This window comes from Hylobates moloch, unplaced genomic scaffold (assembly GCF_009828535.3).
Source record: "Hylobates moloch isolate HMO894 unplaced genomic scaffold, HMol_V3 SCAFFOLD_4, whole genome shotgun sequence".
Lineage (NCBI taxonomy): Eukaryota > Metazoa > Chordata > Mammalia > Primates > Hylobatidae > Hylobates > Hylobates moloch.
This window is the reverse complement of record NW_026652279.1, coordinates 32,011,319-32,081,961: the sequence shown is the minus strand read 5'-3', so window position 1 is coordinate 32,081,961 and position 70,643 is coordinate 32,011,319. Positions and strand designations below refer to the sequence as shown.

Sequence of the window (70,643 nt, the reverse complement as noted above, 5' to 3'; positions counted from 1 at the left end):
TGCAGTGAGCTATGATCATGCCACTGCACTGGGTGATAGAGCAAGACGCTGTATCTAAAAAATAAAAAAAAAGTGAACATTTATCCTGAGGATTATGTTAAGTGTCTCAGATATGTTCAAACACCCAACAACCTTATGAGGTAGATACTATTTTATCCCGTTTTACATAGGGGAAAACTGAAGCTCAGAGACTTTAAGCAATTTGCCTAAGGTCACACAGCAGTGTCATGACAGAACTAGTAATTGAACCCAGCTGAACTAATTATACAATTGAAAGATCACTTCCTAGATTATCCCTTGAGTGTTACTTTTCTGAGGGGCACAGCTGTTGCAGGAAGCCTCTAGCTGCTGGAGTTTCAGTGTGAGTGAGGGCCAGGCAGAGACAAATGAGCCCCACACTTCTCCTTTGATGCAAAGCTCCTGAAGACAGCTGGAGAGGAGGAGGAGGAGGCGGACAGAAGCTGGGCACACCAGAGGAGACAGGGATGTGGCGTCAAAGGCAACAAGCGCTGACAGGTCTGTAAGAGGCCTCTTCTCTGTCACTGGGCTGGGGCTTCTATTAGAGCAAAGCTTCAAAACCAATGACAAGCCAGCAAAAGACAGTGCTGGCCTGCTCCTGCTGCCAAAACACACATTTTCTTGACTTAACACCCCTCTTTCCTTCTTTTTTTAACCCTTAAGCTTATCATCATTTTTAATATTTTAAATTTACTCAGGTAATAAAGACATTACCACCTTAAAACGTATATAATATACAGATATGTAGAGCCAAAATTAGAGCTTCCTTGTATAACTCCCCACCTCCCAGCTCAAAGATGTTGCCACAGTTCAGTTTGAAGCTGGTTAGCCTGGTTTCTCCAGAAATGGGGCTCAGGGCAAGGATGAATGTGTGGCTGCTTCCTTTGGGCAGTGCAAGCCCAGAGATGAGCCCAGGATAATCACAGGCCGAGAAGGGAGCAGGGAGGCTATGGGAAGGGTGGTACCATGAAGCCATCACTCCACAATCACCCTCATGGCTGCTCTGGAGGCACACGCACCTCACACAGAACACCTCCAGGAAGACTGCAAGGAGAAATCCAGCCTCAGATAGTCCAGAGAAAGATGGAAGGAGAGGGGGTTTATCCACCTGGATCCCTCCTGTCTCCTGGGTCTCATTAGTCAACCTTGGTTCTGTGGCCAATGAACGATTAATTCTTTTGTACTTCTGGCACCATTTGGTCATTTTGGGGGCTCTGAGGTCTTTCCATCCCACACACTGTGGGGTGTGTCTCAAATACGGATGTAAGTCTTATTATTACTCAAGTACAGTGAGACCAACAGCTCAGGAGATGACTGCCAAGGAAAAGAGAGTTTGTTACTCACAGGTCCCAAGAGGAGGGGGCATGCCATCCAGGAAGAGCCACAAGGAGAAGCATGAGGGTCAGTCAGGAGGCAGAGAGTATGAGGGGCAAATGGGGCAAGATCCTTTACTTTAGTTTCCAGGTAAGGCAGGGTAAGCAGGCTTAGGATTGGCTAGATTGAATAATTTCAGCAGGCTTTGGGGCATAGTGGCTAACCCTAGATGCTTGGTACCTGGGCCTGGAGTGATTAGGGCAGGAGAATAGTGGCCTGGAGTGAAAGAGCCCAGAGATAAAGGGGGTGGGGGGGTGGGGGCTGTGCATCGATTAGTTTGCTTGTGAAATGCACACTCACAGGCCAGTCCTTTACTATCTCTTGGCCATCCCTGGGAGGAGCAATCCCTCCAGGGTTACCAAGGCCCCAGATGTCAAAGCATCAGAAACATAGAAGATAGAAAGGTACCATTAATACAGGGAAGAACCAGAAACTCTGGGCAGGAGCTGGTGGATCTAGCTGCACTGTGGTGGCCAAGGGGGAGGGTCCTGCACTCCCAGCAGGACCTAGCAGGGACAATGTCCTCTGCCTACTGCAACCTCTTTGACCGCAGCTCCTCCTACTCTCCCCTGATTCACACCATCCTCCTTAGCCTCCTTGCTCTTTCTGGAACATGCCAGGCAACAGGGACCACGGCTGTAACTTTCTAGATCATTTTCTCTACATTTGTACACAGTCACATGCACATATATTTGCACACTATTGTCTCAAGACTTTTCTGATACCACCGCACATCTTAGAGCTCTCCTCATGTCAGTCATTAGATATTTCCCTTGTTCTTTTTAATCACTATAATGGTTGATGCATGGGTGCATCAAAAGTCACTTATGCACACCCCTATGGATGGATATTTAGGTTATTTGCAGCACTTCCTGATTATAAACAATGCCATCATAAGCAGTCTTGCTCCTGTCTTTGTATAGACATGAGAGTTTCTGTGGGATAGAACACCTACAAGCAAAATTGCTAGGACAATGGGCATGGGTAGTTAACATTTTCACAAATACTGCCAACTGCTCCATAGAAAGCCGCTCCCAATTTATACTCCCACCCATAGTGAGTGAGGTTTCAGAGAACTCATTTCTCCACACCATTTCCAACAACAGCTATTTTCAGTGATTAATCTTTTTGAAATCAATCTATTTCATTTTCTTTTTTCTTTTTCTTTTTTCTTTTTAGAGGTGGAGTCTCACTCTGTCACCCAGGCTGGAGTGCAGTGGTGGGATCTCAGCTCACTGCAGCCTCTGCCTCCTGGGTTCAAGTGATTCTCCTGCCTCAGCCTCCCGAGTAGCTGGGATTACAGGTACACCCACCACGCCCGGCTAATTTTTTTTTTTTTTTTGAGATGGAGTTTTGCTCTTGTTGCCCATGCTGGAGTGCAATGGCGTGATCTCGGCTCACTGCAACCTCCACCTTTCGGGTTCAAGTGATTCTCCTGCCTCAGCCTCCTGAGTACCTGGGATTACAGGCATGCGCCACCACACCCAGCTAATTTTGTATTTTTTGTAGAGATGAGGTTTCTCCATGTTGGTCAGACTGGTCTTGAACTCCTGACCTCAGGTGATCCACCCGCCTGGGCCTCCCAAAGTGCTGGGATTACAGGCATGAGCCACTGCGCCCGGCCTTAATTTTTGTATTTTTAGTAGAGACGGGGTTTCACCATTGTTGGCCAGGCTGGTCACAAACTCCTGACCTCAAGTGATATAGCTTGCCTCAGCCTCCCAAAGTGCTGGGATTAGAGGTGTGAGCCACCATGCCTGGCTGAAATGAAATCAACTTCCTTCCTTCCTTCCTCCCTCCTTTCTTTTTCTCTTTCTTTCTTTCTTTTTCTTCCTTCCTTCCTTCCTTCTTTCTTTCTTTCTTTCTTCCTTTCTTTCTTTCTTTCTTTCTTTCGTCTTTCTTTCTGACTTTCTTTCCTTCCTTCCTTATTTCTTTCTCTCTTTTTCTCTCTTTCTCTCTCTTTCTTTCTCCTTCTTTTCTTTTCTTTTCTTTCTTTTCCTTCTCTTGCTCTGTTGCCCAGGCTGGAGTGGCTGGCACGATTTTGGCTCAAGCCAATCTCAGGTTCAAGCCATTCTCCTGCCTCAGCCTCCCAAGTAGCTGGGACTACAGGCATGCACCACTATGCCCAGCTGTGAAATCAGCCTATTTCTGGTAGCCACTCTGTTTGATTCCAAAAATGACTTGAAGTAGTTTTTACTCAAAAAAATACCTGAAGTTCCTCTTTGGCAAGGATCTGCCAACATAGGCCATGTCTGCCCTCAAACCATGAAGAAGGCATCCTGGTCATCACCAAGAAGTACTACATGCACCCGGGCAGCAACTTCCACACACACACAAGCATGTGTGTAAGGAGATCACCATCATTCTTGGCAGGAAGCTCTGCAGCCAGACAGCAGGCTATGCTATGCACCCAATGAAGCAGATTCGAGCGGCCCAGGGAGTGCCAGCTCCACGAGTTTGCCGGAGGAGGGAGAAAGAAGAGAGAATTCTGTTCCTGAGGTCTCAGCCTGGGTGAAGAGATCACTGAAGCAGATCCTGACACTAAGGACATGCTGAAGCTTCTGGGCTTCATCAGTCTGTCCAACCTGCAGGTCACTCAGCCTGCAGTTGGGATGAATTTCAAAATGCCTCATGGAGCTGTTTGAATATTTCTATTCTGGTATAATTAACATTTCCAATAAACCTGGGACAACAGAAAAAAAAAAAAAGGAGGCAGTCTAGAATTGAGGTTAAATTGTTTGGACTCTACAATCAGACTACTTAGGCTCAAATTCCCACAACACCACTTAAAGGCTGTGTGACCTTGTCAGGTTTCTTAACCTCTCTGGGCATTGGTTTCTTGGTGGTAGAATGAGAATAATAGTGTTGCAGTGTATGGCAGCCATAAAAATCCATCTCTCAAATTTCCAAGGATGGGATCGTAATTGATTGGTTCAACTGCTTCGCTCTGAAGGAAGTACAACATTTGCATTGAGAACAGGTTCCCACGGGCTGCTCCCAGCCAGTGACTGAGTGTCAAGGATTCTAATGCAGGCCTCTTCCTGTAAGACAGGACTTGCCATGGGCCTTGCTGACACTTAGAACTGCGTTGCAATTTGAGATTTTTCCTATCTGTATGAGTTTCCTTTTGCTGTATAACAAACTAGCACAAAGTTAGTGGCTTAAAACAATGCACATTTATTATCTTACAGTTCTGGACACCAGATGGGGGAAATCAGTTTCATTGGGCTAAAGCCATGGTGTTAGCAGGGTTGGTTCCTCTGGAGGCTGTTGGGGCAAATTCGTTTCCTTGCCTTTTCCAGCTTCTGGAGGCTGCCTGCATTCCTTGGTGGTCATGATGGCCCCTGCTTGAGTCATTTTTGCATCATTGCTACATATTTCACCTCCTCCTTTGACCTTCTTGCTTCCCTCTTCTATAAGGATGCTTGTGATTACATTTAGGGCCCACCTGGATAATCCAAGATAATCTCCTCAAGATTTTTAGCTTAATTATGTCCGCAAAGTCCCTTTGGTCATGTAAGGTCACATTCCTTGGTTCAGGGGATTGGGACACGGGCATATTTGGGGGCCATTATCAGCCCACTACCCTCCCCACCTTCCTTCTTTTTCTCTCCTTCCCACACAGGTCAGACCTGCTTCGACTTTCCCAGTTGCCTCCAGACAAAATATAGAATGCTCAGTCAAATTAGAATGCCAGATTATCAATGAATACTTTTAAATATGAGTATGCATGGGACATACGGCATAGGACGTAGTTATAGTAAAATGTATTCATTGTTTATCTGACATTCAAATTTAACTAGATATCCTGTATTTTTGTTTGCTAAACCTGGCCACCTTCAAGTAGTTCCTTCCCCATTTTCTGCACAAGTATTTCCCCCAATAAATCTCTTGCACGTCTGATCCCCCGTTCGTGTCTGTTTTGCAGAGGCCCCCAACTAGTACACGAAGAGAACTGAATGAGAGAACACACAGCAAGATCACAGAGCAGTGCCTGTCCCCAGGAAGTAATCGTTTGCTCTTAGCCAGCAGGCACAGCCAAATATTACCAACTAGTGTGTGAACCTAGGCTGGCTGACTCTCTAGTCTGGGCTCCCTCACCCCTCACCCCTATACTTAGCAGGTGCTCAAAACACATTTCACGAGAAAGGTATGTATTTGCATGTTTACAGATGAATTCTGGGAGGATGCCAAGCGTTGGTGGTTGCCCTGGAGAGGGCCTGGTGGCCTGGAGGAGAAGTATGAAAGTGAGACTCACTTTGGCTAAATGACCTCACTTACCCACCTTTTGAACTGAAACCATACGATTGTTATTACCTATCACAGAAGTTAAAATTTAAACTTATTTTGAATTGAACTAAATTCATTGCAGTTTTTATATCCTGGAGGCTCAAGGAGTAGAGGAGACCCAACTAGGAGCCATTGAACTGACGGAGGCCCCACATTTGCTCTGAGAGGCACTGGTTAGAGGTAGCAAGTGTTCCCACAAGTTCCTAAAGGTGCTTTTTTTTCCACCCAGCTGCTCCCGAAAGTACTTTTGAAAGACCAAGTTCTTGCACCAATGCCAAACAACCCTTTGATGTCAGACGACCCTGAGGATCTCCCTAATCATCACACGGCAGTGTTCCCAATCCATCTAGGGTCTTCTTTGGGAGGCAAGGAGCTGGCGTGGAGGCAAAGGGCATCTTTCACCTCCCCTCACATTTTGCCCACCAGCAAATGAGGAGGAGAAAGGGCTTGTGTCAGGGAATTGGATCACAAAAGCTCAGCACTCAGAGAGGCCTAAAGGTCAGTGCAGGTAGGAAAATTCTCCCTAACCTCCTTCACCCAACATTTCCTCAGTCCATGCTTGCCTGCCTCCAGGGATGGGGACCTCATTCCCTCAGACACAGCGCAGCTGTTCTAACCAGCACAGCTCTGCCAGGAAGAAAGTGTTTTTCTCTCTGAGCTGAGACCTGGCACCCTCTGACTGCCCCCTGACATCCTGTGGGTCCTTGCTCTGCCCTCTGGGCTCCCAGGCCCTGTGAGCTCACTGCAGAGGAGCCCGCAGGCTGCCTTCTCCAACTCTACAGAGACTGGGCCCTTCCTCGCCTGCTGCATGTCCTGGGCAGGCTCAGCCTGGTTCTCTTGCAGGACCAGGCACCTAGGAATGGGATGACAGCCAACAAGTCTTCAGAAAGCCCCTGGCAGGGCTGGAACTCTGAGAAAGGGGCATGATAATTTGCAGGAACTCCCCTGAATGAGCCCTGTGAAAGCCTAAGTATCCCATGCAGAGGTCAGATGGTCTTAGGTAACCAGAATCCCAGGTGCCCCACCCCCAATTCTGCACCTCTCCAGCCTGCACAGGGCTGGGTACTCTTAGCCAAAGTCAAAGCTGTGGCACTGGTGTCTCCACTTGAACGCCTCCTTCTGTTAACTTATTCTTTTTTCTTTTCTTTTTTTTTTAAAGACTTACTTATTTTTATATTTTAATTTAGTTTTATTTTCTCTAATCCCATGACAAATTTTAGAAATGACTTATTTTGGCTTGGTGTAGTGGCTCAGCCTGTAATCCTAGTGCTTTAGGAAGCTGAGGTTGGGAGGATCACTTGAAGGCAGGAGTTGGAGACCAACCTGAGCAACATAGTGAGTGAGACCCTATCTCTACAAAAAATTAAAAAATTACCCGGGTGTGGTGGCAAATGCCCGTAGTCCCAGCTACCCGAGGGACAGGGGTGGGCGGATTGCTTGAACCCAGAAAGTTTGAGGCTGCAGTGAGCTATAATCACACCACTGCACTACAGCCTAGGCAACAGAGTGAGGCCCTGTCTGTTAAAAAAGAGACAGATAAAGAGAGACTTATTTTTAAAAGTAAAAAAATCCAGAAGATCCAGAAGTAGCTACTTTGACGAGTTTCTCGAGTGTTCTGCTAGAGCTTCTCTAAGAATTTCTAGCAGATCCGGGCTGTTCTTGACCTGGGAAAGATCCCCCACCTCCCTTTATGTGCAACTCTGGATGGCAGCTTTTATTCCCCGACTGCACGGTCCTTTGCCGGGTGCCCCCACCTATGCCACTGCTGTGGTAGGTTGGCCCTGGTTCTGCACAGAGTGATTCTGAGCGGTCCATAGGTTTAAGCTTTAACGATGCAGTGTTTATTTAAAAGCCTATTAAAGAAAACAGACTAGTGCCTCCAACCCATCATTTCACACCTGCCTCGAATGGGGTCAAAATTTTTTTTTTTTTTTTTTTTTTTTGTGAGACAGAGTCTCGCTCTGTCGCCCAGGCTGGAGTGCAGCGGCGCGATCTCGGCTCACTGCAAGCTCCGCCTCCTGGGTTTACCCCATTCACTCGCCTCAGCCTTCCGAGTAGCTGGGACTACAGGCGCCCGTCACCGCGCCCGGCTAATTTTTTGTATTTTTAGTAGAAACGGGGTTTCACCGTGTTAGCCGGGATGGTCTCGATTTCCTGACCTCGTGATCCGCCCGCCTCGGCCTCCCAAAGTGCTGGGATTACAGGCGTGAGCCACTGCGCCCGGCCCAGAATTCTTTCAAGTTCCACCTGGAGCGCCCCGGGCCTCTAGTGGGGGGAAGGCAAGTGTCGGGCGCCCCCTGCTGGCGGGAGGAGCCGCGCGCTCTCGCTCAGGTGGGATTTGCTCCGGGACTCAGGGTCTCAAAGTGCCGGAAATGTTGGTTGCTCCAGGCTGAATAAGAACAGTTAACAAGAAGAGGCTATTTAAAGCAGGCGGCTGGGAGCATAGGCTCAGGACGCAGGCAGAAGACGATGCCCCAAATTCTGATCCTCAAAGTGCCACCCAGGCCCAAACAAAAATAGGAGCGGAAGACAGCGGCCAGACACCATGTGGGCGCGGAGAAAGCTCTTATTAAAATGTCTAATGCACTTGGTGATATTCCTGTTTTATCCCCGATTGAAGTCTTACGGTCCCCACACATGGTCTTCTGCTCATGAAGGTGAAGGTCATTCATAGCACAGTAATTAATTCATTCAGCAAATAATTCCTGGGCCCAACCCTGTGCAGGGCACTGAGGGATAATAACAAAAAGCATAATAGCTCACATTTATAAGGTCTTATGCAGCACACAGGAAAGTAATGAAGAACATAACAGGCTGGGTGCGGTAGCTCACGCCTATAATCCCAGCACTTTGGGAGGCTGATGGGTGGATTGCCTGGGCCCAGGAGTTGGTGATCAGCCTGGGCAACGTAAGGATACACCGTCTCTACAAAAAATAAAATTAGAAAAAAATTTAGCTGGGCATGATGGTGCACGCCTGTGGTCCCAGCTACTCTAAGGCTGAGGTGGGATCGCTTGAGCCCAGGAGGTTGAGGCTGCAGTGAGCCATGATTGCACCACTGCTACAGCCTGGGTGACAGAGACTTTGTCTCAAAAAACAAAAAAACAAACAAACAAAAAGAACAGAAAATACTAACAGCTCACACATTTATTGAGTGCCAAGCACTGTTCTATGTGCTATGCACCTATTAACTCTTTTAATCCTCATGCAATAAGAGGAAGGTTCTTATCATTACCATTTTGTAGGTGAGGAAACTGATACACAGAGAAAGCAAATAACTTACTCAAGTTCTCACAGCTGGGATGTGGTTGATGCATGGATGACTAAGACAGGGCTCCTTCCTTGGAGAAGCCCACAGTCTAATTGGGGTGACAGACCTGGGACATATACATATGTAATCAAGGACTCACAAGGGATGAAGTGTCATCTCTGTCTGGGAGGGTTAGAGCAGAGCAGACCCTTTGAAATGGGAGTTTGTCAGGCTCAGAGGAGATAGGAGAAGAGGGAAGGGCACACTAGGCAGAGGAATGGCAGGTGCATAGGTAGGGTGGCAGGAAAGTGGCACAGCTTCTGCCATAAATAGAACACAGTCTGATTAGAATGTGAAAGACACCGTCAGTGCTAGGAACCTGTGTCTGGAACTGACCATGAATGGCACTCTGCCCGAGGCTCTGTGAAGTGCACCTAGGGTCTCGAAATCAGGGGTCACACTTCTGAGACATGACAGCATGCTTTCAGGGAAAGGGAAGGAGAACTGGGTGTTCTCTGTGTCTGCTTTGCCATGAGGCAGGGTCCAGCGGGGAAGAGGACCCTGGAGGCACCACGTGGCTGGCTCCTGCCCTGTTCCTCCTATCAGCTTGAGCCAGACGAACAACTGGCTTTCCAGATGACCCATGTCCAGCCTAGGGCCTGCCCCTGCTACACACCAGAGTGGGAAAAAGAGAATGTGAAAGCCTGTCAGGTAGGAGGACCAAGGCTTCCATCCCGGCCCCACAAGTCCCTTACCCTCTCCAAACATCAGCTTCCTGATGTGTAAATTGGTGACTAACAGCCACCTTGCAGGGTTATCATTTTAGTTAGAATAGAGCTAGATATTGGTGGTATACTGAGCACAAAAATGGCCCAGTCTCTATCATGGGCTGAGTCGTGCCCCACGTCCCATTCCTATGGTGAAGCCATAACCCTCAGTACTTCAGAATGTGACTGTATTTGGAGACAGGGTCTTCAAACAGGTGATTAAGTTAAAACAAAGTCATTAGGGAGGGCCCTAATCCTTATAGGAAGAGGGAATTAGGACACACACACACACACAGAGGGAAAAACATGTAAAGACACAAGGCAAAGACAGCCAAGGAGAGAGGCCTTGGAAGAAAACTACCCTGCTGACACCTTGATCTTGGACTTCCAGCCTCCAGAAGTATGAGGAAATAAATGTCTGCTGTTTAAGCCACGCAGTCTGTGGTACATTGTCACGGCAGCCTAGCAAACCCTCTGCCTCTTTTAGTTCCTTCCAGAAAGAGGTGGGTCTATCTCTCCTTGAATCTAGGCTGGCCTTGGGAGTTGCCAGTAAAAGGCTGGAATGCAGCGGAAGTGATAATGTGACAGTCTGAGCTTAGGCCTCAAGCGACCTCTTGTGCTTCTGCTTGTTGTCTTTTTGTGAATAAGCCAGGGCCAGCCTGCTGGCAGTTGACAGAGAACATGGAGGAGAACTCATTTATCCTGGTTCAGGCCATTCTAGATCAGTCAGCCTCAGAACAGGTGAGAGAGCTTTGCTAAGATCCACAGAGCTGCCCCTGCCCTCAGTCCACAGCCAATCTCAGATGCACGAGAAAGCCCAGCCAAGGCCAGAAGAACTGCCCAGCTGATCTGTGAACCAAGAAAAGTAAATGCTTATTGTTGAAAGTCAGTAAGTTTAGGGATGTTTGTCACACAGCAATAGCCAACTCTGCAGCTTCTGTAACAAGTGACTCCCCTCCTGAAACCAGCCTCCTAACTCTCAGGCCATGTGGGCCAGTGCCTAGCACAGGAGGCCTCTCTCTCTTCCCAGAAGATACCCTGTGCACAGTGATTTTGAGGAGCTTATCGAGATGGGCACAGGAGCTTTAGAGAAGAAAGGAGGCTCTGCAGAGATGAGAGGCCAGTGGGGGTGTGGAAGGCTGCACAAAGACAGGGCCTAGCTGGGTTTTAAATCTAGATTTGATGGCAAATGTTGTAGCATTTGGATTAAGAAAATTATCTGAGGCTGGGCACAGTGGCTGACATCTGTAATCCCAGCACTATGGGAGGCTGAGGCGGGTGGATCACCTGAGATCAGGGGTTTGAGACCAGCCTGACCAACATGGAGAATCCCCATTTCTACTAAAAAAATACAAAATTAGCCAGGCATAGTGGCGCATGCCTGTAATCCCAGCTACTTGGGAGGCTGAGCAGGAGAATCTCTTGAACCCGGGAGGCGGAGGTTGCAGTGAGCTGAGATCGCGCCATCGCACTCTAGCCTGGGCAACAAGAGCGAAACTCCATCTCAAAAAAAAAAAAAAAGAAAAGAAAAGAAAAAAAGAAAATTACCTGAAATAGACTGAGACCAGGGAGGGTGGGTCCCCCAGGACACGGAGATGTTATGTAGAAAGAGAATTATATGCCACTGAGAAAAAAGCAATAGCTGTCCACTACAACACCAAGAATGATGGGGATGTAAGAAGGAGCACCCAGTGAGGAGTAGGTGGGATTTGGCTACTCGCAAAGGCAGTGGGAAAGGAGCCCTAATGTGTAGGGAAAACCCTGACCTCTCCCAGATGCTTTTCCACGTCTTTCATTATTTTTAGCGTCTCGTGATCCTTGCAAGTTCGCTGTGTTTAGCCATACTGGGTTGATCTATTGGGCAGGAAAGTACTAGGCAGAAACCTAACCTAAAGATAGGCTAGGACAGCTTCTGTTCTCATGACTGAGAGAAACAGAGAGGTGTGGAGGGAGCAGAGAGACAGAGACAGAGAGAGAGGAAGAGAGAGAGAGAGGAAGGGAGGAGCTGAGGCCATGAGATTTTCTTTTTTAATCCAGGGGGATCATCTCCCTGGGCTGGTGACACTAGGTATCAACTGGGTTACACACTGTGGGTATTTGGATGGAGGCTGTCACACCAGCTTGCTAAACTTGGTAACCTGACAGCCTGACAAAGGCTCAGCTAGAGGTTTTCACGGAGTTTGGACCTCACTTTGTAATAGGTTCATTTGCCTGACATGCAGCAAGTCAGTATACCAAGACCAGGGATTGCAGCAGAGAAAGAGCTTAATAATTGTGGGTAAACGAAACAAGGAGCCAGGAGGAAACCTCAAATCTGCCTCCCCAAAGAATTTAGGACTAGGGATTTTAAGGGGTTTGGAGTGGGCCAAAGTGGGGAGGTTGTTGATTGGTCGAAGAGTGCAGGGTGAAGTCCTGGGACAGGGAGATGAAGAAACTGCATTCTCATGCTGATCCCATTCCTCTGTGGGGGTCTTCATGCTGGCTGTCCTCCGCCACTCTGCTGGAATTTGGGCACTGAAGAACATCTTAAGCAATTCTTAAATAAAAGCCTTATGATTCTAACCCCAGTGGTCCTATTTATAGGAACAATGGGTTTGCAAATGGTCAGTGTCTAGTGTTACACGACTTTTTGGCCAAAGCACAGCCTCATTAACACTTAATTATAAACTATATTTCTGCCCAGAAACCAGCATGTGATTCTTGTTATCCCTGTAAGGATGGTTTCAACCTGAGAAAGAATTTCAGGCAGGGATGGCCAGCTGTCCACCAGAGATGTGTGCTTCTCTTCCTGGTGTAGGCTGTTAAAGAGATGTGGCTGCCAAGCCAGGGGCTGCACTTCCCAGCCCTCCCTGCATCTGGGAGGGCCTGTGTGACTGGTTCTTACCAATGAAGGTGAGAGAGAGTGATGAGTTGCTTCCGTTCAAATGGATGAGAAGTGGAGGTACTTTCTCCATTCTCTCTTCTTCCATCTATTGGCTGGACACCAACTCCCACGTGACCTTGGAAGCTCCATATTGAAAATGACAGTGGCTTTATCGTGAATGAATGACTTCATGGAGAGAGGTCTCCTCTGCCTTCCCCCCGGAACCCCCCTCCCTGCCAGGGACACCAGCATTGGCCATTACTCTGTGAGGTGTGGGCTGTCATCATCCCCATTTTACAGAACTGGAAATGGATGCTGAGAGATTAATGAACTTGACTGAGATTGCACATTCACCCATTGAGTCCTTCAACAAATGTTTGTTGAGGGCCCATTATGTGCCAGCACAAATTTAGGCAATGGGCGGCCAGGTGCTATTGCTGTGCTAATCCCTGTGTATATAGCCCCCATTGTTAGTGCGTATATTTGCAGAAAGGAGTGGCTTAATGGTCCGATAAAATCCACCTGTGAGCAGAAGTTAACGGTGTCAGGTTTCACCTTGCTCAGTTAGCGATAGCCTTTTACATTTGATGTCGTGCCATCTTTTGATTTCCATCTGATGGCCACCTATACAGTGAGTGTGTGCCTAAATGTCCTTTTTCTTTATGTAATTATAGGAGTGTTTGTGGAGTGTAAGCTGCTTCCAGTGTCTCTTTAATTTTAAAGCCATCTCCCGGTTTTAGTAGCTATTGAGAGTCCCTTGGTATCTCCCACTTCTGATTTCCTCCTGAGTTGTAGAGGTGGTAATGAATGTCTCCACGAGCTTTCTGGATTTCTGTGTTGCTTTAACTTGGGTATGTTTTGTGTGTCACTGATTATGTTGCCTGTTAATGCCTCTACTTGATCCCTAAATTTTGTGGTCGCTGAATTATCTTTTTGGTGTACTGATACATTAATACCTTAATTTTGTTTTATGATTTATATAGTTCCTCCCAGTAAGGTTTAGACCGCATGTCCTTACCATTAATTTAAAAGTTATTTTGTGCTGGGCACGATGGCTCACGCATGTAATCCCAGCACTTTGGGAGGCCGAGGTGGGCGGATTACCGGAGGTCATGAGTTCGAGACCAGCCTGGCCTGCATGGTGAAACCCCCGTCTCTACTAAAAATACGAAAATTAGCCAAGCGTGGTGGTGGGTGCCTGTAATCCCAGCTACTTTGGAAGCTGAGGCAGGAGAATCGCTTGAACCCGGGAGGTGGAGGTTGCAGTGAGCCGAGATCACACCATTGCTCTTCAGCCTGAGCAACAAGAGCGAGACTCCATCTCAAAAAAAAAAAAAAAGTTGTTTCCATTTGTGTGACCATAGGGCTATGCCATATGGAATTGTCCATGAGTTTGTAAAAATGTATTTTTTTTTAATTTTCTGACACTGTCTTACTACTAGGACAAAAGCAGTCAAGTCTGCATGCTGTACAGAGGGTGATATACCTGCCATCTTTGGGATCCTTTGGTCCTGGGATCTGAGTGCTCTGCTGGCCTTGAATCACAAAGGCTGATCCTTCTGTAAACCAGGTGCTGGGCAAGACATTAGACCAGACTGGGCCCCATTTACCTATATTGGCATGGATTGTCCCTGTCCTCAAAATAAACTCCAGCAAGTCTGTTTCAGTCTTGTGAATGTCCTCAGTGAGGAAGCCTCAGTGGTTTACCCTTAAAGCCGGTGTCTCGACCCTAGATGTACCATTTCCATGTGAGGAGCTTTGGATCAGTTTGGATACCTGTCAGTTCCTCAGGGCTCAATTTTATCCTGTGAAGGAGAAGCATATGGCATGTAATTGTAACATTGTTGTTGCCAATCAGAGGCTCAGTGTTTTGAGGGTTTCATATGTAAGCCACATGTATTTTTCAAATGGGCTGTATTTGTTGTTAGAGTATGGGAATTTTGTTGTCCAAACCTGACCAGTAGGAAGGATGTAGAATCTGGTTTCCTTGTCTATAATGACTGTGTTCCATATTCGTCACTCATCAGAATTCCTGACTTAAGTAGTGAATCTGGAGTTGGGTGATGCTGTGTTTGGAATGTGGCAATGTAGTCTTTGAGTGTTTCAAGTGCTTGTGTCTGTTCGCTTCCCCATGTGAAGTCTCAAGTGATTCTCCTGGTTATCTTATAATTGGTTTCAGGATGATGTTTAAGTACGCTGCCTCCAGGACCCAAATAAACCTGTTCATCTTGGTGCTTCCTGTGAGTTGTTTGGCACCTTACGGGCTTTTATTTTATTCTTGAGACAGGGCCTGGCTCTGTCGCCCAGGCTGGAGTGCAGTGACTTGATCTTGGCTCACCTCAACCTCCGCCTCCTGGTTCAAGCGATTCTCCCACCTCAGCCCCCCAAGTAGCTGAGATTACAGACGTGCACCACCACAGCCGGGTAATTTTTTTGTATTTTTTGTGGAGATGGGATTTGGCCATGTTGCCCAGGCTCGTCTCAAACTCCTGGGCCCAAGCGACCTGCCCACTTTGACCTCCTAAAGTGTTAGGAATACAGGTGTGAGCCATTGCACCCAGCCAAGGACTTTTATTTTATCTATCATTGTGATCAGGATTTTTCTCCCTTCCAGTGACCACTGTACTACTAAAAATTTGCAATTGGTGTCTGGGCCTAGGGTTTTATCTGTATGAATGGTCTAGCCCAGTGATCTTAAGTGTGTTATTAATTGGGAATCTTTTTGCTTAAGTTTTTCCTGGTCATCGTTTACCATTATAATGTCATCTATGTATGATATTTTTAGTGATATATATTTTAATTGATCTATGTGTGATGATGAAATGAAGTGAACTATTACTGAATTATTTAATTATCTTTGCAGTAATCTTTCAAATTGGGTATTTTTTGCCTTCCCAATTAAAGGAGCTATTTTCCTGACTTTTTTTGTTTATTGGTACGGCAAAGAACATGTCTGACTGTCTATGGTTACACAGTACTTGCCACTGGAGTTAGTGATCTTATTAATGACATCTTCTACATCTGGAAATGCCTCAGGATTTTGGGTGAGAATATATTTAAATTTCCATAATAAAGTCTACAGCTCCTTTTTTTGTTTTAGGACAGGCCATACTGGCCTATTAAAGTTATTTGAAATGCCAATTGTAATCACATCTTTCTTGCTTCCTTGAGGAATTCTAGAATCTTTGTTTTTTGTTGGTTTGTTTTTGAGACTGAGTCTCTCTCTGTCGCCCAGGCTGGAGTACAGTGGTGTGATCTCAACTCACTACAACCTCCACCTCTCCGGTTCAAGTGATTCTCCTGTCTCAGCCTCCTGAGTAGCTGGGAGCACTATGGTGTTTGCTCCATTATCCCACAGATAGAGAGGAGCCAGTTTGCATCTGTGGTCTGTCTTTAAGATAGAGAGGAGCCAGTTTGCATCTGTGGTCCGTCTTTAAGATAGAGAGGAGCCAGTTTGCATCTGTGGTCCATCTTTAAGATAGAGAGGAGCCAGTTTGCATCTGTGGTCCGTCTTTAGTGAAAGTTTGTTCTTAGTTGTCGTAATTCTGCTTTGATGTATTCTCTGATCTCAGTGATGTCCTGAGGGCTGTCAGGTCCATGGTCATAATCTATAACTCTTTTTCTAGTTATTATAGGTCTTGCCACATGCACCTGCCTCCCAGGGTCATCATAATCTCCCGGGTCCTCTGGATGGGGGGTTTGGTCCCAGACATTCCTCTTCAAAAGTTACATCTGAAAAGGATTTACTTTTCCTTAAAATTCTATGAACTAGCTCTTTGCCTTTCTGGTGATCCCTGTCTGTCTGTAAGATGCTTTGCATTAAAAGTGAGAGATTTCTTCTTTTGTGGCTCTGCTAATCAAAGGTTTAACATTTGGGGGGGCGGGCCTCGAGTCTGACTGTACATCCTTAGGGGATAGTACAGGGAATCATTTCCTGACTTCCAACTCTGTCTGGTATTCAACACTAAGTACCGTATTTGGGTGACAAGCCTTCTGGCATGCCTGCTTAATTTTCTTTCCTAGGGCCCACATTATGTAATATTAATAGCTACTTTATATAGTTTCTTAATAATAAATATTTCCATTTCCCACCTTAACCAATAGTATGAGTGGAGGTTATTGACGTTCCTTTCTTTCTGCCAGATTAAAGTTGTTTTGCCAACCACTGTCTCATAAGTTGAAACCCTGTTTGGTACGAGCCCTTCCAGCTCCACCAGCTTCCTACCTTGGCATCAGCCCAGACTTCATCGGCCTTTGGATGTGCACGACATGGGTTAGTTCGACCCCACTACCCAAGGTTTTCCTTGGGGAGCCAGACTTTCAACATGAAATGAGATTATCTCTTTTTAGAGATGGTGGTAGGTTTGCTTCGCCAAGTGGCTTGATTTTTAATTTCAGTTTTATTGGAGGATTTGGCTTTAGGAATTTTCCCAATTTGGTTATCACAGTTATATGATTATAAATGGCTGCTTTTAGTTTTGGACATTTGTCTGACTGAAGGACAGCTGCTAACTACACCAATTGTTGTGAGCAGTGCAAGGTCAGGCATAACCAGGTCCACACACATTTGTGCCTTTCCCAAGGTCAGACTTTTATTGATGCTTATTCAATCATAAAAGCCATGAGCTACAAGGAGTTCCCAAGGAGGCAATTCTTAGTATTACCCACTCACTCAGTAGTCAGAGCCACGGGCACATAGGTCCAAGCCGATCCACAGGTCAGTCAATATTGCAAACCGTCATAGCAGTATATGTAATTAATATGTAAATATTATAGATTAAAAATTTCACATCAAACAGAGTAACATTTAAAACCAAGGGAAAGGGGATAGGAAAAGGGGTTAATGAATCATTCCAAGGAGAGCTGGACTGGTTCATTGATGTGAACATAGAGAGTGTTCTGGGCTGATTCTGACGGTCATCAGTGTCTTGCAAGGAAGAGTCCTTGATTTGGGTGGAGCTTTCAGTGGCAGATGCCGGGTGCTGACCATGAGTGACAGCAAGACAGTGTCTGGTGAGATGTCTGAGTGGAACTGCTGAAGTCCTGCTTTTTTTTTTTAAATGGTCCTTGAGTCTTCTGGTGAAAGCTGATAGTAAAAAGTGTGTGTGGCCATACCCTTGCCTGGTTGGGTGCAGTTTCTATTGATGAGGCAGACATCTGGTCCCTGTTGGCATGATGCCATTTGAAATGTAGGATGGAATCTTTCTAACATGGAGTTACTTATATCAAGGGCACTGTATATAGGCAGTGAGGTGGTGAGAAGTGTATTCTAGATTCCGCATATTCTAGATCCATTCCAAAGTAAAAGCTGACAGGACTTGCTGATGGGTTAGAAGTGGGATGTGAGGCTGGGCACAGTGGTTCACACGTGTAATCCCAGCGCTTTGGGAAGCCGAAGTGGGTGGATTGCTTAAGCTCAGGAGTTTGATACCAGACTGAGCCAACAAAGCGAGACCCTGTCTCTCTCCAAAAAAAATACGAAAATTAGCCGGGCGTGGTGGTGAGTGCCTGTGGTCCCAGCTACTCGGGAGGCTGAGGTGGGAGGATGACTTAAGCCTGGGAGGCAGAGGTTGCAGTGAGCCGAGATAGCGCCACTGCACTCCAGCCTGGGTGACAGAGTCAGACCCTGTCTCAAAAAAAAAAAAAAAAAAAAGTGGGATGTGAGAGAAAGAAGTCAAGGATGACTCCACGGTTCTTGGCCAGAGCACATGGATGGAAGAGCTGTGGGAAGAGCAGGTTTAGGGGTGGGGCCCCAGAGATAAAAGAACCCAGGGCTCTGTGGAAGGTCCAAGGCTGGTCCAGAACATGGCAGCATGTTGTGCGTCCTGGCTCCCTGTTATCAGCTACTTGGCAAGTCCCTGAAAGAGGAAAGGGGCAGCAGTGCAGAGGCGTGGTAGAGGGACTGAGTCTCCCACCCCAGGCTGCTGGGATGCTCAGCCTCCTCCGGTGGTCAGTAGGAGGGAGCCTTGGAAGTTTGGAGATAAACCAGCAGAACCATGTTGGCTTTGGACACCCGGGTTCTCTGCAAGGTTCTAAAGTGGCCAGATGCCGCCCCCTGGTGGCTGGAAAGGCTCCTTACAACCCTCACTGACCTGCTAGACAGCCCACAAGCTAGAACTAGAGGGGGCCCACCCCCAACTGTGAGCAAGGTGGGGGTTCATTTGAGGCTATGAGTTGGGGCAAACGACTGCCCTGGGCATGAGGCTTTTGAGCCTGTCAAGTGCCTCCCTTGTCGCAGAAGAGCAAACAGGTGCACGAAGGGGAAACAACTTTGGAGAAAGGGGTGGCTTGGGGACCCTATCCCCAGTTTTGCTTTCTGCTGATTTTTCAGTCTTCTCCTATTTTCCTTTTCCTTGATTTTTTTGACTTAGATATTTTTGAGAAAAATACATATGGAGGAAAAAAAGCAATTTAAATCATAGGCAAAAAGCCTACGTTGTGGAAAGTCAGTCTCCCCACCATTCCAGTTTCCCTCCCCAGAGGTGCCCACTGTTACAGTTGGTGTTTCCTTCCAGGGACTCAACATGCATCCCGTCACCTGAATTTCTGAAGGGTTTACTATGTGCCATGCACACTTGGCATTTCCGACCTCCGTGCCTCTTCCCAATCCAACAGTCAGAGGTCACATCCTGTCCCTCCCCTACTCAGTACTTCCCCCAGCTCCCACCTCACTCACAGTTAAGGCCAAAGTCCCTTCGATGGCTGTGACCTCCCCTCACCCTTGAGCTCTCAGACCTGATTTCCCATAACTCTCTCCCTCACTTCCTTTGCTGCAGCCACACTGGCCTCATCACTGAGGAGAGCAAAGATTACCTGGTGGCCACAAAGCAGACCATCTAGAGGCGACACTCCTCATCTGAGGAATTCAGAAGTAATTCAACTTCCCTATGATCTAAAGCCGGCATCTAGTACCAGGCTTCCTTCCCCAAAATGTATAAGAAACCAGAATTTCTATACATCTCCGAATGCATGCATGTCAAAACTCATTGTGCAACCCTTGCTGACATCAAAGCACCAACATGTCTACAAGTGTAACCTTTTTTTTTTTTTTTTTTTTTTGAGATGGAGTTTTGCTCTTGTTGCCCAGGCTGGAGTGCAATGGCGCGATCTCGGCTCACTGCAAACTCTGCCTCCTGGGTTCAAGTGATTCTCCTGCCTCGGCCTCCATTTATTATGACCGATGTGGCCAACATGGTCCAAATTACCCTTAAGCTCCCGCTTTAAGGTCCATAAATGCCCCTAAGGAAAATCCACTGTGGTTCACACAGTCCTCTCTTGCTGAGGCGCCGGCCGCACTCTGATGCAGGGTTCTTTCTATCTCATAAAACTTTCCCTTTCAATCCTATACTGTTGTGGGCAAACTCTTAACTACCTGCGAGCCAATCACTTTCCATTACCAGGGCTCTGACATCTCACCCAGCAATTTCTTTGCTTATTGTGGTAAAACATACACAATACAGTATTTATCATTTTAATCATCTGTAAGTGCACAATTCAGTGGCATTAAATACAGTCACAATGTTGTGTAACCAGCTCCACTATCTATACTTAAAACTTGTTCATCATCCCTTATAAAAACTCCGTACCCTTTAAACAATAACTCTCCCTCCCCTCACCCCGGGAGCCTTTATTTTATTGTCTGTCTCTATGAATTTGACTATTCTGGATATCTCACCATAAGTGGACTCGTATAGTATTTGTCCTCCTGTGTCTGACTTATTTCACTAAATGTAATGAAAAAGATCCATCCATGTTGTATCAGATATCAAAATTCATTTCCTTTTTATGGTTGAATAATATTTTATTGTAAGCATAGACCATGTTTTGTTTATTCATTCATCTGTTTGAGAAAGAAAACCTTTTTCTGAGAAATGCTAACCCCTTTAAATTACCAGGCCCAGAAAGGCATTTAAACTGTAACAGCAGGCCGGGCACGGTAGCACACGCCTGTAATCCCAGCACTTTGGGAGGCCGAGGCGGGCGGATCACTTGAGGTCAGGAGCTCAAGACCAGCCTGGCCAGTATGGTGAAACCCCATCTCTACTAAAAATACAAAAATTAGCCAGGCACGGTGATGCATGCCTGTGATCCCAGCTACTCGGGAGGCTGAGGCATGAGAATCACTTGAACCTGGGAGGTGGAGGTTGCAGTGAGCTGAGATCGTGCCACTGCACTCCAGCCTAGGCAACAGAGTGAGATTCTGTCTCAAAAAAAAAAAAAATTAAATTAAATTAAATTAAATGTAACAGCAGACTGGGTTCGGTGGCTCACGCCTGTAATCCTAGCACTTTGGGAGGCTGAGGTGGGCAGATTGCTTGAGCTCAGGAGTTCGAGACCAACCGGGCAATATGGTGAAACCCCATCTCTACAAAAAATGGAAAAATTAACCAGGCATGGTGGTAGGCGCCTGTAGTCCCAGCTACTCGGGAGGCTGAGGTGGGGAGATCACCTGAGCCCAGGATGTCGAGGCTTCAGTGAACCATGATCATGCCACTGCACTCCAGCCTGGGCAACAGAGTGAGACCCTGTCTCAAATAAATAAATAAAAATTTAAAAATAAAATGTAACAGCAGTTGCATCTCACTCCTCCTTGAGCTAAATAATTACCTCTTGAACCCACTTGCCGTGCCAGCTCTGACACCAAGTAGCCATCAAATGCATCACCCTATAGTTCAACAATATATAGCCAATCATTAGCCAATGTTATTTCTGTAAACCAATGAGAATTCCTGGTGAACAACTTCTGTAATTGTAAGCTCTCCAGATTTGTCCTTTTTTTCTCTCTCTCTTTTTTGAGACAGGGTCTCAGTCTGTTGCCCAGGCTGGACTGTGGTAGCACGATCATAGCTCATTGTAACCTCAAACACCTGGGCTTGGCCGGGCGGTGGCTCACGCCTGTAATCCCAACAGTTTGGGAGGCTGAGATGGGAGGATCACCTGAGGTCAGGAGTTCAAGACCAACCTGACCAACGTGGTGAAACCCCGTCTCTACTAAAAATACAAAAAATTAGCTGGGTGTCGTGGCACATGCATGTAATCCCAGCTACTTGGGAGGCTGAGGCAGGAGAATTACTTGAACCCGGGAGGCAGAGGTTGCAGTGAGCCGAGATCATGCCATTGCATTCCAGCCTGGGCAAGAAGAGCAAAAACTCCGTCTCAAATAATAATAATAATAATAATAATAATAAACACCTGGGCTCAAGTGATCCTCCTGCCTCAGCCTCCAAAGTAGCTGGGACTACAGGTGCACACCTCCATGCCCGGCTAATTTTCTTTCTTTTTTTTTTTTTTTGAGACAGAGTCTCGGCTGTGTTGCCCAGGCTGGAGTGCAGTGGTGTGATCTCGACTCACTGCAGCCTCTGCCTCCCAGGTTCAAATGAGTCTCCTGCCTCAGCCTCCCCAGTAGCTGGGATTACAGGCATGAGCCACCACGCCTGGCTAATTTTTGTATCTTGGTAGAGATGGGGTTTTGCCATGTTGGCCAGGCTGGTCTCAAACTCCTGACCTCAGGTGATCCACCCATCTCAGCCTCCCAAAGTCCTGGGATTATAGCTGTGAGCCACCAAGCCCAGCCGCAGCTAATTTTTTAACTCAATTTTTTTTTTTTTTTTTTTTTTTAGAAATGGGGTTTCACTATGTTGCCAAGGCTGGTCTCAAACTCCTGGCCTCAAGCAATCCTTCTGCCTCAGCCTCCCAAGTAGTTGGGATTACAGGCATGAGCCACTGTGCCCAGCCTCATCCTTTTTCTCGTTAAAAACTTGGGCCTCTTGTTTGTTCTCCAGAGCACTTGCCAAAACAACTTGGAAGTGTACAGTCCCAGGGTGTAGTCCTCAACTTTTGCATTTGAATAAACTCTCTTTAAACTGCATTCTGAGCTAGTGACATAGCAAGACCCCACCTCTAAATTTTTTTCTTCATTAGCTAGGTGCGGGGGTGCATATCTGTAGTCCCAGCTACTCAGGAGGCTAAGGTGGGATGATTGCACCACTGCACTCCAGCCTGAGTGACAGAGTGAGACCCTGTCTCTAAAAACAAACAAAAAACAACAACAAAAAGACTGCATGCTGACTCTTTTGATTATTCTATGTTGACATGTTGATGGACATTTGAGGTGTCTCTATCATTTGGCTATCGTGAATAATATTGCTATGGACATGGGTGTTGGCCTCATTACTTTTTCTGCAACCTGCCCTGCACACTTCCACATGAGGACTTTGCAGTGGCTGTTCCCTCTGCCTAGATTCCCCTTCCCAAGGCATCCACATGGCTCACTTTCTTCAAGTCTTTGCTCAAATGTTGCCTTCTCAATGAGGCCTACCCTGACCATGCTATAAGTTCTGCAACCTGGCACTCCTTGTTCTCTTTACTCTGTTTTTTTTTCCATAGTACTTACCATTTTCTAATGTGCTATATAATACATTTATTTAGTATATTAATTGTTTAGGATCTGTGTCTCTCCATGAGAATGTCATCTCCCTGAGGGCAAGGATCAATGTCTGTTTTGTTTATCTCAGGCACTCATGTAGGTAGGTGCTTAATACATAGTTTGTTGAATGAACTTAAAATCACAAGCCTAAGTCATTTGTTGAGTTACAGATTTTAAACTGGAGTCACGAGACGAATGTGTTAGATGCTCTAACATGCCAAACTCTCTTAAATCCCTCAAATACTTAAAATACCATATACACACAGATCGTTTCAAATCTGGGTTAAAATTGAGGTTAACTTCTCAACTGGCTGAAGGTGCGTATCTCTGAAGATGTAGGTCAGGGAATGAGATCTGAAGCTGCAGACAACCAGCGTGACTTTTTCTCATGACCTGAGGACCACGCTGTGCTCTTGATTCTCCTCCTCCCTGCACTTAGGGCCACCGTGCAGGTTGTGTGCAGCACAGTTGGGAGTGGGGTGGGGGTGGGGGTAAGTGGATGCTGAAATCCAGTCTGTGCCCCACTTGCCAAATGCAGGGCTTGAGTGCCAGCACAAGGTTGTGTCCGTTGGAGAGAAGGGAGTGGTGCCTCTTTCCCATTTGCCACAGGCCCCGACGGGCTGGGAGTGGTCCTGCTTTGTCAAAGAGAATGCCAGCCCACTACCTGCAAACTGGTTGACTTTGCAGCTCACATCTCCCAAGTCAGTTCCATGTTTCCTGCTTTTCAGGTTTGCTGAGGCTGTTCCCCCACCCACTATTGGATTTAATGAATCTAGTTGCTATGTGATTCTATTCTGAGTTCTTTTTGTAGACATCCCATCTGGCAAGGCCATGACTCTCAAAGCTATTTCTATGACACCAGATTGGATCCTCACACCCTCATGCTATTGTCTGACTCAGCGCAACACAATAGCCAAGGCATCTGAATCACACCGCTCTTCCTTTTTCTTTATTTAACAAACATTTACATAGTCCTTCCCCTGTGCCAGGCGCTGTTCTAACACTTTCCAAATATTAAGCTATTTAACCCTCCAACTTAAGAGGTGAGTACTATAATTATCTCATTTTACAGATGAGGAAACCAAAACTCAGAGAATTTAAGTGACCTGCCCAGGGTTCACGTGGCCACAGGTGGCAGGGCTGGGATTCAAACCCAGGTCGACTTTTGCTCCATCTTCGCTTTTTTCTTGTCATTCTTTCCCTCCCTCTTCCTCTTCCTTTCTCCCCTCGTTTTCTCTTCCTTCTTTTCTCATTCCCTGCTTCCTTCCTGACAGGGCCACAGCAACTGCCACCTGCTTCCCTCAGACACTGCCCAGCCCAGCATGCCCTCCCTCCATCCTCCAGGCAAGGCTCTGCCAGGCTCTCCGTCATCACCCTCGTTTCCGTGTGCCAGCAGACAGGGTGTGCCAACCTCAACCCCCTCAACCCACTGGCTCAGACCACAGCAGTTGGCAGAGGCCTGGGAGCTGGGGCCAGGCCAGCCTGGAGGGCAGTTGGCCCTTCAGGAAGTTACACGATGTGCCCAGAACTTCCCCAATGACGTTTGTGTTACCCATATCATAATTTATTTTCTTGCCCAGGGATTTTAATGTGGTGCCAAGATGTCTTGTGCTTGGGATAAACTTAGACAAATAAGGGCCAAGAGAAAGTGAGAGAGTGAGATAGAGAGAGGGATAGAGAGACAGAAAGACAGAGAACCCTAAGGCAGGGGGCAAGGGTGAAGAGACTCAGCTGTCCAAGATTCTCTCACTAGAAGTGGCTGCCTACAGTTTTGGGAACAAGGAGGAGTGGCTTGATATCATCCCTCTATGTGTGAATGGACTTTTCTCTGAGTTACCCAAAGGACTCATGTTCTTCTCCATAACTATGCCTTTGCATATGCTGTTCTCCTGGCCTGGAAGGCCCTTCCCAATCGTTTCTACCCAAGGACCATGCTCATGTGCTGCCCGCTTTTGGGAACCCTTTCGTGAATTCCTGCAGGGGACTCTGCTGGTCTCTCCTCTGACACCAGAACATCTGTGTGCACGTGCACACTTCCGTTTTGAACTAATTGGCTTACATCCCCTCTCTATGCCCAGTACAGGAGTGGTGCCTGGAGGAGGCTGAGGAGGTACAGGAAGTCTATCAGCACTTCACAGAGGAAGGAAAAGTGGGGATTGTGAAAGCCTCAAGGCAAGGTGACTCTGGGTTCAAGGCTCACCAGCTGGTGACCCTAGGCAAGTCACCTAACCTCTCTGTGCCTCAGCTTCCCTTCTATAAAATGGGAATAATATTACATTTTGTACAGTTTGTACATCACTGGGTTGTGTGAGAATGAAATGAGTTAAGATATGGAAAGCACATAGAACAGTGTCTGGCGTGTGCAAATCCCTCAGTAAATATTAGTCATTATTATTATTATCAAACTGGAAATAGTCATAGAGTTGCCTAAAGGATTAAAGAAAGTACTTTTGATGAAGCGTGAAGCATATAGGAAGGTCTTTGTCATTATCATTAACAACATCGGCCAGGCGTGGTGGCGGGTGCCTGTAGTCCCAGCTACTCGGGAGGCTGAGGCAGGAGAATGGCGTGAACCTGGGAGGCGGAGCTTGCAGTGAGCTGAGATCACGCCACTGCACTCCAGCCTGGGGGACAGAGTGAGACTCCGCCTCAAAAAAAAAAAAAAGAAACTATATCAAGAGCAGTGCTCAATCCACTGTGATTTCCAGAATTAACTTACAAGTTGAGGCCACATTGCTATTGCTTTTTTGAGCAAATGAAATGATGAATATGGTGTTTTTTTCTTTTCTTTTCTTTCTTTCTTTCTTTTTTTTTTTTTGAGGCGGAGTTTCGCTTTGTTGCCCAGGCTGGGGTGCAGTGGGACAATCTCGGCTCCCTGCAATCTCTGCCTCCTGGGTTCAATCGGTTCTCCTGCCTCAACCTCCTGAGTAGCTGGGATTACAGGCGAGCGACACCACACCCGGCTAATGTTTTATATTTTTGGTAGAGACAGGGTTTCACCATGTTGGCCAGGCTGGTCTTGAACTCCTGACCTCAAGTTATCTGCCCACCTCGGCCTCCCAAAATGCTGGGATTACAGGAGTGAGCCACCGCACCCGACCAAATATGTCTTTTGTAAATGATAAAATGACAAGCAAAAATCATGATGGTTTAATAAACGTTCATTGCCCGACCCAAAACATAGTCCTGCCTGTAAGTGTGACTCGTTCTGGGACCTCGGTGGCCTCAGACTTTCAAAAGGGTGGTTTTACTCCCAAAGTCCTGGCTTTTGGGACCTAAGGCAGAAGCTAGTGATGGAGACGGGGAGCTTGGCATGTCGCTTTGCTTCTGACAGTTTAGGAAGCCTCTTCCTTGTCTCTATCAGTAAACAAAGGGAAGTCATTATTCACTCTTGCAGACATTGTAATGTTTAAAAAAAATTGGCCATCAGATTGAGAGAAAAGGCTAAGTCACTGGAGCCAATTTCTTTTGTACAGATGAGAGAACTCAGGCGAAGAAAGGGGAAAGGACCTGTTCAAAACCACAAAGTAAGGTACAGCCAGGGCTAGAACCCAGATCTCTAGATCCCTAGTTCGCTGCCCTTTCACTGGTGATTGCTTTCCAAAAACTCAATGCTCTCCAAGTCCGGAGCCCCATGTCCTTAAATGGAAGGTGATGGAGGCTCAGTGCTCCTGTCCAGAGACCAGGTGGGGAAGACTTTTTGGAGGCAGGGAAAGTGAGATGGGCAAAGCCAGTATGCAGGACACCCTCCTACCTACCGTGCAATTACCTCAATCTTCACAACCCTCTGAGGCGGAGACTATCATTATCATCCCCATTTTACTTCTGTAAAAGGGGGCCAGTAACACTGCAGGGATGTAAACGGAGGCCCAGGATCGTCCCATCGTCCCATCGTTCTCTGCAGCTCTTGCTCCTGCAGCCTGGCCATTGCTAAGGTCCAGAACGTGTGCAGGGCACAAAGCAAATAGGTCTCCGGGACTGGGATGAGGTTTTGCCTCTCTATACCCTATGGTACCCGGCACAGCGTAGGCACGGGGTAGGTCCTGGCTGATCAATCGTCCTGCCTTTTGAAAATGCCATCTTTTCCACAGGTTTGGCCATGCTGTACACCCCCAGGATACACCTTCTCATACCAAGTCTCCACTCTCATGTGGTTCTATTCTTGGACTTTCCATCGCCTCCACGTCCCCTGAATATTTTTTCTGTCCCTAGCTCTCAGGAACTTTGACTCCTTGGCTGCCTTATTCTTTGTGCACGTTGGTCAAGAGCCAAAGATCTACTGGTCTCAGCTTTCCCACCTGTACAACGCGGTGCAGAGCCATTGGCTGGCTTTGACGCGCTGTTAGTTCGAATTCGGGACGTAAGAACCGCACAAAATTACCGAGCCCCACCTCCTCTCCGCCCCTCTCATCCCCGCCCTGGTTCGGAAAGCTCCTGCGCAGAAGCCGCCGCCCGCCCTCCACTATTCGAATGCGTATCCTCCCTTTTGGCGCCCTCGAAGACTCGGCACTCGACAGGCGTCTGCCAGCCTGTCTTCCGGTTTCGTCGCCGCCGCAGGCGCACTTGCCGAGTTCTGAGCGACTGATGGAGATGGCGGCCGCGGCTGAGTGAGGGACGGTGGAGGCCGAGAGCCCGGGCCCGAGGACGGGACAGACCTGCGTGCCCGCAGGAGCCCGGCCGGGTACAGCGGGTCAGGCCCTGTCTGGGGGGCGGGGACACGACTCCTCCAGAACGGAGACGGGCGGGCCGTGTGTGGTTGTGGTGGGTGTGACGTGAGAGGTGGGAGATGGGGCTTTCAGGCCGTGCGTTTAGCTTGTGTGTGCCTGTGATGGTTGGGCTCTGTGTGGTTGTGCGGTTACGCGGGGCGTATACACTTGGGTTTGGTTGTGCAGCTGTGGGGGATGGGGGGGTGGGTGCTTGTCTCCCGAGCGGTTGTGTTTGATTCTCTGGTTGTGTAAAGCTGAAGCGTTTGTGTTCTGAGTTTGTGTGGAGATGTTTGGAGTGTTTTGTGTGGTGTTTGTGCGATGTGTGACGTTGTCATGCCTGCTCCACGGGGTTGAGTCGTTCGTGTTGTGTGTGGTCATGCGACGTGTGTATAATCGTGTTAGTTATGTGGGTTGTGGTTGTGTGCGGTCGTGAGGCCGGGTTGAGTGCGGCTGTGGGATGTGTCGTCGATGCGGCATGTGGCGGGGTGACATTGCTGGATGTACGGTTGCAGAACATGTAGTTTTTTTTTTGTTTGTTTTTTGTTTTGTGTGTGTTTTTTTTTTTTTTTTTTTTTAACTTTTTACGTGATTTAGAGTGCGAGGGGCTTGCTTATGTGTTCAATTATGGTTGTGGGGTCCGATTCGGTGGTATGTGTTAGATTTCTTTATGGTGTATGCTTAATTATATGATTTTGGAGTTCGTTCATTTCTTCGTTCATTCATGGAGCTTTATTGTGCTTCTTCATTATGTGTGCCAGGTACTGTGCTAAACCCTGGGGAGACGGCGAAGCGGAAAACAGAGTCTGTGCCCTCCCAGATTTTAGTCTTACTTGGTCACTTCACGTATGTACCTGCGGTTGTAAATTGAGATGAGTGCTGTGAAGGAAAGGTCCATTCTGATGCTCTGAGTAAGAGGCATTTCTTTGAGGAAGTGAGGTTTGGGTTTGGGCTGAGGCGTGAAGGGTGGTTGTATGGCATGGATGTGGTGGGCTTTGTGTTTGATTTGTGGTCGTTAGGGGTGAGTGCGTAGGAAGAAAGGGAGCTGTCAGAGTCAGCATCAGAGGAACCACTGGCTGTGGAGGGAACAGGCCAGACCTAGAGCTGGTATATTCCAGTGGAAAATTTATGAAGTCACTGGGTTTCTTAACTAGAGGGAAAAAATAGGGACCTGGTGTCTCATTTGTTTATTTTCTGAGTTGCTGCCACCCTTCAGCTTTGAGGACTAGGCAGTCCCTCCTCGGTGGTCTTCTATAGTCCATCCAAAGCTGAGAGTCGCACATCTCCCCTCACTATATACTGTGGCTTGTAGCCCCAGGTTCTTGGGGAGAAATTTCTCTGCTTTTGTGGAATGGTTTTGTCTCAGTTTCTCTTGTGACTGGGAGTCTTGATGAGGTTACATTGGAAGTGACTTTGCCATGGGCCAGTAAGACAGAGAATGTAACTTGTTAAGCCCTGAAATGTTTAGGCACCAAATCCATTTGTTTATTTATTTATTTATTTATTTATTTATTTACTTTTTTGAGACGGAGTTTCGCTCTTGTTGCCCAGGCTGGAGTGCAATGGCAAGATCTCGGCTCACTGCAACTTCCGCCTCCTGGGTTCAAGCAATTCTCCTGCCTCAGTCCCCCCACTAGCTGGGATTACAGGCACCTACCACCACATCCGGCTAATTTTTGTATTTTTAGTAGAGATGGGGGTTTCACCATATTGGCCAGGCTGGTCTCGAACTCCTGACCTCAGGTGATCCGCCTGCTTCGGCCTCCCAAAGTGCTGGGATTATAGGCGTGAGCCACCATGCCTGGGCCAGCCTTTTATTTTTGAAGCAGTGAAAACATCAGGTTTGCTACTTAACTGTCACTTAATGGCTTATAAGCTCTTATCAGGGTGCAGTGGCTCACACCTGTAATCTCAGCAGTTTGGGAGGCTCAGGCAGGAGGATTGCCTGAGGCCAGGAGTTAGAGACCCGCCTGGGAAACATAGCAAGAATCTGTCTTTTTAAATAATTTAAAAAACAGCTGGGTGTGATGGCATACTCCTGTAGTCCCAGCTTCTTGAGAGGCTGAGGCAGGAGGATCACTTGAACCCAGAAGGTCGAGGCTGTTGTGAGCAATTATAGCTCACTGGGTGACAGAACAAGATGCTGTCTCTTAAAAAAAAAAATCTAGTAAGCCCATTAGAGATAAGTGCTCTACAAATATAAAATAGATTTTTTCTTTTTGACTAGTAGGTTTCTAATGTTTCTCTTTAACTGATGTTAGGATTTTTGATTTTTTGTATGTTTTTATGGCAGATACTATATCTTTTTCATCTTTGTATTTCTAACGCAGGTGTCTTACAAGTATCAAGAACTTACTATATGTGGTTGAATAAACAATCAAGGTAAAGAGCATCAAGTAAAAACTTCTGCTTGTTGATAAGTACTTCAGACATTTCCCCAGTGGCTAAAGTGGCATATGAATTATGAAGTTGGATCATTTGGAATGAATGTAAGAGAATTGCCAAGGTATTGTTTGCTTATTTCAAGAATCTGTGCTTCTCACTTCATTGAGTTGTTGTTCTCCAGTGATGTTTTCACATCTTAGGTTTTGCAGCTTGCTTGATCTAAGGATTTGAGAAAGAGTTTGTTTTCTCAAACTTGCACTGAACAAACATTAAGTACCCCGTTGAACTGTGAAAAGAATGAAGAAAATCCTCAATTGCTACCAGTTTGCCTGAATCGGCTTTTTTTCCCTTCTTCTTTTCTTTCTTAGGGCTCCTCCTACTCCAGAGAGGAAACCTCATCCAGGGCCATGAAGCCACTTCCTCGCCATCTGTGTGCTGCTTGATTAAGCTAATGCTGCGGGAACCATGGTTCCTTGGGAGGAATCAAGCTGACTCTTGGCATGAGATCCCTGCCTTCCTAGGGTTGAGAGTGGCACCGCCATGGCTTCTCTGGATGACCCAGGGGAAGTGAGGGAGGGCTTCCTCTGCCCTCTGTGCCTGAAGGATCTGCAGTCTTTCTATCAGCTTCACTCACATTACGAGGAAGAACACTCAGGGGAAGACCGTGATGTCAAAGGGCAAATTAAAAGTAAGAGGCAAGGACCTTGCCTATCCCCTGCTGTCATTGAGAGCTTTAACTCACGGGATAGTTCTCATCAGCTTCGGTGTTGCCACAGGAATATGATAATAGTAGTAGCAAACAGATGACTAGTGTTTGTCATGTGCCAGGCATTTTCAGGGTCTCCCTGTTTATTAATTTCATTTAATCCTCACAATAACTGTGTGGCTGTGAGCCACATTTCGAGCCAGACACAGGGAGATTAGATAACTTGTCTGAAGCCACTCAGTGAAACACAGTCTGACTTTGAATCTAGTAAATGTAATTGCTGTGATTTGGCTTGACTGTTCTTTAACCACCAGCCTAACAGGGTTTGGAGAGGAATTTCTTTCCTTTGCTATGATGATGGAGGCACATTATGCACCCATTTTACCTGTCACAAATTTAAGCCTTCCCACCATCCTTCTTTCCCCAATTGGTATCTTGCCCTCTATAGCCCAGAAAAAGGAATGTCATAGTTGAAGAACAAAAGAAACAACCTAATAACCTTGGTTTTTGAGCTTCCAAGAGCTCAGGTCTGAGAGAGTTGTGGAAAGAATTTTTCAAAGGTACTTTTGACTATACATATGTTTATTGTATTTCCTGGACATCAAATTCTAACCTCCAGATAAGATGCTGTTCCTCTGGGCGGGCACAGTGGCTCATGCCTCTATTCCCAGCACTTTGGGAGGCCAAGGTGGGCAGATCACTTGAGCTCAGGAGTTCAAGACCAGCCTGGGCAACATGGCGAAACCCCGTCTCACAAAAAAATTAAAAAAAAAAACTAGCCAGGCATGATGGTGTATGCCTGTAGTCCTAGCTACTCAGGAGACTGAGGTAGGAGGATCACTTGAGCCCAGGGAGGTCAAGGCTGTAGTGAGCGATGATTGTGCCACTGCACTCGTGCCTGGGCAACAGAGAGAGTGACCCTGTCTGTCACACACACACACACACACACACACACACACACACACAACCACACAACAAAGATGCTGCTCCTCTGGAACTTACTTTTGTAGTTATTCGGCTAACTTGCTTCTCACAGCTGGAAGCATTTCTGAAGGCCATGAGATTAAAAAGTTCTGGATGTTGTATTCACAGTCATTATTGGGAGGGAAAGAAAGGAATGATCATGTATTTCTAAGTGGACTTTGGCTTTCAGACAGGTGAATCATATGCACTTTGTAATCAGATATTTGTCCCTAGAGTCCCACTCTCTCTCTTTTCTGTTCAGTAAAAAAGAGTTTCTAAAAGCATAAACAGTTATAACTTCTATCCAAAAACAACAAAGGCAAACATTTCTGAAATCCTGAGGGCTTTGGTGGATGAGGTGGCTTCTGGCTGTAGAGGCTGTAGAGCAGAGCCAAAACTATTAGGAGGGGGAAAAAATGCTGTGCTTTATAGTTTTTAGAGTTTCTTTCACAGACATTATTATTTCATCTGACTCTCCTAAGATCTCTGCAAGAAGGTGATTGGTCTTATTTTATAGATAGTAAGTGAAGTGAGGCTCAAGAGATGTTGAGTTACTTATCCATGGTCACACAGGAATTGGCAGAGCTAGGCCTGGAACGTGGGTCTTCTATCATCTGTAAGTCCAGTGCTGCCCTTTGCACGTGACATCACTGAGGGTGAGAGGCCCGGTGTTCCAATCACTGCATGCATTGCAGCTTCCTGGGGGAAATGAAGCAAAAACAAAACTAAAACACCTGATTATATAAGATTCCTTTGGATAACCGAAGAGCCTCCATCATTTTCAATTAGCTTCCAGTCTTGGCGTCAGCTGAACTAAGTCATATACAATGCCATTGCTCAAACTGGTGATACCAGTGGGTAGAGAGGTTAGACAATGTTCCCAGATTCCTACAGTAACCCTTTTTTTAAGAGGAAAAATGTTTAAGGTTATTTAGAGAATACAGATATGGGAATCTATTTAAGGAATACCAAATAGAATGGAAATTTTGTGCCTTGTGAAAGAAACTTGAAAGGATCCTTGGCTGGGCACAGTGGCTCACACCTGTAATCCCAGCACTTTGGGAGGCCATGGCGGGAGGATCACTTCAGCTTAGGAGTTTGAGACCAGCCTGGGCAACACAGATCCTGTCCAAAAAGAAAAAAAAATTTTTTAATTAGCTGGGCATGATGACATACACTTGTAGTCCTAGCCACTTGGGAGGCTGAGGCAGAAGGATCCCTTGAGCCCGGAAGGTTGAAGCTGCAGTGAGCCATGATTATGCCACTGCACTCCAGCCTGAGCAGCAGAGTGAAACTCTGACTCAAAAACAAAAAAACAAAATAAAGTTACTTCGTTACTTCAGCCGGATGCGGTGGCTCACGCCTGTAATTCTAGTACTTTGGGAGGCCAAGGCAGGAGGATTGCTTGAGCCCAGGAGACCAGACTGGGCAACATAGCAAGACCATTTCTACAAAGAAGTCATTTAAAAAAATTAGCCAGTCATAGTGGCACACACTGGTAGTCTCAATTACCTAGGGGGCTGAGGTGGGAGGATTGCTTCAGCTCGGGAGATCAAGGCTGTTAACATTCTAGCCTGAGCAACGGAGTGAAACTATCTCAAAAAAAGAAAGAAAAGATCTTCTTGGTTTTTCACTTTATTTCCCACCCTGCCTTACCCCCGACATCTCTACCTCTAGTACTATTAATGACTGTGTCTTTAGTTAGGCAGGAATTCTTGATTATGTTGCAGTTTTCTGCATTTCAGAATCAGGAAAGTAAAGTTTTAAGGATTGACATGAAACGTTTTTTGAAAAGCCCTTTAGAAAGCAGATTACCTCTCCATTTGGTCTTTTGAGTCTTAGAAATGTTATGACATGGTTAGTTTTAGGCAAGTGAAAAGTTAAAGCCAAAAGAGTGAACCTTAGTATTAGGTTTTGGGGGCAGTTCAAAAAAGTAAAGATAGACTAGTCATTAGTAAAAAGTTAGTGGGTTCGAGGCCCAGTCCTGGTTCAGCTCCAGTTTAGCCCATTTTCAGTAAGTAGAAGAAAAGATAGCTGAAAATTGACTGTGGCTTCTTGCTTTGTTAGTGTTTTTAAAAATATATGGGATTATTCTTAATTGGCCTTCTCTGGAAAGGCTGTGTCCATTCTGGGAAGGTTGCCAGGCAGTTTTTCTATCTCCTAAAAGTGGTTAAATGGTATAGATTGCCTGTTTAACCTGATACTTTAGTCTTGTTTGCAAAAATGAATTGTTATTTGCTAACTCACATTCCTGTTTGCTAGACCCTTTGTTCACATCAGGCAGTTTTCTCTCCCCTGTTACTAGAAAAGACTGCTTTAGGCCAGGGACAGTGGCTCATGCCTGTAATCCCAGCACTTTGGGAGGCCGAGGTGGGTGGATCACCTGAGGCCAGGAGTTTGAGACCAGCCTGGCCAATGTCGTGAAACCCCGTCTCTACTAAAAAAAATACAAAAATTAGCTGGGTGTGTTGGCACGTGCCTGTAATTTCAGCTACTCGGGAGGCTGAGGCAGGAACATCCCTTGAACCCCTGGGAGGCAGAGGTTGCAGTGAGCTGAGATTGCTGCGATTGCATTCCAGCTTGGGCGACAAGAGTGAAAGTCTGTCTCAAAAAAACAAACAAACAAAAAAAAACGACTTTAGTGCATTTTAAAGGATGTCCTTTTGTTTTGGTATTTTTCCAGTTTGGACAAAGCTGTCCCACAGTGACCAATAATCAGGAAGTTTGCTTATTGGCTTGACTGTCTTAAAAAAAAAGACAAGTGTATTCTTATCAATCTCACCCTCTGCCTGCAAGCCTGGGCAACATCTCTACAAAAAAATGTTTTTTTAAAAAAATTTACCTAGTCATGGTGGTGCACACCTGTAGTCCCAGCTACTTGAGAGACTGAGGCGAGAGGATCACTTGAGCCCAAGAGATTGAGGCTGCAGTGAGCTATGATCGGCCACTACACTCCAGCCTGGGTGACAGAGCGAGACCCTGTCTCTAAAAAATAAATAAAAAGTAAAAGTAATGATATCATTTTATATTCAGTCTGATATTTTCTACTAGATTCTGGTGGAAGAAAGGGATAGCAGTCATCCAAGATTAAAGAACATTCATGAGAGAGCGACTTAGAACTGAGACTTCTTCCCACCCCACACCAGCTGATTGTTCAGTTTAACAGGTGGTTCTCTGCACCAGCACAGGTGGCAGAACCCATGTTGTGCAGAGGCATAGTTTGTGAATCAGCACTAGCGGGGGAGAGCTAGAGCTCTCATTTCAGGCATGTGAGGTGTCTACTTCCAGCCCTGCTGTTACCTGTAAGCTCTGTGATCTTAGGTGAAGCAAGTTATTCCCCGTCTTTGACGTCGTTTCCTCATTTGTAAGTAGGGCTATCACCTGCCTTATAACATTGTGAGCATGAACTGGCATAATGTATTTGCAAGCACTTTGCATTATGCCTGGTACATACAAGGGCTAAATGCAGGAAATGTTCATTTTCTTTTCTTACCAAATCTGGTTCTGTTTGTGTTATGTTGTAGATGTTATATCTGTTTCTTGAAGCTTTTTGCAAATATTCTCACATGCATTCAATAAGTGTGTGGGCAGTAGTGGGAAAGGAAGAACTCTGTGTCCAGTTAAGCCTATGGGGAACACCAGTCCAGGGATGGAGGTTTAGCTGAATCCCATCCTGGAGGTAAATGAGAAGAATTTACTCATGAGTTTCTGGGGTAAATGAATTAGTACTATAGAACTTGGTTTTTGAAAAAACTTTATTTTAACTGAGGTGTAGTTTTTAAGTGTACACTTTAATTTCTTTTTTCTTTTTTTTTTTTGAGACAGGGTCTCATTCTGGTTGCTCAGGCTGGAGTGCAGTGGCACAATCTCAGCATCTCAGCTCACTGTAGCCGCGACCTCCTGGGCTCAGGTGATTCTCCCACCTCAGCCTCCCAAGTAGCTGGGACTACAGGTGCATGCCACCACACCCAGCTAGTTTTTTGTATTTTTAGTAGAGATGGGGTTTTGTCATGTTGCCCAGGCTGGCTTGAATTCCTGGACTCAAGCAATTTGCCTCCCTTGTGGGATTACAGGTGTGAGCCACTGCGCCTGGCCCAATTCAAAAAGTTTTGAAAAATGTTTATACCTACTTAACCACCACTCCAATTAAGATAAAGAAGAAAACACTTCCATCACCCTGTTTTCCTCATCAAATTTGATTTTAGCACTTTTATTTAATTGTGCTCTTAAATTTGGCAATGAGCAGTAATTTAGCCCATATGTTAGCTGCCTAAACCAATTTAATGCTAATATTGACTAACCAGTGTATTGCTCTGTGGTATTTGTAATATAGTGTTTATGTGCTTGTTCCTGCATTTTACTTGGGATCTAAATATTTCTGGTGCATTTTTAAACAAATGATAATTATTTCGTCAATTCTTGTTTTTTGAGATTTCTTTTGACTCTTTACTGGGTGTTCTTTGTGGCTTATTTATATTATTTGTTCCACTTTTCAAGGTCTTGTCCAGAAGGCTAAGAAAGCAAAGGACAGGTTGTTGAAACGAGAAGGGGATGATCGAGCAGAGTCAGGGACCCAAGGATATGAGTCTTTCAGCTATGGAGGGGTTGATCCTTACATGTGGGAACCCCAGGAGCTTGGTAAGAAAATTCATTTATTCATTGAGCAAGTGGTTATTGAGTATCTGCTATGTTCTAGGTAAAGTTTTAAGAGTTGGCTGAGGAGGCATCAGTAAACCATAATGGTCTAAGCTTCTCATGGACCTTATGTCCTTGTTGGGGGAAGAAAATGGAAGAGAACCAGCTGAGCATCCACTTTGTGTTAGGCACTACATTAAGTTCTTATACCCGTGGTCTTGTTAGATCTTTACTGCACCTCATGAGAACCTGCCCAGGGACAAACAGCGAGTAAACTGCAGAAGTAGGGTATGAATCCATGTCTCTCTGACGTCAGCCCAGGCACAGAGTCCATTAATGAATCTTTCCTCTCACATAGGACATTACCTGCCCAGGGACAGGCACTGGTTTATGCAGCTTACTTTTTTGGATAATTATAGTAACATCTACCTACTTTTATGTTTTTGGGATGATAAAAATTCTCTAAAATTTATTGTGATGATTGTACAACTCTGAAAATGCTAAAAACCACTGTATTTGCTTTAAATGGTGTATGTATGTGAATTATATCTCAATAAAGCTATTTATCATGCCACTCACACTTAGTTGAACTATCTAACATTTTTTTTTTTTTTTTTGGACACAGAGTCTGTGTTGTCCAGGCTGGAGTCCAGGGCTCCATCATGGCTCACTGCATTCCAGGCTCAAGTGATCCTCTCACTTCAGCCTCCTCAGTAGCGGATACTACTGGTGCACACCATCACACCTGGCTAATTTTTGTATTTTTTGTAGAAACAGGGTCCTATGTTGCCCAGGCTGGTCTTGAACTCCTGGGCTCAAGTGATCCTCCCATCTCAGCCTCCCAGAGTGCCGGGATTACAGGCGTGATCCGGATATGTATGCCTGCCTACATATCCTTTAACTGTCTAATGATAACAGTCATTAACATAATAAAATATTTTCTGTCCATGAAATGGGTAGTTATTCCTTTATTTATTTATTATTCCCTTGTGATTTATTCAATTTTCATGTTTATGGTCTTGTTCACCTTTCACAAAAGCCTTGTGGAGTAGTGGTCCTTTTTCCCATTTATGGATGAGGAAACTGGAGCTCTAAGAAGGAAAGCAAAATTTACCCAGTCTCATGTACTGTATCTTTTTAGTGCCGTTATACAAGGTGTCTCTTTGAATAAGGAAAGTCCTACAACTGTGCTGTCCATTCGGTAGCCACTAGTCGTGGGCTATTTAAGTTTAAATAAATTAAAGTGAAATAAAATTAAAAGTCACTTCCTGTACCACACACTAACCACATTTTAAGTGTTCTATGTCCGCTTGTGGCTATTTGCTACTGTATTGGAGAATGGAAACATTTTTATTATTGCAGGAGAAAATTGCAGCAGGGCGCAGTGGCTCACCCCTGTAATCCCAGCACTTTGAGAGGTCAAGGCGGGCGGATCACAAGGTCAGGAGTTCGAGACCAGCCTGGCCAACGTGGTGAAACCCCGTCTCTACTAAAAATACAAAAAAATTAGCTGGGCGTGGTGGCACATGCCTGTAATCCCAGCTACTTGGGAGGCTGAGGCAGGAGAATTGCTTGAATCCGGGAGGCAGAGGTTGCAGTGAGCCGAGATTGCGCCACTGCATTCCAGCCTGGGTGACAGAGCGAGACTCTGTCTCAAAAAATAAATAAATAATAATAATAATAATACATATATGTAATTATGAGATACATATGAAAGCCAATCCAAACCATGAAGGAGAAATTTTGGACACATGAATTCTTATTAGCTTTGTTTCATGATTGCCCAGGTGAGATTACTGGGGTGATTTTCTGATTAAGTTGCCAGTTGCAGCAACTGAAGACAGTCACAAATTGTAGAAGGTCAAGTGAATGGCAATTTTTAGAAGTTAATATTATTTATGATAGCTTGTTTGTGATACCTTGTTTCATGATTGCCAATGTGAGATTACTAGAGTGATTTTCTGATTAAGTTGCCAGTTGCAGTAACTGAAGTCACAAATTGTAGGTCAAATGAATGGCAAATTTTAGCAGTTAATATTTATGGTCACCCCTAAGAATTCTAAATTAAAGTTTAATTAGATGTTAGAGTATGATTAGGGAAGAAAAGACATGTGGATGGTTAAGAGTATAGCATGTGTGACGGCCGGGCGCGGTGGCTCACGCTTGTAATCCCAGCACTTTGGGAGGCCGAGACGGGCGGATCACGAGGTCAGGAGATCGAGACCACAGTGAAACCCCGTCTCTACTAAAAATACAAAAAATTAGCCGGGCGTGGTGGCGGGCGCCTGTAGTCCCAGCTACTCAGAGAGGCTGAGGCAGGAGAATGGCGTGAACCCGGGAGGCGGAGCTTGCAGTGAGCCGAGTCAAAAAAAAAAAAAAAAAAAAAAAAATATACATGTGTGGCCAGGTGAGTGTCACCTGTAATCACAGATTTGGAGGCCAAGGCAGGTGGATCAACCAGTTTGGCCAATGTGGTGAGACCCCGTCTCTACTAAAAATACAAAAATTAGCTGGGTATGGTGGCACATGTGTGTAATCCAAGTTACAGGAGGCTGAGGCATGAGAATTGCTTGAACCTGGGAGGTGGAGATTGCAGTGAGCCCAGAGATTTCGCCACTGCACTCCAGCCTGGGCGACAGAGCGAGACTCTGTCTCAAAAATAAATAAAAAGAGTATAGCATGTGGAGATGCTGATCGAAGGATACAAAATTTCAGTCGGGAGGAATAAGTCAAGAGATCTGTTGTATAAGGTGGTGGTTTATAGTTTTTTGTTTGTTTGTTTTTCTGAGACAGCCTTCCTCTGTCACCCAGGCTCGAGTGTGCTGCTGTGATCTTGGCTCACTGCAACCTTTGCCTCTGGGTTCAATTCTCGTGCCTCAGCCACCTGAGTAGCTGGGACCACAGGCATGCACCACCATGCCCAGCTAATTTTTGTATTTTTAGTAGAGACAGGGTTTCACCGTGTTGGTCAGACAGGTCTTGAACTCCTGGCCTCAAGTGATCCATGCTCCTCGGCCTCCCAAAGTGCTGGGATTACAGGCATGGGCCACCGCACCTGGCCTGATTATAGTTAATAAAAAATATCTTGTATTCTTGAAAATCAGTGAGAGTAGACTGTGTTGTCACCACAAAAAGTGATAAGTATATGAAGTAACGCATGTGGTAATTAGCTAGTTTAGCCATTTCCCAATGTATACATATTTCAAAACATCATGTTGTACACGGTGAATATATGCAATTTTTATTTGGCAATTAAAAATTTTTTTTAAAGTATGGCATGTGACAAATTCTGTTACTTGTGTCTATAAATGAATAGGTGATCACTGGGAAGAGGACATGCACTGAGTGCGGGAGGGTTGAGGGCAATATGTTTCTGGAACAGGTGAGACTGAGCAGGGGATATTTCAGTTACTCAGACAGTAAGCTATTTGTGTTGCAGACGTTTGTCCTGGGTTTTGGCTGCTGGACTGAGGAAGGTATCAGCTTAACTAGCTCCCACAAGGGAATCTATCAGCATTTACATTTTTTTGGCCATTTTGAGAATTGTCCTTATCCTGAGGAAAAACCATATTGTATCAGATTTATAAAGTATAAAACAATAAGATAATTCAAAAATTTTTAAATCGCCCATAATGTTACCACCTGTTTATTTAACATTGGCATGAGAGTCAGTTAAGACTTCACAAATTTTAACTTATTTAATCATCGTTAACAACTCTGTGAAGTAGATACCATTATTATTCCATTTGATAGTTGAGTACTCTTAGAGTTACAGAGATGTTAAGTAATTTGTCCAAGGTTACACAGTGTGGCAGAATTGAAACTTGAGCACAGGCTGACTCGAGAGTCCATGCTCTTATCTACTATACTCTCAGGTCTCTCATATGGTACTTGGTGGCCTCTAAAGGCAGTTAACAATTTAGCAGATTTTCTTCCATTTGCTTTCCTGGTTTTTGAATTTTTGGTAAGACTCTAAAATCCTAGAGTTTTTACTTGCTTTTGAAATATATAAATTTTTTTCTTTCTGAAATTGGTCTCACTCTGTCACCCAGGCTAGAGTTCAGTGGTGGGATCATAGCTCACTGAAGCCTCCAGCTCCTGAGCTCAAGCCATCTTCCCACCTTGGCCTCCCAAGGAGCTGGGATTATAGGCGTCCATGCCCATGCCTGGCTATTTTTTTTTTTTTTGGAAAGAGACGGAGTCTCACTATGTTGACCAGCCTGCTTTTGAAATTCATTGGGATAAGCGGCAAGGTAGAGAGGCTCCCTCAGAAAGTCATTTGTCTCCCTACCTTCTTTCCCTCTAGGTGCTGTGAGAAGCCATCTTTCCGACTTCAAAAAACACCGGGCTGCTAGAATTGACCACTATGTTGTGGAAGTCAATAAATTAATAATCAGGTTAGAGAAGGTAAATTTTGCTCTCTTAAAACATTTTTTTTTGCAAATACACATTTTCTGGGGAAAAATAATCACATTTCTATAGCATGTGTTGTATATATCATATACATCTGATGGTGGCAGAGAAACACCTTCTCTAGAGAGGTGCAAAGGACATGGTGGACAGTTCTAGCCTGGGCCAGCATTCCTTAAGAGAATGGCCCAGGTTGACAAACTTGCCACGTGCTTAGCTTCCCTTTTCCCACCTATGAATCCCACTCAGGTACTGGAAAACCTTTCTTCCTTCAGATTCTTCTTTTGGGTGTCCCAGGCACAATCATCCAGTGAGGCGTAGTGTGTGATGGCAAACAAAGAAGCGGTGACCAGGTCTCACGGGTGTATTTTCATCCTAGTTGTGCTTGTTGTGTGTAACCTGGATTGTGTGCTGGGCATAGTAGCAACCACAAGTACAGTTCTTTATATGTACTTTGTAAGGCAGAAATATGTGGCCAGTTTTAGGGTCCAGGAGCACCATGGAGAATGGAGAGTTTTCCACTGCTGTCAATCGTTACCCCTACCCACCCTTGCCTACCCCTGGTTGTTACTAAAATGGGTAACTGACAGTAAAGGGATTAAAAGTGGGTCATAGGAAGGGAGGTGGGTTCTAGATGCAAAACTAATACCCTGTCCCATGTGAAATTGTTTTTGTGATTTCATGGAGTTGGGGATGACAGATGAGACTTGAGGAATCCAAATGTGCTAATTTCCTGCTTGATGTATTGGGAAGTGTGGAACATGTATACATCACCTGGTTAATTTCATTTGGCACTATTTTCTTCCGGTCAGCTCACAGCATTTGACAGAACAAATACTGAGTCTGCAAAGATTCGAGGTAACTTTAAAACTTTGCTCACCTTCATCTTACTATCTTTTTTTCCCTGACTAAAGCCCTCTTTAAAATGGCCTGGTTTCTTGTTGGTTTGCTCTTCCCAAAGCAATAGAAAAGTCTGTGGTGCCTTGGGTCAACGACCAGGATGTCCCTTTCTGTCCAGACTGTGGGAATAAGTTCAGCATCCGGAACCGCCGCCACCACTGCCGCCTCTGCGGGTCTATTATGTGCAAGAAGTGTATGGAGCTCATCAGCCTTCCCTTGGCAAGTAGGTGACTTGGACGTGGGGCCCTGGACCCTCATCTTCTTTTGGGCCTAGCTTATTTGCTAATTACCACTGGAACCATGGAACCTTTTTGTTAAATTAATGGCTCATGGAAATCTTCATTCATTGAGTTGCTGATTCTGTGAAACCCACTACAGGCTAGGTACTATGCTAGGGGCCAGGGATACAGTGGTCTATAACAGGGATTGGCAAACTTTGTAAAGGATCAGATAGTAAATACATTTAGGCTTTGTGGGCCACATATGGTTGCTGTGACATTTCTTCTTTCTTTAAACAACCTTTTAAAAATGTGAACACTAGACTGGGCACAGTGGCTCGTGCCTGTAATCACAGCACTTTGGGAGGCCGAGGCAAGCGGATCACTTGAGGTCAGGAGTTCGAGACCAGCCTGGCCAACATGTTGAAACCCTGTCTCTATAAAAATACAAAAATTAGCCTGGCGTGGTGGCATGTGCCTGTAGTCCCAGCTACTCAGGAGGCTGAGGCAGGAGAATTACTTGAACCTGGGAGGTGGAGGCTGCAGTGAGCTGAGATTGAGCCACTGCACTCCAGCCTGGGTGACCGAGCGAGACTCCCGTCTCAAAAAAATAAATAAATAAAATAAAATAGCAAAGTGAAAATTATACTTAGTTTGAGAGCCATATAGAAACAGCCTGCAGACTGGACTTGGCTCACAGGTCATCTTTTGCCCATTTCTGGCCTATAAGCCTATAAGGCACTGTCCATTCTTCCAAGGAGTCAAGCATCTGTCAGGGGATATAAACTCACAAATAAATAATTGCTTTCTAAAGAGAGACGTACAATGAAAGAGATTGTGTCAGGAACTCAGGAGAGGCTGACCAACTTTTTGTCTGCTCTGCTTGGAAGTGGCAAGTGTGACTTTGAGAAGAGGGTCTTGAATATAAGCAGTGGGCTAGTCTCTTCCTGTGGGATAAGTCACAGACAACTCACTGCCATAGAGAAAAGACTAATATCATAATATGAGAGATGCTGAGTGCTGTGGGCTCAGGGACAGTGAGAGCATGGATGCTTAGGGCTGGGAGGTGATGTTCGAGAAGAGCCTTAAAAGATGAGTAGGATTGCAAAAGAGATGGAGAAAGAAATTTTAGGTAGAGTGAAGAGTAGGAGCAAAGGCCTGGAATTCTGGAAAGCCCAGGGTAGGTTAATAGATGAGCAAATAGAATAGTTGGGGGTGTGTGGAGGACAAAGTTTAGGTGGAACCCGATCCTCCAGGACTTGCAACCAAGCTGAGTAGAAGTTGCTGAAGATGATCTCGTTGGCTTCTGGGAAGTTGGGGGTAAATTTGCAACACTAGAGAATTCTGCTGACTGTGCTGTGGTTGGCCATGGGGTGTCTGGATGATGTGGGGACAAAAACAGATGCTCTTCTGTTCAACTCTCACATATACCAGGTCACTTTACCTTGATACTTTCTCCCTGAGACCAACTCCCTGTCTCACATGAGACTTTATAAGCTGTCTTTTTGGACACTATTCACCCTTCTTCTCTTGAGCTCTTTAGCCAGCATTTACTGGGCAGCTGCTGTGGGGTGGCCCTGCTGGATATGTTAAGGGTACAAGTGTGAGTAAGACACAGTTTGTACCCACAAAGAGTCACAGGTTCCTAGGGCAGCTCTGGGGTGTACATGTAACTGTACACAGGGAGAAGAATGGAAAGTGCTCCAAAATGGGCAATGTGGTGGGAACTGATGGGAAGGATGGATAGTTTTTGCCTCAGGGAATTGGAAAAGGCTTTCGTGGAGGATCTGCCATTCAGAGAGGGTAGGAGCCAGTTGTTTGGGAATAGGGAGAAGGCTGTGGAGGAAAGTCTCCTGGGAGAATGTTGTGTTGGAGGCACAGGGCAAATGGAGGAGAATGGCAGGTGGAAAGGCAAGGCTGTTTGGATTTGGAGGGGCAGCAGTGGAGTCCTTTCCCACCAGAGTCTGACACCAGGAAGGCAGAGGGGCAGTACTTGCGCACAGCTGGAGCCTGATCTTATTACTCTCCAAATAAAACACCTGTGGACTGACACCTTGAGGTCGTGGGTATGGTAATTGGATGCTGTGGGGGTCATTGCTGCCTGTTGGTGTTATGGTTACAGACAAGCTCACCAGTGCCAGCAAGGAGTCCCTGAGCACCCACACCAGCCCCAGCCAGTCACCCAACAGTGTCCATGGCTCCCGCCGAGGCAGCATCAGCAGCATGAGCAGTGTCAGTTCGGTCCTGGATGAGAAGGACGATGACCGGATCCGCTGCTGTACACACTGCAAGGACACGCTGCTCAAGAGAGAGCAGCAGATTGATGAGAAGGAGCACACACCCGACATCGTGAAGCTCTACGAGGTGATTCGCGCTGTCTGGTCTTGGGTCTAATTTCTTAGGCAGATTTGGCTGTTTGTTACATACGCTCCTGCAGATTCTGGAGAATGCTTTGGGAAGTTGCTCGTTTGAATTATTTGTAGTTCCTGTTAAAGGCCCATGTTATGATTTCCCAGCCAGGGCCCTGTGTGAGTCAGAGTCATCCTGGGTGTGTTGCAACAAACTCATTTCAAGTGGCCTTCCTTGGCCACTTGAAAGCAGGAGGGTGGAGGCTTTGGTGGCCCAGAGGCAAGAGGAGGAAGGGCAGTTGCCATGTGGTGTAGACAGGTTCTGTGGGGAGGGCAGAAGCTAGAGATGTTCATAAACAGTGGGCCAGAAGAATCCTGGGAAACTCACTTGGGAGTGTTAGACTTTACAAGTTTTAGAAAGTTCTACAAGTTTTCAGGCTTCACCAGTTTACTGAGTGTCCCCTTCTCAGTTTGTCCAAATGCCTCAGCTGTCGTTACTATGAGTGATCCCACAGCCCCCCTACTAGATGCATACTCTGAGAGGAAATAGTATGCAAAGAATATCTGGGAGTGAGACTGGCTTGGTCCCTTAATGGCCAGGTGAGACCTGTGAGCTGAGGAGGACTAGCCAGGTGGACTGGGTGGGGAGGCAGTAAGAGAGGCAGGGAAGAGATCGGCCCCGGCAGAGGAAGCAGCTTGTGCAACATTCTGAACAGAGGAAGAGTGTAATTTTGCCTAATGACCACTGAATAGTCATTGTTAGCAGTTCTGCAGGTCATAATGGCAGTGTATCTGGAATCCCCGTGTAAATACTCAGGCTACTAGAAATGGTGTTAATTAAGCCCCATGTTGGGTTGCAGGTGTAGCCATTCTCCATCCTTTGTGTGGAGTTCACGACCTGGTATCTCATTTCTGTGAATACCCATGGTGCTTGTGCCACCTTCTCTTTTGAAGTGAGCCCTGGCAATGCCTTGTGCAGGTTTCCTATTGTTGCCTGGCATCACTTGGCAGAGAAAGAAAGTAGCAGCTAATTCCTTTTTGTCTTGGTAGACACCTTGGCTTGTGCCCTGGAAGCCTTGCTCCTCTCAAAAACATCTCGCTGGGAGTGGTGGCTCACTCCTATAATCCCAGCACTTTGGGAGGCCGGGGCAGGCGGATCATTTGAGGCCAAGAGTTCGAGACCAGCCTGGCCAACATGGCAAAACCTCGTCTCTACTAAAAATATAAAAATTAGCTGGGCGTGGTGGCAGCGTGCCTGTAATTCCAGCTACTCAGGAGGCCAAGGCATGCGAATCGCTTGAGCCCAGGAGACAGAGGTTGCAGTGAGCGGAGATTGCGCCATTGTACTCCACCTTGGGTGACAGAACAAAATTCCTTCTCAGAAAAAAACAAAACGAAACATCTGGTCAGAAGCTCCATTCTCACTTTCCTTCCTACAAAATTTTCTGCTTGGAAAGTAGGCCTATAAATCAGGAAATTGATAACAACAATTAATGTGTTAGAAAAGTGAACATTTTAAATATATCTCCGTTGATGGAGCCTAGCTTCTGGGTAGGTGTTTCTATATCTTGAGCATACCACTTACCTCTTTGTTTTTGTTCTTAGAAATTACGACTTTGCATGGAGAAAGTTGACCAGAAAGCTCCAGAATACATCAGGATGGCAGCATCATTAAAGTAAGCTATTCCTCTATGTTTTTCTAATCCAGTGGTGACTGTTTTCTGGCATTTTAGGTCAATTCTCCAGTAGCCAAAAATGAAAATCTTAACTTCAACCGTGCTTTTTTTCTGAGACCAGCTGAAGTTGTTTTTTTTCCACTTTTGGCTGTTATGAAGAGAATCATCTTCATGTCTGTCCTTTAGTGGGGTACATGTTACCATCACATGAGCTTGTAAAAAGACAGCCACATTCAGTTGACCTTGGCTATTCTGACTGAGCAGGTTTGGGAAGGGCCTCAGACAATAGGTACTGCTGCTGAGTGCAGCATCTGGACAGAGCAGAAGAAGGGCAGTGGGTCTCATGCACATGTCTGGGTAGATGCCACTTGAATGTCACATTGAGGTGTCAGGGCTTAAAGCAGGCATGTCCATTAGAGCAGGGGCTGGCAGACTGCAGCCCATGGGCCAAATGTATCCTGACATCTGCTTTTTTTTGTTTTTGAGACGGAGTCTCACTCTGTTGCCAGGCTGGAGTGCAGTGGCATGATCTCGGCTCACTGTGACCTCCACCTCCAGGTTCAAGCATTTCTCCTGCCTCAGCCTCCCGAGTAGCTGGGACTACAGGCACGCGCCACCACGCTCAGCTATTATATATATATATATTTTGTTGTTGTTATTGTTGTTGTTTGTTTTTTTTTTTTTTTTTTGGAGATGGAGTCTTGCTTTGTCGCCAAGGCCAGAGTGCAGTGGTGCAATCTCGGCTCACTGCAACCTCCACCTCCTGGGTTCAAGCAATTCCCCTGCCTCCAGCGTCCTGAGTAGCTGGGATTACGGGCGCATGCCACCATGCCCAGCTAATTTTTTTATATTTTTAGTAGAGACAGGGTTTCACCATGTTGGCCAGGATGGTCTTGATCTCTTGACCTGGTGATCCATCCGCCTTGGCTTCCCAAAGTGCTGGGATTACAGGCGTGAGCCACCGTGCCTGGCCAACATCTGCTTCTTTTTTAAAATCGAGATGTAGTTCACACACCCTAAACTTTACCCTTTTAAAATGTACAGTTCGGTGGTTTTTAGCGTATTCATAAAATTATGCGAACATTACCACTGTCTTCATTGTAAACATTTTCATCACCCCAATAGGAAACCCCATACCTATTAGCAGCCACTGCCCTTTCCCTATCTCCCTGGACACCACTAATCTATTTCCTGTCTCTATCGATTTGTCTGCTTTTGACATTTCATATAAATAGAATCATAAATACAAAATCTCTCTTGTCTGGCTTCTTTCACACAGTGTAATGTTTTTAAGATTCATCCATATTGTTGCATACTTCATTCCATCTGTATGAATGCATTGCGTGGATACTTGTCACATTTTGTTTATCCATCAGTTGATGAACATTTGAGTTTTTTCCACTTTTGGCTGTTATAAATAATGCTCCTGTAATATTTGTTTACAAGTTTTTTCTTTTTGAGACGGAGTCTCGCTCTGTTGCCCAGGCTGGAGTGCAGTGGCGCAATCTCGGCTCACTGCAAGCTCCGCCTCCCAGGTTCACGCCATTCTCCTGCCTCAGCCTCTCCGAGTAGCTGGAACTACAGGCGCCTGCCACCACGCCCAGCTAATTTTTTGTATTTTTAGTAGAGACAGGGTTTCATCGTGGTCTCGATCTCCTGACCTCGTGATCCACCCACCTCGGCCTCCCAAAGTGCTGGGATTACAAGCGTGAGCCACGGTGCCCGGCTGTGTACAAGTTTTTATGTTTTTTGTGTAGACATGTTTTCATTTCTCTCGGGTAGGTACCTAGGAGTGGAATTGCTGGGTTTTATGGTAACTATATATTACCATAGAGTAACATTCCATAGAGGAATTGCTGAATCGTTTTCTAGAATGACTGCACTATTTTGCATTCCCACCAGCAGCGTATGAGGGTTTCACTTTCTTTATAGCCTTACCAACACTCGTTATTGCCACCTGTTTGCATAAAGTTTTATTGGAACACAGCCATGCCCATGTTTGATTACTGTTTGTGGCTGCTTTTGCACCACCACGACAGAGTTGAATAGCAGCAACAGAGACTGTGTGGCCTGCAAAGCTGAAAACATTTATGATTCGGCTCCTTATGGAAAAAATTTGCTGATCCCTGCTTAAGAGCATTGCTTTTTATGAAGCTTAGTGTTCGTGACCTAGATGTTAAAGTGCTAACTACTAGAGTCATATCCCAGCAGTGTTTTCCCAACCTGTAGGAAAAGAATTAATTATGGTATCCAGTGTTATTAATTTCAGAGTTTTCTGTCTTTGTCTTAAACCTGTGTTGCCTATCTGCCACATTTAAAGCGATGCATGTAGTAGTAGATGTGCCTTGTTTGAAAACAAAACCATGTATATATATATATATGTGTGTGTGTTTTTTTTTAATTTTTTTGAGACCGAGTTTTGCTCTGTCGCCTAGGCTGTAATGCAGTGGTGCGACCTCAGCTCACTGCAACCTCTGCCTCCCAGTTCAAGTGATTCTTCTGCCACAGCCTCCTGAGCAGCTGGGATTACAGGCACCCACCACGATGCCTGGCTAATTTTTGTATTTTTAGTAGAGACGGGGTTTCATCATGTTGGCCAGGCTGGTCTCGAACCTCCTTGGGTACTTTTGAGCGAGAAAAGCCAAGTAGCTTTCTGCTCTTAATGTAGTGTAACCACTTCTTACATCTTGTTAGATATAGTGGAATTGTTCAGGGAAAGTAGGCCAGAGTAAATTCAGCCGCATTTGTTTTGGTGATGAGCATAAGGGCTAGTCCTTGGAGGCCTTGGCATGAATCTGTCCCTGTTGCATCTGCAACTCGAAACATCACTTCCACTTGATTCATTCATTCCGAGAGATGGACACTGCATTGTATCCGAAAGTCTGAAATGCCACCTTTAGAGAATTAACTGCCTTTGTGAGGCCTTACACCTTTAGCGTCCTTCTACACTACGCTGTCCAATCTGCACCATGAAACTTAGGTCATGTGTCTCTGGTTTCTCCTTAGTGCTGGGGAGACAACCTACAGTCTGGAACATGCCAGTGACCTTCGAGTGGAAGTGCAGAAAGTGTATGAGCTGATAGACACTTTAAGGTAAGGTCTGTTAAGTGGTATCCTGCCAGCTGGTGGAATGGAGAAGATGCTGTTCTAATGAAATGGCGAAAGCAGACCTGCACTCACTCAGACTTCTGGTGATGGGGCAGTGGGTGAGGAGGAGGGCAAGGAAGAGTCCAGCTCTGGCAGTTAATGCATCTCAGTGACTTTTGTTTTGTTAAGGATTTCTAATGTTTGCTATTATTAAAGAAAGAGGAGCTGGTTATTGACACCTATCACGTGCCTGTCACTGGCTATTTTCTCTAGAATAGCTCATTTATTCTACTGAAGTTACCCTGCAAGGTAGGGATTAACATCCTATGTCAAAGGTGAGGAATCATGTCACAGATAGCAAAAGTTGTGGAGTGAAGATAGAAACTCAGCTTCTTTCTTTGTGTCTGTGCTCAAGTCCACAGCTGCTTTTTAACTGTGGACTGGCCGTTGGGGTTAAATTAGCCAGTGACTCAGAGGGAGAATAAGATGAGGTGCCTTTGTCCATCCAGACATACAGCACGGGCTACGTAGTTGCAGGGCCTGGTACAAAATGAAAATGCATGTCCCCTGTTCAAAAATTATTAAGAATAAAGACACTAACAGCAGAGCATTAAACCAAGCATAGGGCTCTTTTAAGTGCCAGTCCTTTCCAGTTGCATAAGTTGCTCACCTGTGAAACTGGCTCTGCATGTGTAGTCAGTCACTCCATAACAGTGTTGTGCGCCCTTTGCTAAGGCCTGTGTACAGCCAAAGGGTAAGAAATGGGCTTTGCCTTCAAGGAAACTTCGATGGAGTCACTTGCCCATCTTTACACACCTTCCTGGCATGAAAGCCTGGCAACTCCAGATGTTATACTTTTCACCCTTGTTTCTGAAGCTGGCAGTGCTCATTACATTCATGTGTTTGTTCCAATTCAGTAAGAAGATCTTAACCTTGGGCTTGAACCAGGACCCTCCACCACATCCAAGCAATTTGCGGCTGCAGAGAATGATCAGATACTCAGCTACACTTTTTGTGCAGGTAAAGCCATCCTGGGTTGGCATAAATGTTGCACTTGGCCTGTCCTGCTCTTTTGCTTCCCAGGAGGCAGATCCATGCCAATGACTTGTTTACTTCCTATTTATACATTTATTATTTTTTGAAATTATGAATGCATGATGCCACACTTAGAGAAAAATCTGGATTTCAGAGAAAACTAAAACTACTTTTAATCCTATGTCCCCATTACAATCACTCATTATTCTGGTATGTTTTCTTTTTTCCCATTTGTATTTTTTATATACAGTAGTTACGATACTGCATATTGACTGTATATGCCATTCTTTAACCGTTTTTCTTTAGTTGAACATTTGATAGACTAATTTTTTGCTGCTAAGTGTTGCCATGATAGTAATACTGGTACTTAGTATTTCTTCCTTAAGATAATCTCCTAAGAGACTCTTCCTGAGCCATCAGCTGGGAGGAAACAGCCGATTAAGGGCAGACTAACCTAAGTGGTTAGATCTGAATTGTGTCTTTCTACCCCTGAAGGCCCCTTCTGAGAGAGTCACAGTTAACCACCCTTGGGGCTCCCTGACAAAGAGATCTGTTTTTTTTTTTTTTTTAATTAAAACAAAGTGGTTTTTTTTCTTTTATTAAATAGAGACAGGGTCTTACCATGTTGCCCAGGCTGTTCTCAAACTTTTGAGCTCAAGCAGTCAGCCCACCTCGGCCTCCCAAAGTGCTGGGATTATAGGCGTGAGCCACTGCACCCAGCCAACAAAGAGATCTAATAGATAGAGTCCTGTTAGGTTAGTTTTCGAACTGTGTAGTATAGAGAAGTAGGCCCTTCCTCACTTTGATTAGTGACTCTATTCAGCAATCATTTGTTGAATGCCTCTTATGTACCAGGTAGTGTTTTAGGTGCTGGATATCCTATAGTGAACAAAAAAGACCAATGTTCCTGTTCTCATTAAGGTTATGTTCTAGAGAAGGAGAGAGATCATAAACAACCAAAATATCTAGTATGTAAGATAGCAAAAGTGTTGTGGAGAAACTTACAGCAGGGAAGTGTGGGAGAGAGGGCTGGGATTGAGGTTCGCTAAGTTAATAGGCTGGGCAGGGACAAGACCTCATAGAGAAGCTAACATCAGGTGAGTAACTGGGAGATCTGATGTTGATCATTTCATAAGGAAAATGCAGGCCCATTTGGAGTTGACTCTCTCACCCAATATGAGTTCGCTCCTTTCTAGCTGCTGTCAAATGATGTCACTCTCTGAGAATAGAGTGGCTCAGCTTAAGCAGACTTTCATCATGGGGCTTAAGGTTCATTTTTTCTCTAAAAGCGTTTAAGTGTAAAATTGTCTGTCACTCCCTGCAGGAAAAGTTGCTTGGTTTGATGTCACTGCCAACCAAAGAACAGTTTGAGGAACTGAAAAAGAAGAGGAAGGAGGAAATGGAGAGGAAGAGGGCTGTGGAGAGACAAGTGAGTGAAGCCAGGGATATGGGGCCCGCTTCCTCCTGTGGCTCTCAAGCACAGAGGCTGCCATGGGCACCCAGGATGTGTGGGGTTGTAGTGAATCAGAACCTGTCTCTCAAATGTGCATATTTCTTCGGTTGTGTTTCAGCCTCACTTTCATCTATGGGAACTAGAATAATTGTTTTTCTCCCCAGGTCCTATTTTTCTTTCAGAGCTTCTGCTGATTCTCTCATGGCTAGAATACCACAGAGATTGACAGTTCTCCCTATGGCAGGAGTTGCAGAGGACCAAGACGTTAGGAAGTTCCTTGTAGAACATATCGGTATATGCAATATTAAACGGAAAATTATATGTATTTAACGCTGCGTGAGATTCCAGTGTAGATGAGGGGAGCAGACCTTAGAGGTTTAAGAAAAGTATACGGCCTGTGAATCTAAGATCGAGAAAATCTGATGCCCTAACTTATTCATTATATTTTATTTTTGAAAATCAGGGTCTCCCTTCTGCCCACATATACACAAAAACATGACTTGATTTTAGCAGTTGGGTATCTTTGTCCTGAGGTGAGAAATTGGAGTGTCACTGGCACAGGGATAGAGGGACAGCAGAGGGTGGGTGACAGTGTGGGCTGCTGCCAGCATGGTGACTGTTTCTTCTCTCTGCTTTGCTCTCTCCCCAGGCTGCCCTGGAGTCCCAGCGAAGGCTTGAGGAAAGGCAGAGTGGCGTGGCTTCTCGAACGGCCAACGGGGAGGTGGCATCTCTCCGCAGGGGCCCTGCCCCCTTGAGAAAGGCTGAGGGCTGGCTCCCACTGTCAGGAGGTCAGGGGCAGAGTGAGGACTCAGACCCGCTCCTCCAGCAGATCCACAACATCACATCATTCATCAGGCAGGCCAAGGCCGCGGGCCGCACGGATGAAGTGCGCACCCTGCAGGAGAACCTGCGGCAGCTGCAGGACGAGTATGACCAGCAGCAGACAGAGAAGGCCATCGAGCTGTCCCGGAGGCAGGCTGAGGAGGAGGACCTGCAGCGGGAACAGCTGCAGATGTTGCGTGAACGGGAGTTGGAACGAGAAAGGGAGCAGTTTCGGGTGGCATCCCTGCACACACGGACTCGGTCCCTGGACTTCAGAGAAATCAGCCCTTTTCAGCTGGAGCCCAGTAGAGAGCCTCGCACCCACCTTGCTTATGCTTTGGATCTAGGCTCTTCCCCAGTTCCAAGCAGCACAGCTCCCAAGACCCCTTCACCTAGCTCAACTCAACCCAGCAGAGTGTGGTCTGGGCCCCCCGCCGTTGGCCAGGAGCTCTTAACCCAGAGCAGCATGCCACAGCAACATGAGGGGCCCTCGTTAAACCCCTTTGATGAGGAAGACCTCTCCAGCCCCATGGAAGAGGGCACTACTAGTCCTCCTGCTGCAGGGGTTTCCTTAGACCCTTCAGCCCGCATCCTGAAAGAGTACAATCCTTTCGAGGAAGAGGACGAGGAGGAGGAGGAGGCAGTGGCAGGGAATCCATTCATTCAGCCAGACAGCCCAGCTCCTAACCCCTTCAACGAGGAAGACGAACATCCCCAGCAGAGGCCCTCAAGCCCTCTGGTTCCTGGCAACCCCTTTGAGGAATCCACCTGTACCAACCCCTTTGAGATGGACAGTGACAGTGGGCCAGAGGCTGAGGAGCCCATAGAGGAAGAGCTCCTCCTGCAGCAGATAGATAACATCAAGGCATACATCTTTGATGCCAAGCAGTGCGGCCGCCTGGATGAGGTAGAGGTGCTGACAGAGAACCTGCGGGAGCTGAAGCACACCCTGGCCAAGCAGAAGGGGGGCGCTGACTGACCAGCAGTGGAGAGGGCACCTTTGGGCCCAGGGGTCTGGCAGGAGCCAGTGGAGCAGGACAGAGGGCAGGCGGGATGGATGGGGAAGGTGGCAGGGTGAGAACTCAGATGCACACAGGTGAGGGGCAGGAATCTGCTGTTTTGTGTTGCGCACTTTGAGGTATTTCCACTACAGTTGAATAATAAAATAGAAACTAGAACAGGGAGAATCAGCATTCAGTTGCTGTTTTTCCTGTTTATTATTACTATCTTTTGTAATCGGAGGTTTACCCCTTTTGAAGGGACTTTACATTTTTACTACCGAGATATAACTAAATGCAGCTCTGTTGGGCCCAGGGCGGAAATGGCTGCTGTGTACCTCTTGGGTCCATTTGCTACTGCCTAGTCTTGGTTCCTTATGCAGTATTATAGGGCAGCCTTTTTAGAGCCCTTCCTTTAGCCAAGACAGAGGAGGTAGATTCCATTGAGCTATATTCTGCTCTGACAGAAGTCCATCCCTAGTAGGCTGTGAGTTCCATTTCACCTGGGGCCGCCTCTCCCCTGCTCTGCGCTTCCTGTCTGTACAATAGAAGGGGGAGGTGCTGCTATGAAGGGGAGAGTTTAGACCCAGGAGAGCCCAGCACCTCTTTTTAAGGTGGGGTGATGGGAATATTTCACCAGGGTCTATTTTCTCAGTTTAAGTTCTTTTTTGTCTCTTTCAGGAAGTTAAGCTCCCAGTGCAGGGTATCAGTGCGAATCTGGTCCTGAGCTTTTTAGAAAATAAGAGTAGTGGCCGGGCACACTGGCTCACGCCTGTAATCCCAGCACTTTGGGAGGCTGAGGCGGGCGGATCACAAGGTCAGGAGATCGAGACCACCCTGGCTAACACGGTGAAATCCCGTCTCTACTGAAAATACAAAAAATTAGCCGGGCGTGGTGGTGGGTGCCTGTAGTCCCAGCTACTTTGGAGGCTGAGGCAGGAGAATGCTGTGAACCCGGGAGGCAGAGCTTGCAGTGAGCTGAGATCGCACCACTGCACTCCAGCCTGGGCAGCAGAGTGAGACTCCATCTCAAAAAAAAAAAAAAAAAGAGTGGTTAACTTTTTGGTTGATATTAGTATTATTTGTGAGAAGAGTTTCCCCACCCTTGTTCTGACGGAACAATTGTCTGTCACTGGAAAAATCTCCCTCCAGAGCTTTGGCAAAGTTACTCTGATCTGGGTCTGTTTAAAAGGCCTGGTCTCTAATTTAGGAATCGGTGATTTGGAAGCTTTTGCAGAACATCACCAGAAGAAGGGAAGCTTCCCAGAGTCAGAAGCTAAATTAAAATAATTTCCAAGGCTATTTGATGAGCCTTCTTCCCTTTTGGTTCATTGTGTCCTGACTTGGGGCACTGATGAGATTTTTTATTTTTCTTGAGATAGTTTCACTTTGTTGCCCAGGCTGGAGTGTAGTGGCATGATCTCAGCTCACTGCAACCTCCACCTCCCCGGTTCAAGTGATTCTTGTGCCTCAGCCTCCTGAATAGCTGGGATTACAGGCGTGGGCCACCACCCCTGGTTAATCTCTGTATTTTTAGTAGAGGTGGAGTTTCACCGTTTTGGCCAGAGGCTGGTTTCGAACTCCTGGCCTCAAGTGATCCGCCACCTTGGCCTCCCAAAGTGCTGGGAATACAGGCGTGAGCCACTGCGCCTGCCCTGATGAAATATTTTATTACCAATGTTAGTATTAAGAACCTGAAATGTTTGAAGAAGCACAACCCAGGATCGTGCTGGTAGCACCACAGTACTTAAACTATTGGTCAATTAAGGCCAGAAAGGGAAATTGTTAATTTAGCTCTGGTGCTTTGGTTTACGGGAACATAACCCTTAACTGACATCTGACATCTTGATAGCCACATGTGCTCAGCTCTGGGTAGAGTTTCTGCAGTTACTCATCTTAACTAATGAACAATAACTGACCACTGGTCACTTTATGCCATGTAACTAGCTGTAGGCCATACTTTCACTGGTTACTGGTGTGAGAGCTGAAATTCATTTTGTTACATTCTGGTGAAGACCCCTCTTGATAATGGGAATGTTTTAACTCTCTTGATGAAAAAATAATCTGTATTTGTGTTGATGTTCACATTTCTGTAGCACATTTCTTATCCTTTTGGTTGAATGAAAAGATCTTGTATAGGGGTGTGGAGACGGGGAGTGGGTAGAAGTGTGTGAAGGACCCTTTGCATTTGGAATCTGTTCACAAACAGCCATATGAGTGTGTTAACGAATGTCAGCCAGTTACCAACCCTACTGGTTGTTATGGGTTGTTTTGAGAAGTTGGCAACCAGGCATCTAAGATGTTGCCTGGTACAGGCCTCTTTTCTTCCCTGAGGCCCATGACATTTCTCTGTTACTCTAGAGGGTTTCTCAGATGGCCAGTAGGCTCCTCCCTGCTTAGGCTCTCATTTCTCTGAAAAGAGGATGAACTGAAAAGCAGGTAGTTCCAGAAGCTAATTGCTGCTTTGCATCATAATTATTTTTCTTGTGAGAACATTTCTCTTTTAATTTGCTAGTGATTTTGATTAAGACTAATTCACTAAACATACCCCTTCCCTCAAATCACCTCAGGTAGCAATCTGTAAGTAACTAAAAGAATTGAGAAACACAGAAGAAACATTTTTTTAAACTATTTTTAAAGGCCCGGCCACGTGCAGTGGCTCACGCCTATAATCCCACCACTTTGGGAGGCCAAGACAGGTGGATCACCTGAGGTCAGGAATTTGAGACCAGCATGGCAAACATGGTGAAACCCCGTCTCTACTAAAAATACAAAAATTAGCTGGGCGTGATGGCAGACGCCTGTAATCCCAGCTACTCAGGGAGGCTGAGGCACGAGAATCGCTTGAACCTGGGAGGCAGAGGTTGCAGTGAGCCAAGATTGTGCCACTGCACTCCAACATGGGTGACAAGAGCAAGACTCTGTCTCATAAAAAAACAAACAAAACTGACTGATTGAATATACTAAACCAAACTAAAATCATATTCTTTTGATTAAGTTTATCCATGGCTGTATTCTATGAATTCTTCCATTTAATTCTTCCATGATTATCTTCTCCTGTAAATATATACATCACAGGAGTTAGAATTCTCTACCCATCAGCTGTACCATGTCGCAGAATTCTCTACCCATCAGCTGTACCATGTCGCAGAATTCATGCAGGCACAAAGTTGGAGTTACGGAGATGGGTTGACAGCAGGGAAAACTTGGCCTATGTATTATAACCACAACTTCACGTTCTTACCTCATGTGAATATTCACCCTTTCTTTAGTCTTCCAAGGCAAACAGCCCCGTCTCATCACCAAATGAGCAAGGTCTTGATATGGAATAGCAGATCTCCCTAGACACAGATCATGAGAAAAGATGGAAGAGACTTAGGGATTCAGGCATCAGATGAAGTTGGCTTTTCCCTTTTATGCCTTGTTTGTATTTCCTCCTGTCTAATACACTAAGGATACTTACTCATTGTACTTGCAGCTCAATATGTCTTTGCTGTTCAGATACTAAAATGTACCTCTGAGTCATTGTGAGCTGTGTGGTAGGTTGGACATTGGCATAGTTGGTGATGGGACTCAAAATGAAAAGGTGGTCTCTTTACCAGGTCACAGACTGTAGCAGATTGTGCTTGTTATCTGACAATGACTGTCACTTTGAGGGTCGTTGATTTGCATGCACTACTCTGGGGCCTTGTATTGGAGCCTTTTTTAAAAAAAAATAAAATCTGAGATAGAGGTTGGGTGTGTGTGTGTCTGTGTGCACGTGTGTTACAAGTGAGATCATCAGATGACATCCCTTCTTTCTTGATGACAACCATCTGAGTATCAGAATAGTTCCAGCACTTGTGTTGTTTGTCTGGTTAAGGCCTCTGGAAAAAATGAAGGTCACTGGGTTCTGAACAGGGGATAGATACGGGTTCCAGTTCTGCCCTTATTCCCAGTTATTCCTGCAGTGCTGGTTAAATGAACAGTTTTACACAAGTATAGTGCAGATCCCTTAATGATCCTGTCATCCCTGTTTCACACTGGAAGAAACTGAGGCTCAGAGATTGAGGAACCTTGTAACTGCCATCTGTGCCAGTCATCACCTCTGCATGACCACATTTCCCTCCATTAGCACTACCAGCATGCCTGTGAGGTAGTTACTCAGCTGTTTATCTGACCCCAGACGTAGAAAAGTTAAGAGAGATAAGCCTGGCTTGGGCCACACAGCCAGTCAGTGGTGGAATGAGGATTTAAATCCAGATCTGCCTGACTTACTTTGCCCTCAGTAATAAGTAGCTGGGTCAGTTAGTGGTGTGGTGGTGGTGGGTGCTCAACAATTGTGTCAAACTCAAAGAGGGCAGAAAAGGGCAATGGGGAATGAGGTTGGGTGCTGCTGAGCTGGTTTCTGATAGTGACTTTACCTGAGTCTGTGAAACTGAGACCTCCTTAGGGCCTTAAGAAATGTAGATTCTTAAACCAGGAGAGTATAATATGTAGTGCTCACTGTAGGCTAGACTGAGTGCTAAGTATTATGCATGGCTTACCTCAGTCTTCCCAACAACCCATTTACAGATGCAGAAATGAGTGAGTGGTGAAGTTAAGCTTGCTTAGGATTGCACTGCTGGGTTTTCAGCCTAGGTCTGTCTGACTGCAAAACCCAAGCTGCCCTAGATTGTGTTGTATGTGGACACCCATGTTTCTAACGAATGGGGGTGTTTCATCCCTAGTAAGTGCCTCCTGTGGACTTTTAAGATGAAAAACTTCTGCCTAACTCTTCAGGAAGCCTAGCGTAGTTGTAAAAATACTTCAGAAAGCACTCCTGGTTTTAGCTCAGACACGTAGAGTTTGAAAGTTATCCTATCCTTACCACAAGAAAAAGCTGGGCAAACTTAAAATCACTGGCCTTTCTTGGTCCCATTAGAGAGCTGAGTGTGCAGGTCACACTGCCATCCCAAAATCTGGAGAGAGGTGAGTCCAGAGAGTGAGCAAGATCTAATTGCCTGGAGCAGAAGCCACGGGAGCCATAGCTAGTAGGAAAACTTAAATGGTAATTTTGATGAACTGCTGGAGGTTGAGTGTGGACTAGCATGGGAGTGAGCAACTCCCCCTCACCCCCAACTTTTTCCTGGGTTTTACCTTACTTGGTTCTATTGGTGAAGAGCTGAGAAAGACCCTCTGGTTACTCTGGCAGGGGAAAGAGAGAATCATCTTTGTAATTAGAGCCTTCTCCATAATAAAGCTTATTCCCCAGAGGAAAGCACTTTTTCACAGAGCCTTATCCCATCTGGAGGAGGGCTGGGTCATGTAAGGGGGTACAAAGGGGAATTAAGAAACACTTGGCCAGTGCGGTGGCTCACGCCTGTAATTCTAGCACTTTGGGAGGCTGAGGTGGGCAGATTGCTTGAGCCCAGGAGTTCAAGACCAGTCTGGGCAATATGGCAAAACCTCATCTTTACAAAAAATACAAAAATTAACCAGGCATTGTGGTACATGCCATAGTCCAAGCTACTCGGGGCTGAGGTGGGAGAATTGCTTGAGCCTGGGAAGTAGAGGCTGCAGTGAGCTGTGATTGCACCACTGTACTGCACTCTAGCCTGGGTGATAGAGCAAGACACTGCCTCAAAAAAAAAAAAAAAAAAAGGAACACTTGTGCAGGTCAGAGCCCAAGGACACAAGCCCACTAAAATGCTGAGATTTAATCATAAGATTATAGAATGCATCACCTCCCCCATGTTTTTCCACCACATCAACAGGACTCCAGGATAGTAACAGTGAATTATAGCTGGAAGAGCTGCAAGACACGGACTCTCAGGAGGAATATCGAGGGAAGCCCAAAGGCAAGAGGAGATAAACACAAAGACACTAGAGGAACTGGAAGCCTCTGACACCTACAGCTATGGCAAACATTAAACACAGCTCTCAACTCTGAGCCAGATTAACATAAGTTCTCATTCTAGAGGCTTATTTACCCCAGTTCCTATGGCCCAATAGAGTGGATATTCTACCTTCAACAAAAAAATTATAAGCATGCTAAAAGGCAAGGAAAAAAATAAACCCAACAATCAGATGAAACAAAGCAAACATCAGAATCACACTCAGATATTGCAATTATCAGACAAGAAATTTAAAATGTGGTCTGTTAAGGGGTCTAATGGTAAAAGTAAACAACATACAAGAACAGATGGGTAATGTAAACAGATAAGAAAACTAAGAATCATGCCAGGTGCGGTGGTTCACACCTGTAAGCCTAGCAGTTTGGGAGGCTGAGGCAGGCAGATCACTTGAGGTCAGGAGTTTGAGACTAGCCAGGTCAACAAGGTGAAACCCCCTTTCTACTAAAAATACAAAAATTAGACTGGGCACAGTGGCTCATGCCTGTAATCATGGCACTTTGGGAGGCCAAGGCGGGTGGATCACGAGGTCAGGAGTTCAAGAGCAGCCTGGCCAACATGGGGAAACGCTGTCTCTACTAAAAATACAAAAATTAGCTGGGTGTGGTGGTGGGCACCTGTAATCTCAGCTTCTTGGGAGGCTGAGGCAGGATAATCATTTGAACCCAGGAGGCAGAGGTTGCAGTGAGCCAAGATAGTGCCATTGCACTCCAGCCTGGGTGACAGAGCGAGACTTCGTCTCAAAAAAAAAAAAAAAAAAAATTAGCCAGGCATGGTGGTGTTCACCTGTAGTCCCAGCTAAGTGGCAGAGGTGGGAGAAATGCTTGAGCCCAGGAGGTGGAGGTTGCAGTGAGCAAAGATTGCATCAGTGCACTCCAGGCTGGGCGACAGAGTGAGACTTTGTCTCAAAACAAAGACCCTGAGAATCAAAAGGAAGTGCTAGAAGTTAAAACCTTAAGTGAAAAATTCCTTAATGGGCTTATCAGTAGACTGTCCACAGCCAAAGATTCAATGAATTTGAAGATAGGTCAACAGAAACTTCCCCACTAAAATGCAAAGAGAACCTCCATCCCCCCGCCAGAACATTCAAGAACTATGAGGCAATTTCAGAAGACATAAAATGCATTTAACTTGAATACTAGAAAGGGAAAAGAGTGAAGAAGAAATACCTGAAGTAATAAATGGCTAAGAACTTTACAAAATTAATGACAGACATGAAATAACAGATCCAGGAGGCTCAGAGAACTCCAAGCAGGACAAATACAAAACATCTACAGCTCTGCATTACCTTATTCTAACCCCGTAAACCAAACACAAAGAGAAAATTGTGAAAGAAGCTAAAGGAAAAAGCCATCATACCTATAAACACAATTGCAGCTAATTACTTCGTAGAAACCATGCAAGCAAAAAAAGAGTGGAGTGAAGTATTTAAATTGTTGAAAGAAAACACCAGGGCCAGGCGCGGTGGCTGACACCTGTAATCCCAGCACGTTGGGAAGCTGAGACAGGCGGATCATCTGAGGTCGGGAGTTTGAGACCAGCCTGACCAACATGGAGAAACCCCGTCTCTACTGACAATACAAAATTAGCTGGGTGTAGTGGCACATGCCTGTAATTCCAGCTACTCGGGAGGCTGAGGCAGGAGAATTGCTTGAACCTGGGAGGCGGAGGTTGCGGTGAGCCAAGATAGCACCATTGCACTCCAGAAGAGAGGGAGGGAAAGGAAAAACACTAACTTAGAATTCTAAATCTGGCAAAATTACTCTTCAAAAGAGAAGGAGAAATAACTTTCAAATCAAGAGTACTTCAGAAATGCATCTTTTTTTTTTTTTTTTTTTTTTTTTTGAGACGGAGTCTTGCTCTGTCGCCCAGGCTGGAGTGCAGTGGCGCGATCTCGGCTCACTGCAACCTCCGCTTCCCTGGTTCAAGCGATCCTCCCACCTCAGTCTTCTGAGTAGCTGGGACCACAGGCGCTGCTACCACACCAGGCTAATTTTTGTATTTTCAGTAGAAACGGGGTTTCCCCATGTTGGGCAGGCTGGTCTCGAATTTCTGACCTCAAGCGATCCTCCCGCCTCGGCCTCCCCAAAGGCTGGGTTTACAGGCGGGAGCCACAGCGCCTGGCCCTAGAAATGCATCTCACCCATAGTTTGTTTACGAAAAAATTGAGGTCCTGAGTTAAGTGGCTGAATTTAGGAAGGAATTGATCCCACACTGTCTTTTTTTCTTTTGCTAAGAAGTCTAAGTCAATGTCAGAAAGTGCAGTTTGAACTCTTCATGATAAAACTGGAGATGTTCAGGGAGAAAAATGGACTTTAGTTTCAATAGACGTTATCAGCTGACTTGGTATCCAAACTCAGCTTTCCTGATTATTTCTTATTGCAATGTCTGACTTTTAGCCTTGTAAAAATATTTTCCCGTGGGTGGATGGGGAAATGACTAATTTACAGGACGCGACAACCTAAACCTTCCAAGGGGAAGGCGTCCTAAAGCGAAGATGCACACACCGGTTCTCGCCGCGCCGGGTCGAAGGCCGCCTACAAGTCCCAGGGTGCTCCGCGGCGTGCGCTGCCCGCCGGGAAGCGTCTCCTGTGCGTCTGCGCGGGAAGTGGAACCTGGCTCTGGGGGAGAAGCGGCGTGAGATCCGCGCGGGTGCTAGCTAGTTCTTTCTCGTCGCTGCTCGGCTCGCGGCCCGTGGGGTCGGCCCCGCCACCGTCGCCGCCATGCCCATGAAGGGCCGCTTCCCCATCCGCCGCACCCTGCAATATCTGAGCCAGGGGAACGTGGTGTTCAAGGACTCCGTGAAGGTCATGACAGTGAATTACAACACGCACGGGGAGCTGGGCGAGGGCGCCAGGTCAGTCGCAGCCCCGGCAGCCTGGCGAGCCGTAACCTGCTAGTCGTGCCAGCCTGCTGGTAACGTGAGCTCCCGAGTCGCTCTGGGCGGCCGCTCAGCCGCGGGGCGGGCCCCTCAGGTCGGCGCGGTTACCCCCATTTTACAGAGGTCCCAGACTGAGGCGGACGGCGGGGCCCCCGCCGGGCCGGCTGCAGTCGTGACGAGGTTTGGGGGGCGGAGGACAAGAACCCCACTCCTGGATCTCCTTCCTCCGGCGCGGTGGGCGAGGCTGACCCGAGGGAGGCCACCAGTTCCCTTGGCCCCTGTGGCCAGCAAGGCAAGCGCTGGGGAGGGGCAGTCGCAGATCCTCTCGGGGTGACGGGGGTGACACCCCAGGACGAATCTGAGGATAAAATGAGAGAAATAACAGCGGCGAACACTGATCATGTCTCGCATAGTTCTGAATGCTTCTCGCGCTTTCTCTCTTATGATGCCTACAGAAACCCCAGCTTATCCCCACTCTAAGGCTGGGGAAGCGCACAGAGAGGTTAAGTAACTTGCGGCTCCACGAGACACCATGCCAGCCAGTGAGCGGTGAGCCGGGCAGTGTGGCCGGGAGTAAGTGAAAACGCTTCCTTCGGGACTCAAGGTTTGGAAGGAAGTGATTACTTATGTCAGCTGTGCAGCAGCAGACCCTACCCCCACTAGAGGGAACTATAGGGGACGCCTAGGATGTCTTTCAGCTTGGAACAGAGTAGGGACTCATTGAATGGCAGTTGGCAAGTGAAAGGTTTGGATTGACCCTGAGGCAGCCCTAAGCAGTGCCTCAGGCTCTGCAGGTATGAAGTCTACATTTATTGAGTACACTCTGAGTGCTAGGCTGTGTGCTGTGTGCTGGGAGTTCAGCAGTGATGGAAGAGGCAGCCTTAGCCCGCAGAAACTGGGACTGGGTGTATGCTGGATCAAAATGAGGCGTGGGGGCGGGGAGCAACTTCTTGTGGGGCATGGTCCCCTTGGTGACGGACCTTCACTGCATGGCCCTTAAAGAGAACCGGAAGCCACTTCCTAGCCATTTGCTCTGCGCAGGTGAATCTGAGAACTTGGACCTGCTTGCCTGGAATCAGCTGGCTTGATGGCTTCCTGGAAGACTTGGTCTTAGTCTTAGGGTGTATGGGCACCCAGATACTCCTTCATAACCTACTGCACAACTGTGCACACCTTTGTCCCACGGCACCTGCCGGGCAGATAATGGGAAGGGGTGGGGGGTCTCGGTGCGGCCCGCAGCGAGCTGGAGAGCACGTGCCCTATCCAGAGGGCCCTTCACTGTTTGGCATTGCGGGCTCCGTGGAGAATTTCTGATTTGTCAAGAAGCTGAAATCCAGATTTTTATGTAAATCTCTGGCGTTTAAATGGCCAGCCAATCAAAATAAGCCTGTGAGCCTCTTACTCACATTCTCAGATATTTTAATGTCCTCTAGGTAAATGAGATACAAACAGCCATTCACTGTTTCTTTGTTCCTGGTGGTAGGGGCTGGCCTGTGCCACCTGTGCCCTCTGTGATCTTGTACCCGTGCGTTGGAGTCTGTCTGCCTTGCTCTGGCTAGCCGCACTCCTCCCCCAGTCCCCAGCCCTTGTTTGTTCATGTGCCCTCAGCACTTCAGCTGCCCCACTGGGACCTATCTCCATCCCAAGTGCCTGCGACCGGTCCAGCTAGTCTTTGGGTACCTGCTGGGGGCAGTGGGAAGGTGCCTTATTTAGTATCTGAGGGCCACGTCCTTACTCACCTTTGCCAGGTGTTCTACCCTAAACAAGTGGCCCCCAAGCCTCAGGGTGAATTTGATGGTGACAGAACAGTGTGATTGAAGGCCAGACTAATCAGCCCAGTTAGACCTGGGGCAGTTTACTTAACTTGTGACCTTAGTTTCCTTAAACTGTAAAACCCCACCTTCTGGGGTTGGAGAGTCAGGTGCCTAGCAAAGTGTCTGGCATATACAGCAGGTGCTCAACTCAAGGTTCCTGCCATTATTAACTTTCGTCCTGTGTTTCAGCAAGAACCATTTTAAGATCTCTGTTGCATTTCTGTCCTAGTAGTTTAAAGTATGGGAACATCTCACCTGGCTATGTCCTGGTTTATTTGTAAAAAGTTCTGTGACACTGGGATACTCTGCAGTGGGGTGGGAACTGATCAGAGGCCTCCTGCGCCCTGGAAGGTAGATTCAGCCTTTGAGCTCCCAGGCCTGTGTGCTGTGGGGATCTCCAAGGCCTCCATTCCTCCCCTAGAGGCAGCAGTTTTCAAGGCTTAACTATTTATTTATTTATTTATTTATTTATTTATTTATTCATTCATTCATTCATTCATTCATTCAGATGGAGTCTTGCTCTTGTCACCCAGGCTAGAGTGCAGTGGCGCGATCTCGGCTCACTGCAAGCTCCGCTTCCTGGGTTCACGCCATTCTTCTGCCTCAGTCTCCTGAGTAGCTGGGACTACAGGTGCCCGCCACCACGCCAGCTAATTTTTTGTATTTTTAGTAGAGACGGCATTTCACCGTGTTAGCCAGGATGGTCTCGATCTCCTGACTTTGTGATCTGCCCACCTCGGCCTCCCAAAGTGCTGGGATTACAGGCATGAGCCACTGCACCCGGTGGCTTAACTATTTAATTTGAGTCTTATGCCCATATAGTTAAATAACATCCTCAGAGAGCCGCTTTTTTTGTTTTGTTTTGTTTTGTTTTTGAGATAGGACCTTGCTCTGTCGCCTAGACTGGAATGTGGTGCAATCACAGATCTGGCTCACTGCAACCTCAAACTCCGGGGCTTAAGCGATCCTCCTGCCTAAGCCTCCCAAGTAGCTGGGACCACTGGCATGTACCACTATGCCCAGCTCATTTTTTATTTTTTTATAGAGACAGGGTCTCCCTATATTGCCCAGGCTGGTCTCAAACTCCTGAGCTCAAGCAGTCTTCCTGCCTGGGCTTCCCAAAATGCTGGGATTACAGGTGTGAGCCACTGCACCTGGCTGAGAGCTACTTGTTGATTTTTAGCTTTAGGTGTTATCTGTGGACTTGTCACTATGGAATGTCTCTCACCATCATTGCTACTTCTCACCCCCAAAACCTCCATACTCTTCCACCCACTCCTCCCAGTATCATTATTCCAAATTTTGTATAGGACGATATTCAGCGTTCAGATTAATATTACTTTGTAAGTGCTATACACAGTTGAGCCAAATAGAATACTGTGATTATGCTTTTTTTTTTTTTTTTTTGGCAAGGCCTTTTGTTTCTCTGGAGTATAAATCTGTTTAAATCTTCTAAGTTTAAAGGTGTTCCTCCACTCCTAAATTGTAAAACTGTTCCCCCATGTGTAAATACATTGGTCTCATTATTTTAAAATTGTGGTATAACCTAGATACAGTGCACACCTGTAAGTATACAGCTCCATGAACTACCACTCATGTTTACACCTTGTCTTCACGACACAAATCACGATGTAGTACCTTTCATGGTTTCATTTTCAGTGGTGCTTTGGCATTGGTGTTAGGTTAGCTTGCAGTGCAGGTTGGGATACAGATTTCTTTCTCCTCAAATGCCTGCCCAGGGATCCCCAAGCCATTCAGGGAATCTTCTAAGAGGATCCCTGCGAGTTTTTTCTCAGCCTTTTTGGGTCCTCTGAGAATCTGATGAAAATGCTGGACTTTCTCCCTAAAAAAATACCCATGCGTAAAATTTTAGGCTAAAAACTCTGTTTCATAGGCTTCATTTCTTCCCTTTTGCAGGAAATTTGTATTTTTCAACATACCTCAGATTCAATATAAAAACCCTTGGGTGCAGATCATGATGTTTAAGAACATGACGCCGTCACCCTTCCTGCGATTCTACTTAGGTGAGTGGGGCCCTCGCCATGGTCCAGGGGCTGTCCCAGACATGCCTGGAGAGACTGCATCCTTCCTGCGGGAGCGTCAGGATGAGCTGCAGCGCGCGCTGTCATGGTGTGTCTGTGACTCCTGCACCTTTGGCTTCCCCATACCGAGGCACTCAAAGTCCCTTGTCACACCAGGTTGTGATGCCTTTGCTCAAGATTGTTCCTGGCCTGGAATCCCCTTTCTACCTGCGTTTGCTTATTTAACTGAAAAAAAAAAAAAAAAAAAAAAAATTCCTCAGGGCTCAGTATGGGCACCACTTCTAGGAAGCCTTCCCTGCATCCTAGAGTGACCTCCCACATGCCCCCAGAACCCCTCTGTCTCAGTGCTGTGTGTGTCCTCTGAGGACTGCATGCACTTATACGATGCTGTTCATGTTTGGACCAGGCGCTAAGTGATGTTTATTCCATTAAGTTTGGCTCCATGCTGGAAAACGAGGAGGGCAGCTGTTCTGGCCCAGCTCTCAGACACTTTGATCCTGAGCAAGTAACAGACCCATTTTAAAGTTTGTCACCTGAAGGCAAAATGTCTGCCTTACATGGCTATGAGAATCAAATGAAGTGTAGGTTGGGAAATGCTTCAGGAAACAAAATGACCATGTTTTTTCATTCATTCCACCAATATGTAACACATGTTCCCTAGGACCAGGTGCTGGTCCGGAGGCTGGGATGTCAGGAAGCCACACAAAGATTTCTGCTGCCCTGGTGGAGATTATATCCAGCAGAGGGAGACAGAATGAACAATAAATTTTAACAAAAGATTAGGGCCAAGCGCAGTGGCTTGCACCTGTAATTCCAGCACTTTGGGAGGCCGAGGAGGGTGTGTCACGAGGTCAGGAGATCGAGACCATCCTGGCTAACATGGTGAAACCCTGTCTCTACTAAAAATACAAAAAATTAGCTGGGTGTGGTGGCAGGTGCCTGTAGTCCCAGCTACTCGGGAGGCTGAGGCAGGAGAATGGCGTGAACCCAGGAGGCGGAGCTTGCAGTGAGCTGAGATCGTGCCACTGCACTCCAGCCGGGGTGGCAGAGCAAGACTCCATCTCAAAAAAAAAAAGATGAGTGCTGTGGGCCTGGTGGCGCAGTGGCTCACCCCTGTAATCCCAGTACTTTGGGAGGCTGAAGTGGGTGGATCTCTTGAGCTCAGGAGTTCGAGACCAACATGGGCAACATGGTGAAACCCCGTCTCTACAAAAAAATATTTAGCCAGTGTGGTGGCATATGCCTGTGGTCCCAGCTACTTGGGGGGCTGAGGCAGGAGGATTGCTTGAGCCTGGGAGGCAGAGGTTGCAGTGAGCCAAGATCGCACCACTGCACGCCAGCCTGGGCAACAGAGTGAGACCCTGTCTAATAAAAAAAAATAGATGGCCGGGCGCGGTGGCTCATGCTTGTAATCCCAGCATTTTGGGAGGCCGAGGCGGGCGGATCACGAGGTCAGGAGATCGAGACCATGGTGAAACCCCGTCTCTACTAAAAAAATACAAAAAATTAGCCGGGCGTAGTGGCGGGTGCCTGTAGTCCCAGCTACTTGGAGAGGCTGAGGCAGGAGAATGGCGTGAACCCGGGAGGCGGAGCTTGCAGTGAGCCGAGATTGCGCCACTGCACTCCAGCCTGGGTGACAGAGCGAGACTCCGTCTCAAAAAAAAAAAAAAAAAAAAAAAAGAAAAGATTAGTACTGTGAGAAACAGGACAACAGGCAAGGTTGGAAGGGTGGCCCTGTGGCAGTTTGTGCATGTGAGCTTTGCTTGTGTTTTTAAAACCAACTTTATTGAGGTGTAATTTACTTCAGTGTGCTGGTAATGGCACACCCAAGTAGCACGTGCAGCTGGATGGGTACTGGCCATTGCTATATACCTGTACACTTATGTACATGCCCCAAGATGCAGAATGCCCCAGCACTGCAGGAAGTTCCTTAGTGCCACTTTCTGGTTAATTTCCCTTCCACCAGAGGCAACCCGTTATCCCTTCTTTCACTATAGATGCATTTTGTTTTAGAATGTCATGTAACTAGAATCTCACGGTATATGTTCCCTTGAGCCTGGTGTCTTTTACTCATGTTTTGAGATTCACCCAGGTTACATGTTTCGTGGTTCTTCCTGTTTCTGGCTGGGTGGTATTCCATTCTGTGAATGTACCGCAGTGTGTCCACTCACCTGTTGATGACCTTTTAGATTTTTGTAAGATGCCGAGAGAGTTAGAAATATGAGATTTATGAGAGAGAAGACCTTGAAAGAAACCAGGAGAGTGAGGAAGCCGGGCAGGGAAAATTGCCAGAACTACAGGTGAGGACGACACAGCTCTGGGAGCATTGGCCAGCACAGCAGGACATTCTAGCCTTGTGTTGGGTTGTGAAGGCCAGACCCCAGGCCCCGAACAGGGAGAGCACGGGCTACCCAAGTGCTGTGCAAATCCCAGCAGTACTCTACAGGGCTGTCAGCTCAGCGGCAACTCCTGGGAGGTCCTTGCTTGAAGGGAGGTTTGAGTGGCGGGCCTCCTGGCTGCCAAGAAGAAAGTTACAGTAAACGTGCACGTAGGCTGCGCAGGTCTCTGTCTGTGGACAGAGGCATTCAGGCCTCCTGGGGGTATACCTGAGTGCAACTCCCAGGTCACAGAGCAGCTATGTATTTAAGGTTCTCAGGCACCGCCTTTCCAAAGCGATTGTGCCGTGTTGCACTCTAGTCACAGGGTGGAGTTCCAGCAGCTGCCCGTCCTCGCTTATGCTGGTATTGTTGTATTAATGTCCCAGGACTGCCGTAACAATTGACCACAAACTTGGTGGCTTCACACAAATGTATTATCTTGCAGATCTGTGGGTTAGAAGTCCAGCATGGGCTGGAACCAGTGTCAGCAGAGCCTTCCATCTGGAGGCTTGAGGTGAACCCATGTTCTTGCGTTTCCTAGACTCTAGGGCCTGTCCACATTCTTTGGCTTGTGGCCTCGTTCTACCATCTTCAAAGCCAGCAACCTTGCATATGCGGCTGTCCCTCCATCCTTCCACCTCCCTCTGACCACAGCCCGGTCAGGTGCTGCAGTTGTAAGGACCCATGGGGTTAACCTGGGCCCACTGGATGATCCAGGATCCTCTCCCCAACTCAAAGCCCTTAACGCGAATCACATCTGCAGAGTCCCTTTTGCTGTGTAAGGTTCTGGGGGTTAGGACGTGGACATCTCTGGGGACCATTATTCTGCCTACCAAATTGTCTTTTAAATTTTAGCCATTCCATTGGGTGTATATCTCATTGGAGTTTTAATATGCATTTCCCCCAAGTATCTTTTCCTGTGCTTATTGGCCACTCAGATATTTATTTTGTAAACAGTCTGTTTGAATGTTTTTGTTTTTTTTTTTTTAATTGAGACGGAGTCTCGCTCTGTTGCCCAGGCTGGAGTGCAGTGGCGCGATCTTGGCTCACTGAAAGCTCTGCCTCCCGGGTTCACGCCATTCTCCTGCCTCAGCCTCCCGAGTAGCTGGGACTACAGGTGCCCGCCACACCACGCCTGGCTAATTTTTTGTATTTTTAGTAGAGACGGGGTTTCACGATGTTAGCCAGGATGGTCTTGATCTCCTGACCTCGTGATCCGTCCGCCTTGGCCTCCCAAAGTGCTGGGATTACAGGCATGAGCCACTGCGCCCAGCCTGAATCTTTTTTTTCATTAAAAAAAAAAACAGGCTGCTTTCTTGTCAAGTTCTTTATGTGTTCTGGGTGCATTTCCTTTGTTGGAGATAATGTCTTGTGACTGTTTTCTCTGTTTGTGGCCTGCTTTTCATTTTCTTAGTGGTGTCTTTTGAAGAGCAGAAATTTCAATTTTGATGAATTCAGTTTATCATTTAAAAAAAAATTTTTTTTTTTTAAATTAAAAAAAAACAGTGAGACGGAGTCTCACTGTTGCCAAGGTTGAGTGCAGGTGCGTTCTATCCTAAATTCACTTATGTCCAGTAGTTTTTATTTTCTAGATTGCTTAGGATTTTCTACATGCACCGTAATAATGTCATCTGCAAATAAAGACAGTTATACTTCTTTTCCAATCTTTTTTATTTTGTCTTAACTCACTGGCTAAGGTGGCAGTAATATTTTGCATTTCTACTAGCAACGTATGAGAGTTCCAGTTACTCTGCATCCTCACTAGCACTTGGTATTGTCTGTGCTTTTAAAATTTTAGCCATTTGCATATCTTGTTATGGTTTTAATTTGCATTTTCCTAGTGACTCATTGAGATCTCATCATTTCGTATGCTTATTATTAGCCCTTCAAAAAAATTTAAAATGTTTATTCAGTGATGTGGTTTGGATCTGTGTCCCCACCCAAATCTCATGTTGTTATAATTCCCAATATTGAGGTAGGGTGTGATGGGCCTGCTCCAGTCACCGTGGGGGCAGTTTCTCATGAATGGTTTAGCACCATCCCCTTTGGTACTGTGGTTGTGATAGTGAGTTCTCTTGAGATCTGGCTGTTTAAAAGTTGTGGCACCTCCCCGTTCTCTTTCTTGCTCCTGCTTCCACCATGTGAGACTCTTCGCTCCCCCTTTGCCTTCTGCCATGATTGGAAGCTTCCTGAGGCCTCCCCAGAAGCAGAAGCTGCTGTGCTTCCTGCACACCCTGCAGAACCATGAGCCAATTAAGCCTCTTTTCTCTATAAATTACTCAGTCTCAGGTATTTCTTTATAGCAACGTGAGAGAATGAACTAATACA

General features: G+C 46.3%; 2 protein-coding genes across 12 annotated transcripts in view; both read left to right on the top strand.

Annotated features, from left to right (window-relative positions):
• Positions 1–27,556: 27,556 nt before the first annotated feature.
• RBSN (rabenosyn, RAB effector) lies at positions 27,557–57,060 on the top strand. Of its 7 annotated transcripts, none has more exons than XM_032149814.2 (14): positions 27,576–27,669; positions 28,453–28,537; positions 30,022–30,197; positions 30,445–30,764; positions 36,243–36,383; positions 40,687–40,787; positions 41,603–41,648; positions 41,752–41,913; positions 44,031–44,272; positions 45,862–45,932; positions 48,939–49,025; positions 49,937–50,039; positions 51,379–51,483; positions 52,157–57,060. In XM_032149814.2, the coding sequence occupies exons 4-14, from the start codon at positions 30,617–30,619 to the stop codon at positions 53,306–53,308; spliced, it is 2,358 nt and encodes a 785-aa protein (XP_032005705.1). In that variant the 5' UTR covers positions 27,576–27,669; positions 28,453–28,537; positions 30,022–30,197; positions 30,445–30,616; the 3' UTR covers positions 53,309–57,060. The 7 variants fall into 7 exon arrangements, with proteins under 7 accessions (XP_032005704.1, XP_032005705.1, XP_032005702.1 ...); XM_032149811.2 differs by having other exon boundaries at positions 28,453–28,602; XM_058437324.1 differs by having other exon boundaries at positions 27,576–27,678; positions 28,453–28,602; positions 30,022–30,180.
• Positions 57,061–61,809: 4,749 nt separating this feature from the next.
• Positions 61,810–70,643, top strand: part of MRPS25 (mitochondrial ribosomal protein S25) — a 21,458-nt gene continuing 12,624 nt past the window's right edge. For all 5 annotated transcript variants that reach the window (XM_032149810.2, XM_032149808.2, XM_032149807.2 and 2 more), the window contains exons 1-2: positions 61,810–62,057; positions 65,813–65,919. In XM_032149810.2, coding sequence (XP_032005701.1) covers positions 61,924–62,057; positions 65,813–65,919 — 241 coding nt within the window. In that variant the 5' untranslated portion in view covers positions 61,810–61,923. The remainder of the gene's footprint in view (positions 62,058–65,812; positions 65,920–70,643) is intronic.

Coding starts and splice junctions, on each gene's coding strand:
- RBSN (XM_032149813.2), top strand. CDS start 30,617: ATGGCTTCTCTGGATGACCCAGGGGAAGTGAGGGAGGGCTTCCTCTGC. Junction 44,273..45,861: donor ACATCGTGAAGCTCTACGAG/GTGATTCGCGCT, acceptor TTTTGTTCTTAG/AAATTACGACTTTGCATGGA. Junction 49,026..49,936: donor GAGCTGATAGACACTTTAAG/GTAAGGTCTGTT, acceptor GTTCCAATTCAG/TAAGAAGATCTTAACCTTGG.